Source organism: Hirundo rustica, chromosome 6 (assembly GCF_015227805.2).
Source record: "Hirundo rustica isolate bHirRus1 chromosome 6, bHirRus1.pri.v3, whole genome shotgun sequence".
In the NCBI taxonomy this organism is placed as follows: domain Eukaryota; kingdom Metazoa; phylum Chordata; class Aves; order Passeriformes; family Hirundinidae; genus Hirundo; species Hirundo rustica.
This window is the reverse complement of record NC_053455.1, coordinates 8,812,486-8,883,988: the sequence shown is the minus strand read 5'-3', so window position 1 is coordinate 8,883,988 and position 71,503 is coordinate 8,812,486. Positions and strand designations below refer to the sequence as shown.

At 43.7% G+C, this 71,503-nt stretch overlaps 2 protein-coding genes across 6 annotated transcripts; one reads left to right on the top strand and one right to left on the bottom strand.

Annotated features, from left to right (window-relative positions):
- The first annotated feature begins 30,444 nt into the window (after positions 1-30,444).
- On the top strand, positions 30,445-50,981 carry C6H14orf180 (chromosome 6 C14orf180 homolog). 5 transcript variants are annotated; one of them, XM_040067907.2, is made up of 6 exons: positions 30,445-30,620; positions 38,557-38,664; positions 41,230-41,296; positions 42,348-42,474; positions 44,213-44,239; positions 47,639-50,981. In XM_040067907.2, the coding sequence occupies exons 2-6, from the start codon at positions 38,621-38,623 to the stop codon at positions 47,839-47,841; spliced, it is 468 nt and encodes a 155-aa protein (XP_039923841.1). In that variant the 5' UTR covers positions 30,445-30,620; positions 38,557-38,620; the 3' UTR covers positions 47,842-50,981. The 5 variants fall into 5 exon arrangements, with proteins under 5 accessions (XP_039923841.1, XP_039923840.1, XP_039923838.1 ...); XM_040067906.2 differs by having other exon boundaries at positions 41,171-41,296; XM_040067904.2 differs by lacking the exons at positions 30,445-30,620; positions 38,557-38,664 and adding an exon at positions 39,738-40,056 and having other exon boundaries at positions 41,171-41,296; positions 47,642-50,981.
- A 1,226-nt stretch (positions 50,982-52,207) lies between these two features.
- On the bottom strand, positions 52,208-67,560 carry TMEM179 (transmembrane protein 179). The gene is made up of 4 exons (XM_040068357.1): positions 66,879-67,560; positions 62,944-63,081; positions 61,367-61,445; positions 52,208-60,444 (listed from the first exon to the last, which is right to left on the bottom strand). Exons 1-4 carry the CDS (start codon positions 67,178-67,180, stop codon positions 60,265-60,267), a joined length of 699 nt encoding a protein of 232 aa, XP_039924291.1. The 5' UTR covers positions 67,181-67,560; the 3' UTR covers positions 52,208-60,264.
- Between the last annotated feature and the right edge of the window lie 3,943 nt (positions 67,561-71,503).

The following is a 71,503-nucleotide window of genomic DNA, read 5'->3' as shown; positions in this document are numbered from 1 at the left end:
GCAGGGATACATGAGCTTTGGTGAAGGGTCAGAAGATATCTGTAGTACCTGAAGGATGCTGTGAATCGATCTCTTCCCCCTGCCACCCACCTTAAAAAAATCAAGGCAATGGCATTTTCTTACCTTGTAGAAATGCTGAGAAGTGGATGTTAATAAAGATTATGAGGTGCTCAGAGTCTGAAGCAGCAAGTACCATAAAAGCACCTTTAAAAGACTGATGTGTGACCTGCCTCTTGCATTGTGACAGCGTCATGCACAGGCAGATTTTTAATGAAGGGGTCTCTTCTGGGGACTGAATTTTCCTGCACTGGCTTCCAGTTGAACACTGATAAGGATGGGTGGCAGGCAAGTGGCTGACCAAGCTGGGCTCACCATTTGATAATTGTATCAATTACTGTACCAGGGGAATGTGGAAAATATCATGTTATAGGCTGGAAGGAGAGGCTGCTATTTTCATTTTCCCAATGCCTGTGACTGCCTGACACAGCTTCCCTGCCTTTACGTCTTCCATGGAAAGCTTTCCCTCTGCGGTGAGTCTTCAAACTCCCATTAATAAGTCAAATCCTGTCATGTTTGTCTGCTCACCTCACTTCTTCCCTTCACCTTCATGAGTATCCTGCAGCACTTTGGGTGCCTCCAGTGTGAGCCGCAGGTGCCCAGGCTGGGCTCCTTGGCTTGTGCCACACAGGGAGCCAAGGACAGCTTTCTGAGCCGCCACCTTTCTGAACTCCACACGGCCATTTTCAGAACTAGAAGAAATGGGAAGGTCTTTGGGGTCAGCTTTTCTGTCATGTGACATGAGACCTGTGGCTTTGCCTTTCAGTTCCTCAGTTTCCCTGACAGAAGGATGGAAAGAATAATCAGAATTCCTCTGCATGACCAGAGAGTGCCTTCTAAGAGCATCCCCAAAACCAGCACCATTCAACTCAGTACCTCTCCAGGAGTGAACAAAACCAGCATTTTCCCTCCTCAGCCCAATAACCTTCTCACTGAGACAGAAAGAGAATGCCAGTTTGAAAAAATTAATTTTATTTTAGAAATGCTTGGCAGCAAGCAGAAGTCAAAGAAAGAAAGACAAAACTCTTCTTGGAGTTATCTCTCTTTTTTCCCATTCCTATTATCTTCAAATCGAACCAGCATGAGATATCAAGCAATTACAATGCTATTTGCTCCCCGCTGGATACAACAATTAGCCTAAGATATCTAATGAAAGGAATTAAATTCTGCATGTTTTATAGCAAATAGCTTTAATTTTAATTACAAATCCCAAATACATCATCTTCAATAACGATCAGCCCATCACATCTGCTAAGGGCTGATGAGGATTTGCCTTTTGTATGGTTTGGACTGAAAACTAAACCAGACTCTCCCACACAAGAGCCCTAGTGGATGATGGAAATAAGGGTACAGCAAGGATCAGAGCTCACAAAATCCCTGCAGAATTTCCCAGAGTCTTAGGTTGTTACCAGAAGGTTTTCATCTGCAGCTGTGAGAAGCGTCCTCACACACTAGATTGGGGTTTGGGGATACATTTCACTGCTGAGTGGCTGTCACAACTCCCCATTTGGACTCAGTCCACGTAGTCCATTATATCTGCAACTAAAGCTCATTTTAGCAATTGTATTATGCCAGGTATCTGTCCCTGAGCACAAGGCACCCCTTGGCACGCAGACAGCAGTCCATTAAGAGCAGGTGAGGGCAGCTCATATCCCAAGCCTCCCACCTCTGCCTAGATGGGAATTGGAGGTCATGAAAGGTGAGGAACAGCCCAGAGCCAAATGCTGTCAGCCACACCTGTCTCTGAGCCCTCCAGCCTCTGCTCAAGAGCACATAGCAGGCTCCACAAACTGTCTCCAGATGCATACTCATAATTTTGGATTCCCTGTCCCACCAAGTAAAAAAAGTCTCTGATGGACCTTGCTCTGTCCTGATCCAGTTTTGCTTTTGCTCTAAAATCTTTGCAGGTGGTTTTATTACCCATTATGTGTCTGGCAGTAATTGCCAAACAACCTACGTCCCTTCTGAAGGGAAAATAGTACTTTCCTAAGTCATCCATACACTTCTGAATATTTTACCTGAAAACAGTTTGGAAAAATGGGTAAAGGCTCCTCCTTAAAGTCATCTTTTTCTTTTCTGAGCACAGAAACAACTAAAAAATTTGTAAACTATGGATATCTGTGGCTGAAAATCTGACTCTGTTTTTGCAATAAAATTTATGTAAGTGCTTCGTTGCTTTTTATGGTTTCATCTTTTTATTTCAATATATTTTAGTGAAATAACTTAGTGAAAAAATAGCTGTGTTTGGGTCAATGCAAAGAAGAAATTTTTATTTTTACCACAATTTGAGTAGAAGCATCACAGAAGGACTGAACTCTAATCGCTGGGAGAGATTCACCACTTCCCTCCAAATCTCCTGTTCCATGTTTGTTAAATCCCAGAGAGTTGTACTACAGTACAGGAAAAAGCCCAAAGCAAATACCTCCTGCCTGACAGCTTCAGAGACACCAATCCCTGGAGGGGGCTTGTGGCTCTGCCCCATCCTGCAGACATCCCTGGCTCTCATGGGCATCGCTGAGTAGCCCTCTGACCCCCGATGGCTGCAAAAGACTGAGTACTTCTGCTAGCTCTTAAAGACCTTGTAATATACTGGGCGATCACTCCATGCTCACGGCATTGTAGCTGACCTTCATTTTCATGTTATGATACCTCTCATTCCCACGGGCCCCCTAACTGCTTCCAGGAGCTACAATTTATACCTGTCACTTACTCACAGACACCCCTGCGAGAGCTGCTGGTGCACAGGCTTCAATTTCAATTCCATTTGTTGCTCAGAAGCAGCAGGAAATAAGAAATAAGGGTGAATCCTGGTTTCTGTGCATCCCGACACGACCACCCTCATAACGCCACCAGATCTCCCCCGCTCCACCTGTGGGTTTTGCCTCTCTGGCTGTGGGGCTGCCTGGCCACACACGGTTCTCAGACAGTGCTGCCATCCCAGAGACAGGCAAGAGTAATCCATCATCCCTAATCTTTGTGCTGCACATCCACACTCCATCCACGCCGATTTGTCTCCTGCGGCATGCCGGCATAACTAATAACACCGGCATTTATAACAGCGGTATCGCGCCGTGTGCCCCGGCTCGCTCCATAATTCATACACGGTGATTTATCTGCCATGGACACAACTAGAAAACACCTTTGCTCTTTCCCTCCCCTCCTACGTGCAGTGTAACATCACTGAAAGGTGTGGATACAGGGCAGGGGTGCCCAGGGCAGGAGAGCTTCCCCATGGCTCAGCCCCAGGCCAGCTCGGCTCAGGGTCAGGAGCCAGGGAGCTGTTTGGTGTCACACTGCACCAAAGAGCTCTTGTGGGATTTAGCATCTTCTCTCTGCATTCTGGGCAAAAGCTAGACTGCTCTGGAACTTTGTAGTGCAGTGATCTGCTGGCTGGGATGACAGATTGTCAAAAGAACCGAAATGTCAAGTTTTAGCAATGATGTGTCAGAGCTTCAGGAGTTCCTCTGGAGAGGACTGTTGTTGAAAAGAGATCCGCCAGTGCCTGAAAATCCTGCATAAAATGTTTGCTCTGCCCATATTTTAACCTCTTCTGCAAAAGAGACTCTACAGGTCCCAGCAGCCTGTTGAGATGCTTTGCCCTTCCTCCATTCAACATAATTCCTTTTTTCATTTATTCTGGTTGTGTGTAATGGCCGTGGGCAACAGCTGGCCGCTATTATGAATATACCATGTTTATATACATTATATACAATATGTGTATTTCATGCAGTGAAACAGTTAGGACCTAATCAATTCCTCCTCTTTTCTAAGCGTTCTCTTTTCCTGTCTTTGTCCCCATTCCCCTGGTGGGTGTACACCTACAGGTTTCAGTGTGCTGGGAAACATCCTGTACCTCACCACAGTGATGCAGGGTGACACAGAGATACCACAACAGCCATAACTCAGGAGGTGAAACACAGCAAAAGGCCTACAGGGCCAGCTCTTGTCTTCCTCTAGCCTTTCTTGGAAATTTCTGCTTGGGGAAACCACCACAAGATCCACAGCAGGGGTCTGGAGTGGGATCTCTGCAGGTTCTCTGCAAGGAACTGACCCTCTGGGAATATCAGCTTTCACAAGGAGGGGTTATCCCTCCGTCCTGCGCTTAGCAACACACACATATGCAATTTTACTATCTGGTTCTCAGTTTAATACAGAAAATATCATAAAACCTCAACATCTCTTGCTAAAGTGGAATTTTCCTTTCAGAAATTATCCAGTCCACAGGAATGTCCCAAAACAGCACTGATAAGACAAACACGGTGCCTTTGTGCTGTAATTTGTTCCCCAAATTGCTCTGCTTTGATCATTCATATGAGCATTGCTGGAGTATGGAACAGGGAGTGGTTTAAGGAGTAACATCTTTACCCATCATCACCAGAAACACCTGTCCTGGGGGTCTGGCATGTTTAGATTTCTAATGATATAACTGTCTCCAGAAAGCTCTAGAGGTTTGCTGGCTCTCAGGCCTTAAGGTTATGACAGTGATGTATGGAAAATCTATCTCTGAAGAAGTAAAGGTTTTTAACATTTATTCTGTCATCCGAAACGTATCGGTAGTGACTAGGTCAAAGTGGGGTTACAGATAGTGAAGTGAGTTTAAAAAAAAAAAAATAACAAAACAACAACAAGCAAAAATATTCCACAATTCTAAAGGAAAACTTTCCAAAACATTATATTTAAAAATACCCACTAGCATGTCTTCTTCATGTGTGATTTTGACCATCTTGGAAATGAGAAGTTTTATACTCTGATTTTCATGGTGATGTCTAAAAAAAATAGTAAAATTTTCCCAGGAGCAATTGAACTGGCTCCTGTACAACTTTTTTCAATAAAGCAGATAAAACTGATTAATTTTTAAAGCAAAGATTTGTTTAAACATCCATTTTTAAAGTACTGATTTTCATACTTTTTTTAATAAAAAAACAATTTAAACAGTTTGACAGACTTTCTCCATGAAGAAGCTCTACTGATATGTGTTCACAGCAAGCTGCTACCCCCATTTTCCCAACCTTCCTCTGTTTTTTTCTGATTAGACTATAAATTCTTTGAATAAAAGATGGTCTCTCAGTGTGGAAACTCCCAGAGGCAGGGACTCCCTGGGTGCCTGTGAACTGCCCAGAAGAATAATATGCTACTCTGACAGAGTCCAGCTATATACTAGACCTTATAACAATCTCAGCAAAAGAAACGTAACTCCACTTTATGGACTTAATGTGGACCAGTTGACATTTGCTTGCATTTGAATTGGAAGGTAACCCCTGAATGGTAAAAGGGAACAGATATCTTCAAATAATTGTCCTGGACGGACTGACTTTGGCAAAGCTGTCAGCGGAAAAAAAGTGCCCATGTCTTTATTCAAGGACATGAAAAGACTCCTGAGGCATCTGGCCATCAAGCAGCCAGGATTGGGAAAGTGCTTGGCAGCTGGCTGCACTGAAATGCAGCCTGTGTCCTGCTGGAAGTTTATCCAAATCAAAGCATTCATGATGACAGCTTTAGCAAATAAGTGAATGGCAGAATACAAAGACATATATATACAAGCATCTATACGGTACAGCTCCCTGTTCCCAGTAAGATATTGGAAGGATAGAGAGGATATTGCTGTTACCTGGTGCAGTTGCACAAACTCTTTGCCAAAACATTCACACAAACATAAAGAAGTCTTGGAGATTAATGTGTTTCAGCCAGTGAGGTTAAGTTTTGAAGTTTCTCTGAGTTTCACCTCTGAGGTTTTTGTATCCCTGCCTGTACACCCACACTCTGATAGGAACCTTTTCCCTCTCCTTCTATACGACGTGGCACTGTCAAACAGCCTGCAAAACAGGCAGCTGCTGCAGGCACAATACCTGCATGTAACTATTGTCCAGGAATGGTCTTTATACAGCTCTTTTTATGCAACCTTGATAAATGTGGCCTGCTTAATATGGCTAAGATGAATGAGGCAATAATTTCTGGACAAGACACCGGACAGGCAGGCTGGTTTGATTTACAAGGCTATGTTAATAAATACCAGTGGCATGTTTTGTTCTTCAGGTTGCTGGATGTGAGTCTCTGCTTTTGGGCTGAGTTCACCTGCTGCGGCTGAGTTATGAGGGGGGAAGCACTGCAGGGCTGGAAGGAGAACAAGGTGAGAGTAGTTACCTGAGCCATGCTGCAGGTGCAGTTTTTGCCATGTGAGGTCAGTGCTGCAATTTGAGGCACCAGAAATTTACAGGAACTTCACTGTGTCTCCAAGCTGGTAAATGTTCAAATACCCAGTGTCTTGGCAGTGCAACATTTCTTCTCCGTGTCGTGTTTTCTCTTTCCTAAGGTGGAAATTGCTGGATTTTGGTTATGTCCAGCAGGGATTAAATTCTCCAGGCCCTCCCCTCAGTGTGAAGTACCAGGAGCAGTGACTCCAAGGGCTTGTGATGCTCAAAGACAGCTGTGTCCAGCACAATCACCAGGAGCAAGTGAGGACTGGTCTCAGGTCAATGAGGGAGACCGCTGAGCAGGAGAGAAACTCAGCACCTTACACACTACATCAGGTGCCAAAGTCATAAATGAGAATTTGATTCCTGATTCACCTCTCAAGGAGGTGTTTTTGTAATCCAAATCCTAGTAGTTGCCCTACTTTTCTTCCTTCAGCCAGCTTTTAGTGCTTGGAGACTTTTAGAAGAGCTATCAGTCAATGCTACTCTATGTCCATAAAATTTTAGTAAATTAATATTGGGTCAGATAAGATACAGTGGGAATGTTGCACATAACAAGAAATACAAGTCCTTGTAAATTTTAGAGAAAGATCCCAGCTAGAAGAATTTTGAAAGAAAAAAAACCCAAACAAACAAACCGCCCCCCCATACACACCTTCCAAAAAAGCCACAAAAAAGTCCCCACCAATCATTTTGATCGACTTGTCATTATTTTTAGTCAGTGACTTTTTATATCATACATCAGTCATAGACTTTCAACTTTGAATTTGTGTCATAAAATTGCATTTTGAGATGGGTGGGAGACAGTAACGTGAGAGAACAGGCAGCGAGTGTGACTCTCCTCCTACACTTTTCTCCTTGCACACAGTGTCAGCAAAACATTTCCACACAACTGCTGTTATGAGTGTTCAGAGCCAAAACTACAGGAATAGAACTAAAATGCCTGAAGGCCAAAGGCACATCAAAATTCCTGTGGCATCACTGCACCAGTTCATAATTTGCAGAGAAAAATACAGACTCATTTTTAATTCTGTGTGCTTTCTGTTGCTGCGCTTTGCCCCTTTTTTAAGCAAGAGTCTTATTTCCTTCAAGCCCTTCAAAATGTTTTCATGGCCTCCATTTCTGCATCATTGATGTGCAATGGGTGTTAGTGCCATTTATTGGAAACATCAACCTTTCACTTCTACTTCAGTAAAGCTAACTGGGAATAGGAAACCATGAATCTTGCTTTGGTCATAAAAACCCAGAAGTTAAAGAAGGTGCTAAGCCAGCTGGCATTTGTGGGTTTCTGCTCACAGGTGCATCTCTCTTGTGGCTGGAAAAAGAAGATATATTTTATGTTGCTGTCCTTGACATAGTAAGTGTGGGTTTACCTTGGGGAAAAAAAATTCATCCAAGTGATTTTCCCTAGCAGAAAATTACACAGCTCTCCCACTCTGTCTGTGAATGGCAATGTGCCCAAGACATTTACCTTGCCTCTGGTTTTAGCAGAGGCTCAGAGCATGCTGACAACCCTATCACTCTGCTGCTGGACCTGATGTGGAGCATTTCTGCCTTTGCACTTCTAAGGGAATTGCATCTAGGCTGAGTTTGTAGAGCTTAAACCTGGAAAGGGCTGTCAAAACCTGTCACTCTTATCCCCTGCCTCAGCCCAGTTTATTTTCCACCAGATGTTACACAGACTCAGGGATTAATCTCCAGTTCTTCAGCAGTGGTAGACATCCCAGCCTGGAGTTTTCTGCCTCTCTGCTTTGCATGGCTCAGGAAAGCAAAGCAGTCTCCCAGGTAAGAATGTAAGGATATTCTTTCAGGAATTATTATCCATTTACAGAAGGAACTGGAACAAGGGCCAAGATACTTACGTGTCTCCTGAAGTGACAGAGGGGATGTCCTGGACATGAATATTTCCTTCTTTTTTTTTTTTTCCCAAATCCCCAGACTGCAGGAAAATCATTATAATTTTGGAATAAATATGCTTAGTCTCAACTTTTGCAACTGATTCAAATATATGACACGCAAGAGGATATTTTTGGGGTTTTTTTAACCTGAAAAATAATCTCCATTTTCAGTCCAGATGAAATCTCTGCTATCACAGTCAGAGATCTGCTCACAGGCAGAACCTTGGCTGAACCCTACTAAAATGGGGCATATTGTGAATCCTGTTCTGCTCCCAGACAGAACAGCAGCGGGGACTAAATTCTGGCGAAAGCTTCCTGTATCCAAGGTAATTGATGACCTCCAAACTCACACCAAATAATATTTAATTAAGGGTTAAAATTTTCTGTGGTCTTTGGGAGTCTGAAGTGTCATGAGTATGTACAGGATCAATGCTGGCATATTTTCCCTTTCCCAGACAGGAGTGACAGTAACTCAGCGACAGTGAAGGACAGTCAGTGAGGCTGGGGTGGTGGAGTGCAGAACAATGCCATGGTAGGAACAGTCTGGCAAAGGTGCCTGTTTACTTCAGCTTGCCAAGCACAATTTGTCAAGGTAGTTGTTCATCCCAGCCCCAAAAGTGAATAAATCCATCAAGACTGTGATAACCATGTGTTCCCATGAAAACATGCCAGTGGCCAAAATCCCCTTTCCTTCCCTCTTTGCCCCTCTTCTCTCTTCTCTCTCTCTCCCTCTCTGCATACTCGGGTACATAATGACCTTAACAATCTCCTGTGCACCAGCACATGCCCAGAAATTATCTCTATGAAAACTCCTAGAGAGGGCAAGCACAAAGAAATTCAGCTTATTTCAGCACCCACAATGTATTGCAAGGAGGAGTTTCTCAACTTAAATGCACATTGGCAATTAATTTTTTCTCTTCTTTTTAAAACCTGTTAATCTCACTGCTGTTCCCCAGCTTCCCAACTGAGAGAAGCAGAGCAATTCCTCTCCAATTGCCCTGCGCACACCATTCCTTGTTTTGCAATCTCTAACTATGTCCTCCCTAGACCAAAACTTCTTGGAACTTTAGCATCCTAATCTGTGCAGCTATTCCTTCCCCACACATCTGAGTATCTGTGCTGCCTTTTTCCAGCCATTCTCTCTCCTTTTAGGGATGAGCAGAGCCAAAATGCACACAGTACTCAGCATGTGGCTGCATATCTTTTAGTTCTCTTTTCTTCCTGATAATTTCTAGCCAGTAGTTTGTTTATTTGATGATTATAATCTGATGATTGTACCCTAGGCTTTGTGGAGAGCTGAGGTGTTGGGGTAAGGGGTGCAACATAGCCCCTCGGCATCACTACCAGGTATGTGAGCCCTGGCACTGGTGGGGGCAGGAATGGAATTATTCTGTCAAACTCGGGAAGCTAAACTGATTTTCAGCCAAAATGTAGTCAGCAAAGTCACCAAGAAGGAAAAACAGACTGGCCAGGGCTGGATGGGAATATGGGATCAAGGGGCAACGAGAAATTGGTAGGGAGTTGCAAACCTATCAGAAGGAAGGAAAGAATCCTTCCAAGCCAAGAACAAAGCAGGGTCTGTCGGGAGCACGGCGATGAGTTAATTGAAGTGTCTCCCTGCTCTCCTCCTCTCTGGCTATGGGAGCACCTGCTGTCACTTAAAGGCAGCTCTCACTGTCACTTTCTCCTCTGGGTCACGTGCACTTGTTCATCCTTTGATCTTTAATCTTTTGCTATTGATTTCCACCCTGTTAGCTGAAATATTGTCCTGCTCTTTGAGAAAGGCAATCGCCCAGACCACGCTATTGCAAATAATATGTACTTTGGAAAACAATGATTGAATTCCCGTATTATCCGCTGGAGCAAAAAAACTCTACCCTGCCTAAAAGAAAACGCTCTGTGGAGATAAGATCATAGAAATTCATCAAACTGGCTTCAGGGGTTTTGTGTGTGAGCATGTGTTGTCTTTTTTCTTCCTTTTCTTTCTTTTTTTTTTTTTTTTTTTTAATTTGAACCACCCTGGAGAGATGCTGAGATTAAAATGCATTATCTCTAGATAACCAATGCAGTGAGTTCTGTCACTCAGAATTCAGACTATAATTCACTCTCTGGAAATTGCAGATCCACCCTGAGATAAATTTCAGCTAGAGTGCAAAAGAGTCTGCTACAGTTTTACATGCATATTTAGTTTGTATCTATGTATATACAAATCTTCTGATAAACTGCCATAAATCTGCTACCATATGTTTCAATGATTCAAAAGAGAGCTGTGTGAACATAAGGGGTTTTATTCCTCCCTCAAAATGTCACATGAGAAATAAAATGCTTCCATGTCTTATCTGTTGATCTGTGGAGCTTTAAAGCCAATCGATTTATTTTATTATTATTATTTCACTAAAGCATGGCACAATTGATAGCAGAAGCTACTGTTAAATATGATTGCCTCAGATCTGATATCTAAGTCTATAGCTGAAAGTACTTCAGTGAAGTTAGACCCAGATTTTTGGGTAAGTGTTCCTTTTTTGGGACATCTGTACTATCAGTTTGGCAGTTTGGTGTTCTGCAGATTTTCACATTGGGACAGGTAGGATTTCCCTCTTCCTCATTCCATTTCCTGGCCTTTTTTTTTTTTTTTTTTTTTTTTTTTTTTTTTTTTTTTTTTTTTTTTGTAATTATGTAGTAGAAGTGGCTCTTAAAACTTTCTACAAGGGTATTACATCCATAGCAAGAGCAATTCCATTTTAGCAGCAATTCAAATCTAATGGAAAGACATATTAAATTGGAGGAGATGTTACAATAAAAATCATGCCATTAGAAAAACAATAGAGCATTAAAACCAGTATTATAACAGAAATATTTTAATAAAAGCACTAAATAAAACAAACAAAAGAAAACCAGGGATGAAACAGGGACAATAAGAGTTTTTTATTGCCATGCTGATTTTGCTTTGTTTTAATGCATCGATGGAATATTTCATTGCAACAGCTCCATAATTTTATCATAAATGTAAGCCATAAAGCATGCTTCTTGCAGGCAGTGTAATTATTTAATTTCCTTCCCGACGGTAGGAAAGGGCATGTGCAGTACATGGAAAAAGCAGAATGAATTATGGACTGGATGGAAATCCCTTCCTGCTATGCAGGAGGCTGTATTTCCTGCATTTCCTCTGCCAGAGGCGATGTAGGGGGAGTGGGGAGAGCTGGTCCACGAGGACCTGCTGAGAGTGTGTGGCATGAAGAAAACTGATGGCAGCATGGCCTGGAGTCTCCACAGTGAACCAAAAAAAAAAGAAAAGTGTGGGTAAAAAAATCCCTTCTGGAGAGAAGTGAATGATTGGTAAAAAGTCTGCTCAGTTCCACAAAGATGAAGCGATGAAATGTGATTTAAAGTTGTGTTAACTTGAAAAAATATGTTAAACAGTTCAGCTTTACCTTTTTCTCCCTCCCCTTGTACAGAAGAGTGTAGAGAAAACTCCTGGTGTGGGATTTGCACACATAGCTTCTATCCAGAATGTGCTCAGTGTAAGAGAGATGGGGGTAGAGGGAGAAGACTTTTTTTTTTTTTTTTTCCCCTAATTGCTTTCAGAACCTCACTAACAGTTTATTTTGAAATTTTGTAAATTAAATTGAACTACAGAGCACAAGTGGTGAGTTTTCTACCTGAGTTTTCGGGCTCTGATCCTGGGATTCTCAGCAAAGATGAGGCTCTGGGAATTTGAGCTTGAAGGAAATTTTTCTGGCTCCTTGCTAGCCTCTGAAACTCCCCTGTCCCCAGCTGGACTCTTATTGCCCTTATCCCCTTCTTTACCCCTTTCCAGAAACCCCCACAGATTCTGTTACATCACTGCTGAGTTGAGTTGAATGAAGTCTTTAGGGTGTGGAAAATCATGCAAGTTGTGTGTTCATATGTGATGTTTTTCAGTTCTGAGTAATGAGTTCTTTATTTATTTAATAAACAATGGAAATATAAGCAATTATCAACAAGTCTAACTGTGGGCAGCTCTTGTGATAAGCTTTATTTTTAATGAACTTCATTCTACTTCAGACCCTAATTCTTTTTTTCTTCAGAATATGTTGTAGGAAATACTAGTCCTTTAAAAGCCTGGAAAGCCTAAGAAGCCCCAGAAATCTGTAATTGAAATGCAAATGGAAAGCCCCTGGCACACCAAATCAATTTTTCTCTTAATAAGAGACGGAAATAGAATGTGACACGGAAAAGTCCTGATGCTCCTCATGAAGACAAAGCTTTCTAAGTGGCCTGGTGCAGAACAGAAATTCCTGTTTGCTCTAGTCACGCTTTTAAACCGCTCCATTATTGAATGATGATGGAACACGATTAAGAGCCCCACGTTTGGTTACAGAAGCCATTTTCTTCAAGGTGCAAAACTCCCTTAAGGCCATAAAACAGGTATTTCCCAGCACACATCTGCAGTGTCTGGCCTCACTGTATTTGCAGCTCCTCCAGACCAATTCCCCGTGGGGTGAGTGTCAGCTCTGCGTCTCATTGCCCTGGTTTTGCCCCGGTACTGGGATACCCTGGAGCAGAGATAACCTCGCTGTGCCCAGCTCATTATCCATGCCCAACCCGCAGGATCGTGTTCCAGTGCTTGACACAAAGATCACAGAAGTTAATGGAAAGATTCACCTGGACTTCTGTCCATAATTGGGGTGGAGGAGAGCAGAGACCATTGACTCCTTAGGAACTGAATGATTCATGTAATCAATAACTAGATGGAGTTAAACCATATTCAAACCAGGTATTCTCCTGAAGAGTTTTAAAGGAAACAGCTTTCTATACAAACCCTATATGGATGGCAAATTTTGGACCAGAAACAGGGGTTTTTAATGCTTTATTTGCTTTTCAAGAACCATTCTCTCCAGTTTTATTTGAACTAACCTGACTGAAACTGTTCTACCATAATTTCATTCAGAGCACAAACACAAAGTTAGGCAGTGATATAGATTTTCTGATGCCTCCAATCAGAACATAGATGATTCAATTCCTAAAAATTAAGAAAACAATCATTAAAAAAAATTTTTTTTTTTTGATTGCAAAAGTGCTTTCTGCTGGATCAATGTAAGAGCGAGGAGGTTGTGAGGGTGAGAGTTCTGGCAATAAGGATTATCTGTGGTCAGAGCAGGATCAGGCAAACCATTGTGATGCCTAAAACCTATCATGGGGTCAGCCCAGCAAAGCCTTCCCAATTTCTATCCCCTGCCCCTAATTCTGCTCAGGTCAGATGTGGTGCTCATCCCACATGTGCCTTGATGGCCCCTCTGCCTGAGGTAAAAAGCCTCTTCTCTCAGCTCTCCATCAAAACCCACCTTGAGTGGCAGGAAGGAGGCTGTGCTGTGATGCACTTCACACACTTTATGTCTGGAAAAGAATAAAAGCTCCATACAGGGCCATTTAAGTTGCTGAGAGCTGCATGGTGTGCGTGACCTTGATGTACAAAATGCCATCTTCACTCTTCCATTTTCCTCCCTTAGAAGAGAATAATTACATTAGTGAGAGGTTTCAATCCAGGAGCAACCTGCTCCACTGACACGGACAGGAGTATTCTGGTGATGGATTTCAGTGGCTTTCAGATCTCACTTGGGAATGCTAACCCTGCATGACCCTGGAATGCTGTCCACTGGGGTTAACTCGGGGTACACTTCCCTCGAGGACTCTGGGAAGCTCCACAGCTCCAGGGACATCAGCCTCAGAAAGGGTTGCAGAGGAAACTGTGACAGCGACACTGGGAGACACACGCCCAACCCAGGAAAACACGGAGCCAGGTTTTCAGATTTCTGTACATACTGCTGGTGTGTGCTCTTTTGATCCTCACCAGGATGAAGGGTAATGGCTTTTGAACTGACAGAGGGCGGGTTTATGTTTGATATTAGGAAGAAATTCTTTACTCAGGCAGTGGTGAGGCACTGGAACAGGTTGCCCAGAGAGACTGTGGAAGGGTCTGGGAATGTTCCAAGGTCAGACTGGATGGGGCTTTGAGCAGCCTGGAATAGTGGAAGGTATTCCTGTCCATGGTGAGAGAGGCTGGAACTGAGTGGTCTCTAAGGTCCCTTCCACCCCAAGCATTCTGTGACTCCATAATCAGCATAAAATGAAATCCTGGCTGTAATCCTGAATCCAGCAAGGTGAGTCTGCTTTTATCCATGTGTGATTGTGCCTTTCGTTACTGCACAGACATGTTTTAACTCTGTCACTTGCTTCATTCCCCGTACTGCATAGAAAAAAACATCTTTATTTGTCTTGCCTCATACTAATTTGTTAATTATAAGGTTTAACTGCCATATGATGTAAATTTGTATAAATTGTGTAAAAATGTTATAAAGAGAAAAGAAGAAAGAAGGGAATGAAAATGCCATTGTTTCAATCCTGCTGCATTTTCAATATGAGCAGTATTTTACCTGGTAAATGACTATTATGAACTGTACTTCACAAGTTTTTCCCCTCCTAGTACCCATTCAACAAATTAAATACCTTGCTGTGGGTTAAATGCAATGTCAGATCGTGCTGTCTCTCAAGAGAAATATATAAATGGGTGGTTATTTCACAGGAAAAAAAAAAAAAAAGATTCACATTCCCAGGCCATTAGGGAAATACCAGGAGAAGTTATATGGTATTAAAAATATAGGAGCTGGGTTTGCAAGCCAGTGTTCAATCACTATATCCTTGAACAGCAGGTTAAAGTCAGGGAGGGCAGTAAATCCAGCCATGGCTCCTTAACCAGTAGAGCCAGAAGCATGGACCTTATGCCAAAAAAATAATAATTTAAAGGGGAGGAAAGTAATTTCCAAAGCTTATTCAGATATAAATAGGAAAAAACTGACTAGATGTAGAGGTTCCAGCCCTCATAGGTTGACAGGTGTGGATGTGGCTCTGAACAGGCTCTGGGCTCTGGGTGTGAGGCAGGACCCAGGCCCAGGGCTGAGCATGCTGCCATCAGCCAGCACAGCACCCTGACACTGCTCTGGCCCCGCACATCCGCATGATCCCGGTCCAGGGCAGAGAGGATTCTTGAGAGAGTAAGTGGCTTCCATCCCCCAATCAACACTTAGCTGAAGTATGTGAATTGGCAACATTAGGGCTTCTTCCTCTGAATAAAACCTCTAAGCTGAGAAAAAGATCACAGGGAAAAAGAAGAGTAAAGCAAACTTTAGCCCATTGGAATAGCTGACCCACACATATTCCCAAGTCCTTTGCTGTAGGCAAAGCTTTAAGTTAGCTCTTTCTCTGGTCTTTTGTGTGAGGGTTTGCACCTTCCTGTCATATACAGCGCAATACTGCTGAGTTTTGTAAAAAAAAAAGACCATTAATCTTGGCTGATCTTAAATTTCAGAACAAAAGTCCACCCTTGCTCCCACTCATGTCTCTCCTGCAAGATGATGTACAGCTCGGGGATAAATACAAGAGAGGGATAAAAGAGTATTTACCCATAAAGAACAAATACGAAAATAAACTCACAAGAAAAGGAGGTGGATAGCTGCTTTCCTGTCACTGGATTATATATTTAACCACCTCTGGAGACCTGATCACAGCTCAGTCAGTGAAAGCAGAGTGCTCAGGGCCATCTACAGTCAGGTTTCCAAAACCTGCAAGGTTGGAGACTCTGCAGCCTCTCTGTTCCAAAGTTTGACCGCCCTCTTAGGAACCCTGTCCTGGAAACTACCCCCAGAATCACCACATCTGGTTCCTACATGATGTCAGATCCTTCTCAACTGGTACAAGTCCAGTTTAGCTCTGTACAACTCTATTTTCATTACCAAGCTGTTCCATATTTCTGATGGCAAGAAATCCTCCTGCTATTTCCAAGTCGAGTGTATTCTCAGTCCATTTGCTCCTGTGCCAGAACTTCTGCTAGTTCCTCCCAGGTGATCATAATTTGTCCTCATAATCCTTGGTCATAAAGGCCTAAAGTTTTTGTTTGCAATTAATTCAACATTTTTGCAGGTCTACTTTGGTTCAAGTGTTGATTGGTGGTTTTCTTCAGTTTTCTTTGTTTAATGAAATATTTCCCTTTTGCCCCTGGAAGCTACAGGTCTACTGGAACTACTCTGCAATAAGTCAGAATACAGGTGTTAAGTTTGAATGAATCCCCTTAAGGGAAAAGAAAAAAAAAAAAAAAGAAAAAAAAATCAATTTATTTAGCTGGACCTTATCAAAAGAAGCAAGCTCAGTTCTAGCTTCATAGGCTACAAACACAAAAATTATAATTCTTTCTCTGGCAATATGTGGAAAATCCTGCAAACCTGCAGCTGGAAGCAGAGCACACGCTGAACACAGACACAAAGCCAGGCTGCAGTAGCTGTGGAACACCAGCAAGGGGAGATGAGGCTGCTCCAAAGCACTTTCCTACCACGTTCCAGACGCTGACAAGGTCAGGGTTTGTTTGCTTGTTTTCCTCTCCAAAAAGAAAGCCTCTGGTTTGCACACAGACTCATTCTTGCACAGGCATTTGACAGCAGTTTAATTGTAGCTAATAGACAATGAGCGTTAAGTTTTGTTTCCTGTATTTCTGGGCTCCCAAATCTCTCTCTAAATGGAAAGCTTGCCTGATCTCACGCTGGCAGGGTGACACACAGATATTGTCTCCCCAAACATCCCCAGCACCCCATGCACGTACAGAGGAGAGCTGCTATTGCTCCTGCACACTGGAAATGCTCCTAGTGAACACAGTGGGTCACAGATCTCAAATTCTTCCCTCCAGACGATGCAGGGCCTTGGGGCAGGTGTACAGCCACACACAGCAGTGCAGGGCTGTGCCACAAGATGCTGTCCCTTCACAGAAGCAGCTCCACTGCACACCCATGGGGACAGTGCAGGCACAGACCCAGCCCCAGACCTCCACAGCCTGGCCAGGAGTGCAGAAACGTGGCAGGTCCATGATCCCTTCCCTCACCAGTGCAAAGCCCAGTCCCTCATGCACCTGAGTATGTGAATGAGACAAGCAGAGTCAAAGGAATACCCTGTGAACCCTTCGTAACAAGTAATGGGTCAAGCACCACCAAAGATGTGACCGAGCTGTGTCACCCTCCGTGCTGTGGCTGCACACTGCTGAGCAAACCATGTGAGAAAAGACATCACCTGCTACTGAGGCATCTTCTTGTCCTTTCTGACTGACATGAAGGCACAGGGGCCAGAATCTCTCACTGGTTCAGCCTAGTCACAATCCACAGTGCTCTGCATCATTCAGCTCTGATACCACAAAACAAGCATGACAGGACTGTGGCCCCTCTGTAGAGTTTATTCTGCAATAGTTGACTAAGTCCTTCAGTATTTTCACCCTCACTGGTCACATATAATATCATGCAGGCCACAGAGAGGCCTGAACGCCTCGAGGACAGCCACACAGGATGCTGGAAGCAGCACGAGTTCTTAAACACAGACCCTCAACTTTTATGTGCTAATCAAAAGATCCATTTTTGGATCAATTCTGTATATCAGAGTTGCACCACAAAAATATTGAATTTCTGATCAGCTCCACAGTCTTCGTTGTTTGATCTGCACTGATTGTGTGCATTATTGCACGACAAAAAAATTAAAAAAAAAAAAAAAATCAGTCAGTCAATGCTGTATCTTTCTTCCCTTTTCCACAATGGTATCACTTCATCTCCCCCGCAGTGCCTTCAGGTGTCTCATAACAACAGCTTGTGAGCATCTCATAATCTTTAACATATCTTAACACATCTCACAATAGTGAGGCGTGACAATATTATTATTCCCATTAGAAGACGAAGCACGAGAGACAAAGTTTTTATTCACCAAAGCCATTTGAAGCCATTAAACCCTAACAGATAATTCAGAGAGATGGCAAATAAAACACCATCAGCAAAGGGGCATCAGTGGGACTTACTTTCTCATGGGGAAATCAGGGATCTGTGCACACTTGTAGTTGTGGATGGATGTAACTTCTCCAGGCCTCAGCATGAAGTCTCTGTGGGAGCCAACACTCAGCCCAAAGCCAGGCTCCAGGTCAGTGACTTGTCCACCTGACCATCTTCAGAAAGCAGTGTTAGCAAAATGCTCCAGTGTGGAGGAGGGGGGATATGGAACTTACTTTACTTATGGAGACACCTAGAGTGCACCTTCAGGAGCAGTTTGAATAATGCCAGTGATTTTAATCAAAGACTGATGGTCTCTATTTGCCCAGTTAGCATCTTTGCTTGTGTGAAATTTTTGGGAAACGGAGGAAATTTCAGGATTGTCAGCATTTGTCACCGTTATTTTAAAGAGTCTCTTCCCATTTTTCCCAGAGCCGTACATTGCCATGCAGCACTTGCCATGTTCCCACTCTTCTGAGACCATTTGCTTTTAAAAGTGAAGCGATGCCCTGGCTGAGCACCAGGGGAGGGGGGCACAGGGGACAGGGAGCAAGTTCAGTGGGTCAAACCTGAAACAGGAGTCAAGATGCTCATTCCTATAAATGAAAGGCAGCAGAGCGCCCATCTAATGGGACACCAGAGCCACGTTAACCCCCAGGCAGGAACTGCTGTCGTGGTTTGCATACAGTGGCATGGCAGAGTAGCCGGGTGTCCGTCTCAATTATTTGTCTGGCATCCATTGTAACAGTAACTGAGAAGCCTCATGATCTTTCATGTGTTTGTCCACATATCAGCCAGGTTAAGAGGTTTAATTATGCCCTGTTTCATGGGGAGGAGCACCAAGTATAAAAGACATTGAAAGTGTGTCCCCGGGAATTGATTCAATGCACAAGCAAGTTTAAATTTTCTAAATCAGACACTTATAATTTCAGGGGTGGAGGATTTTATTTACTGAAAGCCTACCCAGTACTCCAGGTGGAAAATACATTAAGATTTATGCTTGGATGTAATGCCAGTAATGCGAGAAGCATGGAAATATCTTAGTTGGGTAGATGTTGGAAGAGTCTCCTTTCCAGCAAGCATGTGATTAGTACAGCCCGTTCTGCTACGGCCACCAAACCAGATTAAATCTATTTACACAACCCTAATCCAGCTGGGGCTGAATGGAGACAGTGGCTTGCCCAGGACAGAAGTGAAATTTTCAATAAGTTGGAGAACAGTTCTCAAAGCTTCCAAAATACCTGGACACCTCCTGCACCTCAGAAGAACTAGACAACCTCCTGTCCATTTCCAGTTGGAGATAAGCAGATGTTTTGAATTCTCCTTACTGAATGATGTTTAGTGATTAAATATTTACTGGATATCCCATCCAGATCACACATCTGGCCTGAATGTTTTCCTTGAAACTAACCTTGAATGTCACAAAAGTACTTAGGTCTCTTTGACCGAGTGCTATTTTTTAAGGTGATAAAATGTGAGCCAAAAGTTAATGGGCTGGTTGGTTACATGAATATTCCTCCCTGAAGTATTATGGTGACATTTCTTCTCTTGAAGCCTCAGTGATTTTGTTGAAGTTGTTGAGTATTGTCTTATGCATTAATTTGAGATTTGAGGGGGGAAAAGAAATGTTAAAAAAAAAAAATAAAAATCAATTTCCCATCCAAGCCTTTCTGCAGCAACCTTACCTACTCTCTGAGGACTCTGCAATATGCTGGGAAAAAAGCATTTTGTGGGAGTCTCTGGTTAAAATACAGGCAGCACTCCAATGGGTTTCTAAAAGTTCTGTGAGGAGCAAAGCAAATGATAAATAGGTATAACAAAGTTCTGGATGTATTTTCCAAAATCAGAACTAATCAATTCTGCACACATAAGGTACAAGCAACCCACTGAGTTGGTGCATGTACAGAATCCAACCCTAATTCACTCTGTGTGTGTGTGAACTTTGAATTGCTGTTGTTAATTTAATAAATCTTCATTAATGTGGCAGGTAGCAGTGACCACCACAAGAACCATTACAAATTAACCCTTTTCAAATCCTCATAATCCTGCACTGGAGGGATGCACCTAATTGGGCTCATTAAAAGTAAACATTGATTGGCAGGACCATGGGGATCATTCAAAGGGTTGTGAAGTCATAAAGGAACCCTGCATTCCTGATCTCCAGAGCAGCAGACACTGTTGCTTCTGGTCCACAAAAACAGCAGGAAAACTGCTTGCAGCAAGTAATGCACAAGGCAGCAAGGAAGGGTGTGGGGTTACATTTGCAGGGGAAAGGCCATAAATCCAGAATATTACCATGCTTGGGTCACTTTAACCTCAAGGTGACTGCTGGGGGATGTAGACCACAAAAAATGTAGAAAGAAGGGAATTAAGAACCTCTGAACTGTGATTTACTATTGTTAAGACTTTGGGGCTGTTTCTCTGACATTTTATGTTTTGTAAGTCATTAGCAACTGCAAAATGAGTGTAGGAAAACATGGGCAAATCAATAGTGTATTACATAGGCATCAGTAATTACATAGCAGTGGGGAATTGGGCCTTGGGACTTTTCAATTATTTTCTGTTGCAAATGATGTACAGGCACCTTTTGGGAAATCATGTTTTGGTCAAACACTACATATTTGCTCAGTGTGAGCCGGTGTTATGGAGGTAATCAAATAATATTAATCTTTCTGGGCTTAAAAAATCTATCAATCTCTAAGCCTCCATTTCTGAGTCAAAGCCAAAAAAAAAAAAAGTCACTAGCTTATTACACAGCCTAAACATCAGCTGGTTGGAAAACTCAGGTCGTTGTTAATGTTCAGACACAGCCCTGAACATTCAGTTCAATGCACACTTTTCAGTGTGTATTTTGCCTGCTTTTAAAGTCAGTCTGCCACTCTTTCTTCCATAGCATGTGTAAACTTAATTAATTTTTCTGTATTCCAGAGCTACACAGATATCTGTGAACTTCTAAAAAACATCTAAAAAAACCTACTGCACATGAGGGGCACTCTGGTAGCAGTTTAAAAAAAGTGTTCCTAACTTGCCAAAAAAGGACAATAGTGTGACCTAGTGTGGATCTCTCAGGGCAGCATCCCATAGGAGAATGACATTTTATGCTGGTAAATAGTGATTGGACAAGGGGAAATAATTTTAAACTGCAAGAGGAGAGATTTAGGTTAGATGTTAGAAAGAAGTATTTACTATGAGGGTGGTGAGACCACAGCACAGGCTGCCCAGAGAGGTTTTGTTTGCTCCATCCTTGGAAGTGCTCAAGGCCAGGCTAGGTGGGGCTTTGAGCAAGCTGGTCGGGGTAGAGATGTCCCTGATCACAGCAGAATGGTTGGAATGAGATGGTCTTTAAAGCCCCTTAAACCCCACACCATTCTTTGACTCTGTACTCAGTTGAATCCCACCCATTTGCCAGGATCAGTGTGAGCACACACAAGCTCCAGTTTATCTGGACCTGCTGCTGTGCAGTCACTTGCTCAACTGCCAGACTTGCATGGCCTGTCTGAGCCCTTTGCATCATTTACTGCCCCTAGTTTCCTGCACAAAGAATCTCTTGGGTAGGTAGGAGTCACGGGAGGTTGTCCTGGTTTGTCCCACTGCTGCTTATGCTGGTGTCACACTGACGCAGGAAGCCCAGATGCAAAGAATTCTCCAGCAGGGGTATAACAGCTCTGACTCCTCCAGGACATCAGGCAAATTCTTCTGAATAGGCTGGGGTGGAAACATGGGAGGCACTTCATGTTTCATTGGAGCTTGACTGCAGAAAGAAGTGGAAGTGTCAAAAAGGATTAGTGTGTCAGTGGTTAAAATGATTGTGGCGTGAAGGGACAGAGGGCTGCCAAAACCAAAATAACAAGAAAGTGTCTCTGAAGGCACTCTTGATGCATCACTTTGACAGATGTGCAGCTCCTCACTAACTGCAACAACCAGAGGAGAGCAGGCTCCTCAGCAGCAAGAGATTTGGGATGCAGCCTGCAGACAGATATTTTATGCAAAGCGATTTATTCAATGGTGCAATTCGCATGCACCATTGCGAACAAAATGAATGGGGCTGAGCATACGAACACAGAATACATTTTTTGCGGTTTCAGACCTTAGCAGGACACAGGGTACCAGCGATTCAGTGGGCTTCAGCATGAGAATCCAGACTATCCCACCGTTGGAGTGTCTGCACTCTCTCTGGAATATATCTGAACATACACAGATTGCAAGTTTGGACACTTTTGCTGGGAGCCCACAGAGACCTACCACAGGCTCTTGCTAGGGGTCAGTATTCTTTGACTCCTTTAGCTGATGAAGGAGAAGGAAAGTTTTATGCAGAAGACACCCTCAATTCAATTCACCCTCTGAATCCAACCCTTTCCTTCCATGTTTACATGGGAAAAGAAATTTCCAGTCTGAGCATGCAAAAATGCTTATCCATTCCTGTTCCCTCCAGTTCACCACTCACAGGAATTCTGCTTCCATCCAGAATCAGCTTTGACCCAGACTTCTCTCTTTTTCCTCCTTTGTCTAAGAGCTGTGGAACTGTGAGCTGTGTTTGTAGCGAAATCTCTATCTCTGCTCTGCCTGCGTGCTGTGGATCCTGCTCTTGTTTTCCATGTTTTTACCTGCCTGGCAGGCAGGCTCTGGACCATTCACCAAGAATGTGATAGCCTTGAATGCCAGCTGGGATAACTTAGACAGAACTGAGACAAGCATTTTGCAGGAATTGGAAGATGAAATAGTACAAAAAAAGAAAAACAAACAAACAAACACTCAGGACAAGAAAATAAATGCAGTTTTTTATTATGTAACTTCTGTTTCTGCCTGATTTTTTTTTTTTAAGCTGTTTTTCCCAGCAAAAATAGAATGAAACCACAATGTTAGATGTGCAGCATAGCCTGTGTAGTGCTCAGACTGCCTGCTGCTTCATATTTATTATTGAGAAATCCTTGGGCAAATTGCCACTCAAGCCTCAGTGTTGATAAATTCAGGAGATGCTGGCACTCCAGCAGCATGCAAAGAAGCTGAACGGGACTGATTACAGTGTGCAGCTCTATCTGCAGCAGGTTGATTATATGGTTTGCTTCCTAATTAAATATCTAAGCATCCGTTTACTGAGGAAAGTGGAATTGAGAAATCATCATTTACAGCAGCCTTGTGTGGAATAAGAGATCCAGTGTGGAAATTCCTGGACCACAAAGACACTGTATTGGCCAAGCCCTCTCCAAAAAGCAGGCTGGAGCACAAATGCAGTTGTGCATAATGAACATATCCTAAACTTTATCACTCACAAGAATGAGATTAAATTGGAAGTGGACGAAGCAGTAAAATCACCTTCTGTCTCAGCTTCTGGTATGGGCTGAGATGGAGCTCTGCACGTGAACAAGAGCTGCCACAGCATCATTTTCTGCTGGCACATCACAGGGGCTGCCCAGAATGCAGCAGAGGGACTTTCTGAAATTATGCCTCAGGGGATCAAAAATCTCAGTTCCAGATATTACTCCTGAAGGATCATGTGCAAGAGGCTCACTGCTTAGAGGAGGAGAGGCAAGGGGGAGGGAGGGAAAATGTCTTCAGCAACGTCTTTTCTCTTGTTCCCTCAGTACTTAGCTTCTCCCCCTTGATGCTGAATCAGACATTTACAAGCATACCCAAACACAGAAATTACCATATGGGCTCAGCAGGATATCTGGGAATTATTTCCCCCTTCAGAACTACACATTAGGTCTCATCCTGACCTTTAGCATTTAACAGCATTATTTCTAATGTAAAAATTAAAGTAAAATGGCACTGCAGTTTCTTTTGTGGAGGAGATGTGGAAGATAAAGGATGTTGCCATGAGAATAAATTACTATAAATTAGCCATCAATAACTTTAAACATGATGATTGGAACAGAGTAATGTCTGAAAAGGGCTCCTGGAAGGACTCTGGGCACTGAGAGTTGCTACACTGTGTGAAGTCTACCACATTCAGAAATGGACTTGTATGATATGATTGCCTGTAATAGGGGACTGGATTTAATGCCTGCTGCATCTCTTTCCTCCTCAGTCAGCATTTAGCAAGTCTCCAAATTAATTTCTTCATTGTTGATTTTAAGGGCTGTCATTTTCAGACAATACAATCTCCATTAATGATGTCAATATCTTGTCTGGTCAAAGAAAGTCAGAGAAAAAAAGGTCACTAAAAATGTTTGAGGACCAGAACTAAAATAAGATTTTATTTCTTTTTATTTCACTTGGGTGAACTCCCGCCTTATTATTGTTGTTGCTATTTCTCCACTCAGCTCAGCCTGATGTAGTTGATGGGAAAAGTGTGAGTGAACAATTAATGGAAAGAAAGGCTGAGCAGGACCAGCATCACCAATGGTGATCCCAGCAATGCTTATTCTGCTTTATGATCCTACTCAAGGTCATGCTTGGACAACTTGGGCCAAATCAGCACCTTCCATTGCATTTAACAGAGCTACTTCCATTTGGTGTCGAGGCCAGGTGAGGATCTACAGAACTGCTTCTCAAAAAATCCTCCTGGTACATGCAACATATGACCTAACCTCCATCTCCCTTAAAGCCCTTTGGTAGGAAAAAAGCCACCAGATAAACACAGCCCATCATTACAGTGTCTGTGGTACAGCAGATGGTATTTGCAAAAATTAAGGGAATGTCATAAGCACGAAATGATTAGGAAAAGGCACAATCAATACATGGGAAATGCATAGAGTTTAGCTCCAAATTTAGAGGTGAGAAGAATCTGGTGCACATCAGAGATGAAAATAAATGACAAAAATAAACAAATTGCATAGTACTGGACTGTTAAATATTATTACCCTACCAGGAGCACAAAGTAAATAATACTGAGGGTTGACTATATGTGACTTTCTGTAAAAAAAAAGTAGCATATGGTTTAAGGGAAACCATAGTCACATAAAGTTAGCAAGTTTATGTAAATAAAGAAAACAGATGCAATAGAGACTTAAGAGCAAGTTTCTCTAAGAATAAGCAGAGGCACAGAAACACAAACGGTTCAGTAATTCCCAAGGAGCTGGTTGGTGGTGATCGTGCTATTTAAGCTGTGTGTCTTGTAGGTTACTAATGTGAGCAACAGTCTGCCTGCTGCATTCTAAATTACCAGCCACTGCCAGCCCATTGTTTTATGTGATTCCCCTTCTGAACAGATATATTTATTCATAAATAGCTGGCTGTTCAGTGAGTCTCCCTCTGCTTTGTGGAACTCACTAAACCGTATATTTCTTCAGTCAATTTGCACCAAACCTTCCCTGTATGAGCTGCTGTGAGCTTCATTCAGTGAGCCAACAGTGGGTCACTATTTAGATTAGATTTTAGGAAGGAATTGAACAGGTTTCCCAGAGAAGCTGTGAATGCCCAAGCCCTGGAAGTGTGTAAGGCCAGGTTGGATGGGGCTTTGAACTATCTGGAAGGTTGGTGGAAGGGATCAATGCCCATGGTGGGGAGGTAGAAATTATATGAGGTTTAAGGTCTCTTCCAACCCAAGCTTTTCTATGGCTCAATGACCTGTGAAGCCTGAAATAGGGACAAAATTCTGTCACGAAATATTCATGTTGGTCACCAGACCTCCATCAAGAGCAGAAGGGCTCCACAGAGGCATTAGAAGAAACAGGAAGCCGAAGGGTTAAAACTCCAGTGTGTTTACTGCATGCTGCAAAATGCTGTTATCTGTGGTATTCTCCTGCACCACAGGTCCCACTGGCTACTTTAAAAAAAAAAAAATTTAAAAAAAATAGCATAGGTGACCTGGTGTCTCTCCACAGATGCCACAGGCGCTGGGTATATTTAAGCACATTGAACACTAAGAGCAAAGGACTCACACTCGTGGGTGTTAATGTTGTAGTCTGCAGTGGTGTCAGTGAAGCAGGGACTGGACAGGGGATCTGACCCTGGCCTCCCTCTGTGCAAGGGCACGGTGCTGAGCACACGGACCAGGAGCAATGCCAGAGAGCAAGAGGCCACCTCTCCTTTGCATAACCACCAGGCAAGGGGATAAAAGCAAGAAGGAGAGCCCACACATCTTTTAATGCCAAGCATTGTAGCTACTCTGAGGCCTGGAAGGTGACAAAGTCATTGTGGTAGTGATAGGACACTGCCACCTGATGTTTGCCATGCTGTGACTGTGCATCCAAACCTAAAAATTTCATCACACAACACCACCCTCAGCCATGGCTCATACCAGGAGAAGCTCTGATGAAGAACTTCACAGCCTACACTGAAAAAAGCAGAGCTATCACAGGGCTGGTAAGGCTAAGGATTAATTCCTATTTTTATTGTCTTTCACTTGTGTCCTGAATTTGAACAAGAGTTGAACGCTTGGTAAGATGAAGGGTTCAGAATACAGCATGCATTTCTGAGCTGAGTTATTACCTCTGGTGCCTGGAGCAAAAGTGTCCCTTGGGATGTTTGACAGGATATAATGTCTGACTTGATGATGGAAACAAAAGAAGACCTCTCCATGGCAGATTTATTCTCTTGAATTTACTGATAATGCACTCTCCTCCAATAAATCAAAATTCCACTTCACCCACTCAGATGTCGGTTCCGTGCACTGCTGACATACAAGGAACTGCAAACCTCCCATAAAAGCAGAAGAAAATGTAAGTTATGTTCTGATAAACAGAGAGACTTCAGAATGGGGGGAAAAGCCTTGGTTTGCATTTAAAATTAACTCTCTGAAACAGAGTAACAGAGAAATTGAAACAGAAAGAGGCGCTGGTGCAGGGCACATGCAGGTCACCTGGGTAGTTCTGTGCTGAAGCTTCAATATGGGGTCAGTTTTCCCCTTGGTAACCCCTCCTTGCCTTTCCCCTTGCAGCCCAGAAAACTCACCACAGAGAACTCGCATTCAGTGCAAGGTCACCCTGGAGAGATCTCCCCCCCCCTGCCTCCCAGCAATATGTATTAAAATGTCATTCTGGCCTTCAGGAAAAGCAATTTTCTCTGCCTTAGCGTAGGGTAGGTGTGATCCACCTGTCTGGATGGAGGCATCTGCATCAGAGCCAGTTCTCCCCGCTGTGGAGAGAGGAAAAGGCACCTACAGGATAGGATTCACCCACAGCTAATTTAATTTTAGGGTTTTAAATTAGTGCGGATGAATTGCCCCTAAAAGCGCTTGTTTGTCTCCCTTGACTGTGGTGGGGGCCTGGGGTGATGTTCTGAGCTGTGGGACACCTGCATGGCAGCAGATATCTGAGCAGCTGAACCCTGCAGTTAGTGAGAGGAAGAATTTCCTGGGGAAATCATACACAGGGTACAAGTTCTCATGCTTTTGGTCCATCCAGGTGAGCAAGGATTTGCCAATCAGCTGATATGAAGAGGAGCTGAGCTCTCTTTTTGCATCTTTTCCACTTTATGCTGGTAAGGACGGGATGAGGCAGGAGGGAAAGGAAGGGGATGCTGTGCTTAAGGAATGAGAGCTCATTTGTGATAAGAATTTTGGGAAATAGACAGAAGTCCTGGCCGTTCCGGACAGAGCACTCAAACCCTCACAGCCTGCAGTTCCCAAGGCAGCTGAACACGATGTGTGCCCAGCAGTGAAACCACTGACCCTGGCTCCTGCACTAACCCATTCCCACTCTGAGTGGAACCCAGTCCATGTGGGTTCTCAGCTGCATAAAACTCAGAAATCTGACTTAAGGCAGCCATCACGGCTCCCTGCAGAAAGCTATCAGCTCCCTCCTAGCCCAGGGAGGGGGTTATCAGCTCATCTGCTTTAGAGCTCTTGGGATGGGATGAGCGTGGTGCTCGCTGTGACTGCCTGCACCTCTGCTGGCTGATTATTCCGTTTGCTAAGGAGGATAAATGCCTCTAAATGAAACTCAGCAAAATACTCAGAGCACTTTGAATGCCCCCTCTAGAAAGCAGATTGAGGGCAAATTCAGCTCATCCACGCACAAGATGGCAATCCCTCCTCGATGGGGAAACCCTCTGTTCTTTCCTCTTCTCCCAGACCTTGCAGGGAGTCTGGCAGGTGGTGGGGGCTTCCCAGATCTCTGTGAGGGGAGTCTGGAGCTGGAAGCCCGACAAACAGAACAGACTGAAGAAAACCAGGCTGCGTTAATTTATCCTGGGGTCTCAGCTCTCCCTAAGTCAGCAGTCTGTACAGCCAGCCACAGTCTGCTTGCATGTTCCTATATATCAAACGAGAATGAAACGTTGACAGAAGAGCTGAATTTCATGCACTAATTCAAGAAGCAGCGTGGTTGAAGAGATGTCAAATGTCGAATCTAAGTGTCTCCCTTCCTCCAGCTCCCCCATTCCAGTGGCAAACTGGGGCACAGACAGCTTCCCCTAACACAGGGCAGGGCGTGCAGGAGCTGGGGTGGTGTGCAGACCCAGGCTGCTGGCCAGGTACAGCCGAAATGCAAAATCCCTGTCCCCTCCACGCGCTTGCTTTGTATGGGCAAGGAGCTGTTGTGCGTGACAGATGAGAGCTGCAAAGCAGGCAGGTCAGCACTGTGGCCAGGGTCAGCGCTATTTCAAAGGCTGGAGATGCTCTAATTATAGTGTTGGGAAGGCTGGAAGCTGCCAGCTTCGATATGGAAATAATGCGACAAGGGAACCGCAGAGTAAAGACACTTGTTGTTCTGTTCTTGGTTTCTTAACTCAGGGACAAAGCCTTCGAGGAAGGAAAAGCAAATTTGAGGTTATAATTCAGTCCCAGCAACACTGAACATATATATATAATTAGACAGAGAAAAAAAAAAATCAAGTCAGCCTTGTGTTTATTGCACTGGCTCCATCTCCTGTGCTTTTGGCTCTGTGTGTTTCCAGCTGAGCTCCAGCCAGCTGACTGGGTGGTTAAATATCCTTCAGCAGGATAAACAGCTGAGGAAGCCCTGCTGCTCACTCACACACAGAGCCTTTGGTGGGTGCTCAGGCAAGTACTTGGCTTTATATATATTGCACTACTCCTCTTTGCTACCCGCTTCACGCTCTGCTCTGCCTCACAGCAAAACTTTCACAGGGCTGCTCTTCGGTCTTACAGGATTTATAGCAGCATTTCCCACAGGTTTTATGATCTGATTATTCTTAGGGTGCTTTCCCTGGATAGTTGGGAGTTGCACAGCCTGCAGAAGTCTTTGCTTGAAGTGTTTCAGAACAGTCAGCTGCCCCTGGTAGCCGTGGAATTTTAGGAGGTGGGATGAACAGTAAGTTGAACCCAGCACACCACACAGCTCTGCTCTTGCAATTATGAGAGGGCAAGTCACTTTGCAACCTGGTGCCTCTATTTCCCACTCAGACAGATGGAAAAATCAGTACAGAGGCAGTTGTGTAAAATATTCTAGGACACTGACCACTACAGCAATCAGGGATGGGGAATAGATTCCTGGATATCACTCACAATCCACCCCCTGGGACTGCTGCCCGCTGCTTGTCTGCACCTGCTTTCTCTGTGCCTTGCTCTTCTGGGGTCTCCTCATTTCAGAGATGCTCATGCCTCCATGACACACCTCCACCTCTCCTGTGCCCACCACAGCAGCCAGGGCACTGCCTGCCCCCCCATGGGTAGCTCAGTCAGTGATTTCCCACAGCTGTTCCTGCTTAGGAGAGAGGTTGTTTATTTCCCATTTTTTCTGTAGCTATGAGAACATTCACATCATGTACGGTGGTGATTTGATTTTTTATTTTTTTTTTTTTAATTAAAAATAGGAAAGAACTGGAAGCCAGCATCTGGTGTGATGCCAGAGCACTGGAGAAACATTAAGGACAAGTTTTGATCTGTTTACTCTGATACTATTCCTCAGGCAGGGATCAATCACTTAAAATCAGAGACACTGTAAAAAATTTATGGTAAATACAGCTAAAATCAAATATCCTGGTACACTTTTATTTTATCCAAGATAGGGTTTAGTGAAATGCAAGACAAATTTATCCCAGATGTAACTCCAGTAACAGCAGTAAACATTGGACAGAGAGGAACTCAGTTCATTTGCTTCACCTTACCTTATTTATGGAAACTGAAATACTGCTAATGCAAGCAGAAGTGCAAGGGGGGGACAAGTTCATAGCAATTCCCTCTCCATGGTCACCATGGCTATTTGTGCTTTGTTTCACTCTATTAACAAATTATTAAGCATATTGACTACAGCTCCGTGGTTTGAGATCAAGAATGTGAAGAATCCATTTTTATTACTTTATTAAGTTTTTTATTTAACCCGGTAGTAAAACTACTCAGCTGTGCGGTGAAATCTCAATTAAACAAATGCTCCAGCGGTTATCGAAGTTGGTTTCCCTGTAAAGGCTGTGCTCTGTTATCAGATGCTGTTATCCAGTACATAGATCCCTGCTTTCCAGCAAGCATCGTTCCAGGAGTGCTTTGAAAGCTTTCGGGCTCTCCCAGTGATTGCTTCGCTTTTCTTTCACAGCAATTACAGTCTCTTCATTTAATTTCAATGGAAACTTTAGTGTTTTAGACCTTGCCCATGTAGCTGAATGCTCATCTCTGGATCTTATTTCCAGTCCTCAGGAGGACCGGTTTTGATGACCTAGTCTGATTACAGCATCTTTGACAGCTTTAAAGGAATTTGCCCTGGGGAAGAAGACAGCTGCTGCCCTGATGAGGGATTTTTCTGAGCAGGTCACCCAAGCCCGACATGTCAGTGTGAGATGCTGCCTACATTTTTCATCGTGACCAACAGGTACGTCTAAAAAAGGTCGTGTGTTCTTGGCTGCACAGGCCAGTGTGGAGAGAGCCGCTGTCATTAAACTGCTTAACCTCTTCCTGTCAAAACACTGCAACTTCTTGGCTTCTTTTCCATGATGTTCTATATTCAGCCTCTCTGAAAACTCTGGGCAAGATCTTTGTGCTGGTGTGAAGTGGCATTGCTCCTTCAGTTTATACAGACTGCAGGGTGGGAACAGTCTCTTTGCCAGTGTCTGCAGTTCTTGTACAGCTCTGGTCTCAAACATGGCTGATGAAATTGAGAACATTATTTATGAACAATAGTAACCCTTGTTAGGGGCTGCAACAAAGTAACTCATCAGAGTTTTTAGAATTGAATCAGTGTAAAAACAAGATGGTAATTTGTTCCCCTAGAGCCCATTTTTTTCATGAATGTTGAAAACAAGATTAACAACATTTCAAATCCCAAACAACCCATTTTACCAACAGAAATGAGGTCTGATCTGCTTAACATGGTGTGGATCAGGAGATCTCCATGTTTCCTTCCTAATGACATACCCAAACTCAATAATTAAACGCTATTTTACTCAGATAAATACCTAGAATGAATGGATCATGATTCAGATGGGTATGTTTTGCAATAAATGATTTTGACAAATATCTGAATTTAAAAAGTTCTATATCTTCATCTTGGAGCAGCTACTTTACTTTTTGGGTAGAAAATAAAGATTTCAGGTAGAAAGGCCAGAATTACCACTGAATGAGCTGGGGTAGTGCCAAGATTTAGAAGAATTCATCCCCAAGATATCTTGAGCCCTGGTTTTGGTTTTGCAAAAGACATAACTAGACTGCTTGTAGTTCTGAGAGGTGTTTGGTACTTGGAGCACTAACTTCTCCTCTTCAGTGCCAGCCCATTTCCACCACATGCTGCCCCAAAATCAGACTCTCAGATTCTGAACTGACAAGTAAAGGTGACAGCTACCAGTGCCACCTGCTCCACATTCTCCAAATACTCTTTTTCCTCCTCTGTATTTTTTATTTATGTTTCATATTCCCAGGGAAAGAGAAAAAAAAAAAAAAAAAAAAAAAAAGGACTGTCATTTTGCTGTCTTGCTGTTATTTGATTTGTATTTGGTAAAGGAAACGGGGCTGAAGGTGTCTTTTCTGAAATGACAATGGAGAGCACAGAAGAGACCAAACCCACCAGCTCTGATTAACCTGGCACCTCTTAGTCTAAATCTCTGACACTGATGCTGGCTCACAACGGATCCTCCTGAAAGACATGACAGAATGGTGATTCCTGGAGCATCCCTTGTTAGTAACCTTTTTATCTGGGCTGTCAAATAGTCCATTGAAGAAGTCGACACTATTCCCCAGTTCTGGAATTATCCACACAGCAAGTAACAAACCTTGCCAAAAGCAGGAAAAGGTGTTTCAAATCTACGAAGGTGTCACAAAGACAGGAGAGAACTTCTGGGAAGGAGGACTGGTGGTGCCACTTTTTCATCATCTTCACTTTAGAGCTGCAAAGACCCTTTTGGCTCAGTATGCTCCAGAAAGAATCAAATATTTTCCCAGATTTCCAATACATAGGAAGAAATGCTAACTATAGGTAGGAAATAGAGGAACATTCCAGTCTCAAAACTTCTCCCAGAAACTATTGCTGGAGTGGGTATAATGAATGAAAGAGAGAATGCAAGACACTGCACTAGCCCTGTATACCCAAAAGTTTTGTTCTTGTCAGGCACCAGCCTTGTAGTCAGAATCACATTATAGACCACGAGCTCAGCTTCCACTCTTCTCCCTTCAGACACTATTATTTCTGCATCTCCACAGCTGTCCCATGAAGCTTCATTCCCTGCCTTTGCATTTCTCTGCCTTTGAAAGAAAAGGCAAAGTAATTTCTATTGTTTCATTGAGGAGACTGAAAGGCTCATACACTTGAGATGATGAAAAATACACTGATGAAAATGCTCCACGGCAGAGAAAAAGCATTTGTTGAGGCAGAGATGATTCTGACCTGCATATTAATTTAAGCTGAGAGGTTTCCTGTTCCTGGACCAAATTTCTGATAAGAATGAAGGAGAGAATGGGGGAGAAAGAGAGACAGCTGAGCTGTTAGAAGGCAGCTAATGAGAAGCTGAATCTTAGGGGCATTGCACTTGAAGGTTCTGATTCAAACCTGCCAGGGGTCAAAGCTGGGCCCTGTTTTCCCACTCTATTCTCAAAGCACATCCTGCTCTCAGCTATCCCATTGTAAGACACAGATTGTCTTGGTGTGAGCAGGATCCTACAACTCTTGAAGGAATGCCAAAGGATGCTCTGCTTTGGGATGAAAGCACAACTTAAATATTCAGCTTGCCTCTGCAAAACTGTAACTGGCTTTCAACCTGACTTATCTGTAGAGCCTGATGCCAACAAGTGTACTTTGATGTTCTGCCTGAATTTTCCCTTGCTTATTTTCTTTGCCTCAACATAAACTGAGATGAAATTGAATATAAGCTCTAGAAGCACTCGGCCGGTTTTGGAAATTGTACCAATTACTTTTTGTTAAACCTATTTGTTTTTCTCTGAAATCACCAGTCTCCAGGGCTTGGAGAGGTGGAGGAGGGAGACTTACATACTAATTAGAAAAACAAATATCATCATTAATAGACTTAACATTAATGTAAAGCAGCTGCCAATGACACAGGGATTTTCCACTTTCTTTTTATAATCTTTATCATCCAATATCATCATCCAAATCCTTTCCAATTCATGGGGTTTTTTTAACTTATTTGTGCTTTTTTTACACTTAAATCTGCTCTTTTCTCCATTTTTCTGTTCTTCTTTCATGCCATTAATCTAATCTAATCCTCTTCCAAGGTGACACAGCAAATAGAGCCCAAGGGCATTTACATCAGTGCCCTCAAATCATGTTATGTAGTTGCCTGTGTCTTGGTGCTCTGTGATTCCCTTGGCTCCTTCCCTTCCCTTGCCACTGCTGTCAGCCCTGCTTGCTGCCCCTCTCAGGGCCACTTTGGCATTAATGGCTGCCAGGTTTCTAAAATCCTTTTTAGGGGAGATTGAGTGGCTCACAGAAGTCAGCTGGAGTCTTTTGATACCTGGGATTAAAACAAGACCACTAATCCCCTTTTGAGGTTGTATCCTGCAGTCATCCTAGCTGGATTTCTCCTCAGGTCAAAGCTCACCTAGGAAAGTGGGCAGGAAGCCCCAATGAACACAACATCAAGCACAGAGTGATTACTGCCAAAATAGAACTCCTGAAGATAATTCCACTTTCCCTGCTTCTAAGGGGTTTTCTTTGCATGCCTTTTCTCTTTTATGCCAGCTCAGATGTCCTCCTGCTGGCAGTGGGTTTCTCCTAATTCATCTCATGGCTGATGGCAGCCCTGCCATCACCAGCAGCCCAAATGCTTTGGGCAGAAATTACAGTTGCACAGTTTTTGTTCCTAAAATACAATGAGTGTGTAACAAAAGCTGACTCAGAATGACCTCACTTGCTCCAGCCCTGTCCATTTCCTACAGCCCACATCAACAGGACTGACTGATTTGGAATCAGCGAGCCAACAGCAGATATTAGCATTTGGTTCCTTGGTAACTCTTACTCAATCCATACATGTTTTACAGTTTAGGTCCCAGTGACAGGATGATCAGAAAAAATTAGAAAATCTCATGTGGAATAAACCTAATGTCTACAGGACATTTCTAAAATAAAAATGCATGTTGAATCAGAAATAATAACTTGGTTGCAATCTCAGAATTCTAATTATGAAATGGATATGAAATCATTCTGTAATTATTTAGAAAGTTCATTTCAGCAGCCAGAAATTCTCTCTGTGTTTAATATCTATCATCACAAGTTCTCTGTGGTTATTTGTAAGCTCTACTCGGAAAGACACATGAATAAGTGGGGCAATTTTAAGAAATGGAGACAGATTTGTGCCTTTTATAAGTCAATGGACTCATGCCAGGGATAAATTGAGACCAAATTTCTCAACATAGTGAAATCACTTCCAGTCAGTCCAAACAGAGCAGAGATTGCTCTGCCCTGCAGCAGGGATGTTCTCACCATAATGCAAAACTCCACAACACTTCTGCTCAGTGCTTCTATCTTCGCCTTAGAAAAGAGCCCAGTTCAAACCCAGGGAAAACCTGTGCACAAGGTGGATTTTAAACTGGTGCCACAGCTCCAGGAACATGACCATCACTTTGAAGGACCTGCCACGTGTTCCCCCTGTACTCAGCACTGGTGAGGCTGCACCTTGAATCCTGTTTGCAGTTTCAGGCCCCTCTTAAGAGAGACATTGAGGTGCTGGAGAAAGTCCAGAGAAGGGCAAAGGAGCTGAGGAAGGGTTTGGAGGACAAGACTCATGAGAAGCAGCTGAGGAAGCAGCTCCGGTTTTGACTGGAAAAAATTAGGCTCAGGGGAAACCCTATCACTCCCTACAACTGCCTGAAAAAAGGTTGTAGATGGGGGGTGTTTGCCTCTTCTCTCAGTTAACAAGAAATAGAGCAAGAGGAAATTACCTCAGATTACACCAGGGGAGGTTTAGATTGGATATAAGGAAAGATTTCTTCACCAAAAGGGCTGTCAAGCACTGGAACAGACCACCCAGGGAAGCTGTTGGGTCACTGTCCCTGGAGGTATTTAAAAGACATTTAGATGTGGCAGCTGGGGACGTGGTTTAGAGGTGGCCTTGGCAGTGCTGGGGTAACACTGGGCTCACTGACCTTAAAGGTCTTTTCCAACCAAAACAATTCTGAGACTCTACATCTGCAAATAGGGCCACAGCTCTGCCTTCAGCAGTGGGCTCTGTGATGGGTCGGATGGCCACATGCGGTAACACCACCCCTAATCCAATTTTTACACAGGTTAACAATGCAGGCCTACAGGTCCTGGATGAATGGCCCAGGTCTGCCCACCTGCATCAAAGGGGTGCTTACAGATCAGTGAAAACTTCCAGCACAGGGCAGTAATAATGAAAATGCAAGGAGGTCCCACTGGGAGGGTAATCCTGCGGGTCCTTCATGGAGCACAGGGACTGTTGATGCTGCACTTTGCACTGATCACAGCTGCACTTCCTTGGGGAAAAATGCACCTGGACTCACTCTGGGCATCACAGGAACTAACAGATATACAGGAAGGAAAACGGATTGCTTTCATCCTGGCTGGCTAAACACACCAAGTGTTACTGGATCATCTTCCCATTCAGTGCTCTGTTTCCATCATGCGTTGTAGCTGATCTTTTTTTTCACCAACTGCACAAAACCACCCCATTTTGGATTGACTGCCAGACAACAGATTAATCGTGGTCCTTCTGGATGTGGAATGGAAACATGCAGTCCAAAGAGCTGATTTTCATCTTGAGGCTGGGAATTACACAGTGCTTTCTTTGCTGGAAGGCTGAGAAGAAGAAATGGTGCTGTGTGACATCTCATGGGTGTCCCATAACTTCCAGCAGTAAATCTGTTTCTCCAGAGGCAGAAAAAAGAAGGAGGCAACAGCTAATTGTGGGGCAATTTGCTGTTTTATTTCCTGATGTACTCCCTGACTAGTGGAAAATCACTCTTGGCAAACACAAAACTTACCCTGCTTCCAAAAGGTGCATCTCTAAATTATTGATCAAGAGTACGCAGAACCGCGAAAGGTGGAATACTGAACAAAGGCTCAATTGACACTCTGGAAGTTGAGGAAGATATGGAAGACACCCCTCTAATTTATTTATTCCTTTTCTGTTCTGTTATCCTGATATGCTGCTTCCAGTTACCACTGCACCCCGCACTGTATGGTATTACGTGATTTTGTTTTCAGATTGTTGGAGATAAAGTTACTTCATTATTAATATATATGCACTGTGCATATCCATAAATATTGAATATGTACGTGTGTGTGTGTGTGAACCTACTGGAAGTGTTAATAGTTAAGATAAACGAAGTCCATTATTGCAATGAGTGACTATTTCTATGACCCTATTTGCAATAAAAGCAGATTCAATGATATGAGAAAATTGCTAGGTTTCAGAATAATTGAACCAGGCCAGATGAATCCCCACAAAGGCATCATTTACCAAGTACTTTGCTTGTCTAAAATATTTATTCCCACAGAAGGAAATGGAAAAAGAGTTCATATTGTTACACGGCTATCCTCTGAGTGTAAAATTGTTTTATCATGTTATGTTTATTTCCTAGACATCTTCCACTGGGCCATTGCAGAAAAAATACTGGCTGTGCAGTTAATTCCTTTGTGTGGACTGTTCATATTTATTCTCTGGGAAGTCAATCATGTTTTGTTTAGGCATGTTTTGTTTTTCTGCTGAGCAAACACTTAACCAACCCTTTTCTTGTAAAAAGTTATTTGCATTTACATTGTGCACCATTCAATGTCGGTGCTACAAAGAGAGTTGAAATGTTTTTGCTTTCCCTCCTATCTACTATGGGACAGAAGTGGGTCTCTTGATGAAAATGTTGGTGTTGCTCTTTAAAACTGCAGTATATTGTTTGTGTTTAAGGGCTACATCAGTAGTTATAGATAATTTTAGTTTGTCTTGTAGTGAAAGCCTGGATAGATTTTTACTATTAAATGTTCACAGCGAAATGATTCCAAGCAATCTACAGACAAAGAATTACTCCCAGCAATTATCCACTGAATAAATCTGAATAATGAATACATTCACAAAAGTCACTATCTATTTGTGAACAATTAGCTGAAAGAAATAGAGGTGACACTCTCAAGCTAAATAATTCATTTATGAATTATTTGACCAGCTTTGTTTCTGACCTACATTGCATAAAATGAGATCAAAGCTTAGATGAAAAATTACTTTAAAAAGAAGGGCAATATTAAAGGAAGTTCTTACAGCTTCTAATGCAGAAATCATTCCACTATAGTTACTATTATTTATTACCAGTGGTTTCAGAGGCTAGATAAGTTATTTTCCTGGATTCTTTTATTTTAAGCATTGGGCTGTATTTTATTCCTAACATATATCCAATTTGAGGTTGCTAAACTACAATCAAAAGCACTTAGCATGAATGGAACTGTCCCTGTCATGAGATTTGAACCCCTGACATCTTTATCCACTGAAACTTGAGTGCCCAGGTAACTACTAATTATTCAAGCATTTACAACCATTACTATCAATATAATTAGCACATCTTAAGATAAGAGTGAGAATGCCACTATGAAATTATCACTCCTGGCATTTAGATAGCAATCTTTCATGAAAACTATTATAAGCTGTCCAATTATTTTTCAATCAAATGAACAAAAAAATTGTTTACTTTTATGGGCAATCTAGAACTGAAAAGAAATGGTTTCTGGCATTAAAAATTACAAATGTTGTCTCCATATGTCCATTTCTTGGATACATCAGATCCTATGAACTTCTGCATTGGTGGCTTTTTGGTTCGTTTGTTTGTGGGTTTGGGGGGTTTTTGGTTTTTTTTTAAGAAATCACCAAAATCTCTTCGACCAAATACTTGGGAAACTGTGAAACCTTCCTTTGAACAAAACCAGGTTCAGTGAAAAAGACATGAACAAGGTTTCTCATTCAGGTTTAAAAACTGACAAGTGCATTGCCCTGCTCTGCAGGAATAACAGACTTCACAAGACCTTATGTGCCTTGCTGGGTTACACTAATAAAAATAAATGAGACAAGTCCCATGGACAAAGTCAAAGCTAGATGAGGACTAGAGTCTGACTTCCCTAATCCCACCTTCATCAGTTTTGCTGGCCAAAACAGGCAGGTAAATTCCTTCTTACATGTATTAGTAGTAAGCAATTATCACAGCAGCAGGAAAGAGGAGCCAGAGAATCCAGGGACCATAGTTTGACAGGTTTTGTCACCTTTATGTCTAGGATCTATTATGAACAAAATTTTAAAGACTGTCTTTTCTCCACCAAAAGCCATCCTAGATATCCTGAAATAACTTTTGTGGAACACTTGCAGGACACGGCAGAGAGGGGATTTGGGGAGCATTTCACAAGGCCTGCAGCTGTGAGCTGGTTTCAGCATGAGGAAAAGCCCTCCATCACCCCAATGCACAGGAAAGAGAAGGTAAGGTAACCCTCTCCAGGGGGATTTTAGATATGGTGCATTCAGTGGAGAGCCCTAGACCAGCAAAATCTGTTCCTCTCCACATGGATACTGATGTCACTAAGGGCAGCCTTGAGGACAGTAGACCCAGGCAGAGGCTGAGCTGCAGGAGGGCAGCACATCCTGGAGGGTCAGCCACATATCAGCCACAGAAGCCTCCTTTGCTGCTCTGGCACAGCTTTCTCTGGGGGAGGATCCCAACCTTCTCCATCTACTCACCCATTCCCATATCCCTGAAAGGAAGTGAATAAGCAGTGAAGCCCACAGAGCAGCTGTGCCCTCTGGTTCCCAGTGCCTGTATGAGCACCTTGCAAGCCTCTCTGCACTGCAGAACAAGGGCCAGCCTGAACATGACACGGAAATATCCATCCAACCACCTGTTAAAAAACCCAAACCATGTACATTACACATGGCACTGCAAATAAATAGCTCCAGGATAAGAACAAAACAACAAACAAACAAAGAAACAAACAAAAAACCAGCACACCCTTCTGCTGGCAGGGACAGTAAACCCAGTAAACCAGTATATTTCAGCAATCATGGCAGGTACTTCTAAGTAAAAATTGTATATTTGATGATGCCCAGCCTTCAGCATTTGACAAGGGGCTGTTAAACCCACTTGAACAGTAAATCTCCTCTCTTTCTATCAATAATATTATAATATAAGTAGAAATGTCAAATGTTTAAATCCCACTTTATTACTATAATAATGGATTTAATTTGTAAAACATATAAAGTGAGGCCATAACTGTTCTGGAGGGAGATATCTGTCATTCCACTGTATTTATATAATTTCCTGATGGCTTTACCCATTATACTTTGAATGGAAGGAGGATTAAAAGCAATCCCACTTGCAAGATTTTTGTGATTGGGAATGGATTCCAGAAAGGAAACAAATGTGATCACAGAAATGCAGCAACTGTTATTGAAAAAAGCCACCCTCAACTCCACATTCACGCCAAACAAATATGTAGGTGTTTATCTGTGACTTGCTCCATTCAGACCCTCTCCCGCTGCCAGAAAAGCCCTGTTTCCAGCTGCACAATCAGTGCTATCATGATGTGCTATTTTTGGCTCCTGAGTACATCTCAGGCAGTGCCATCCTTCCCACGCCAGCCCTGGTACAAAGAGCAGAGACTCCTCTTTCCTCTCCCCTGTCCTCTGTGGCCGCTCCTCCGGCTCTGTTCCCACTGCAGAGGGGTCTCTGGGCGCTTCTCCCTGCTCCTCCTCATTTTCCTGGGAAAGGGGCTTTCCATCCAAAGCTTCGTGTGGGAGGTTTCCTGTTGGCATCCAGAGTACATGTCCCAAATATGTCCAGCCTCACCCTCTGATCCTAGTGCCAAAGAGCTGCAGGTAAGTAACCTTCTGATGGGTGATGGAGTCCCTCTGTCCTGTGCCCGGGCTTTGTTACAAATGGGTTGTTTTTAGGGTCGTACAATTTCCCAGCTATCAGTTTGGTAGGTTTCCAGCTCTCGTCACAGTATGCTAACACCAGATTTCTGTCTGTGGGTACAGTGCTTTTTTTGTTGTGACACTGTGTATTTTTGATTTCCACAAGTTACTAAAGTCCAGCAAATATCATAAAAGCCACTTAATTTTAAGGTCTTCCTTGGTTAGGTGCTATCCAACCAGCTAGTTGTTTAATGTTTTTCTCTTCTGATGTGATGTCACTGCTAGGTGTTTGGAAAAGCTCATACGGACAACAGCTGCACTTGCAGTTATAAATCTCTTCAAATACAAGGTTCAGTTTCCTTGGCTGTGCCACAGGAGAAGCCGTCAGAGCTAATGTTATAACCACCCCTAGCCTGAGCCGGGCTGTGTCTCCCTAAACCTGTTTCATTTCACACAGAATAATCAAATATTCATTATGTGAGTAAGCGTGTGTGTGGCTGTCGCAGAGTGATTGGGGTACTCACCTGGTAGATGAGAGACCCTGTTCCCAGTGACCGCTCCAATGAATATTTAAGTATTACCTATTAAGTATTCATTGGAGCAAGGGTAGGAGCAGGATTCTGCCACCCCCAAGGGAGCACCCAAACACCAGGCTGTAAAGCCATTCTTTCTTTCTTTCTTCAGCTCAATGAATATTTAATTATTCAAGGCCAAACAAGACAGCTTCAGTGGCAGAGACTGAGATTCCCTGCTCCCACGTGTGCACCATAAATCTGATTATGAGGATGTGTATGAAAGATGTGGCTTTGCATTTCTTGGAACTTGGAAGAAGTGAAATCCAGGTTTCCCATAACTTGAATGGGGCTTCCAGCTTCTTAGCTGCTGAATGAAAAACACAGAGCTCCAGCACGCACTGTCCACAGTCATGAGGCAGAGGTGATATGACCCTGAGATTAGAAAACATGCTTATCAGTGATGAGATTGGTTTTATGAATCTCTCAGGAGAAGGAATCAAAGCTGAAGACATTCCTCACCCCATGGCAGTTCCTGCTGACTATGTAATGTGTCTTTTGAGGTTTTCCAAAATGTGATGTGTAAGAAAACCTATTTATCTCCTGTACTCTGGCATCTGAGACTCCCAGATTGCGGTCAATGGAACATAATCCTGCTTCTGCAGCCCAAGGAGGGGGTGTGTGAAATGGTGAGTGTGGGGAAAACATCCAATGAGAAAAGGCAATGGCATCTGGGTCTAAGAAGTGACAAAAGTAGATAATTGAGGAATAGAAAGATCAAAGCAAGGAGAAAAATTGAAGTAAGGAGCAGGCAATCACTGAGTGGGAGAACAACAAACAAGAGGGGAAAAGGGAGCAGGGACAGTGACCAGAAGAAAAAAATACCTTTATCTTGAAGAGGAACAGAGGGGAGAGATGGAAAGGGCTAGAGAAGATTACTTCAGTTGTAAAAATAAAATATTGAGACTCTCTACCCCTGTCTTTGATCATTGAAAAGCAGAAAAGTTGCCATCTGCTCTCTACCACCAGAGGACAGTGGGTGTCTGAAACAAGGTTCTTTGGTTTCCCTTTGAGCAGCTGACGGTGGGAATATTCCCATGCAGAACAGGGACTTATTACTGTTATTTTAGGTCTGTTTCTTGTAATTTCAAAGAATCCACAGCATTATGATTCTGTTGTCAAAGACTAAATGTGGTTTCCAAGCAAAAAACAGAGCAACATCATAATTGTTACATCGAAGTGCAAATAATTCTCTACCCATCAGGAGTGTCCAAACCCAAGCCAGCTGCATAGTCCCACCTGTTGAAATGGCAACACTGCATTCTGAGCAGAACTGCTTAGCTCAGACCATTTAAAGGTGCTCCAAATGATACGGTTCATATATTTCATATCACATTTATGTTCTTCTAAGAGCAGCCCAAGGCTGTTGAGCAGCCACCTTCAGCAAATATTCGTTACAATTTAGAGAAATCCTTTCTGAACATTTTGCTGTCCATGGCTTTAACTATCCCTTTCCCTGAGAATAGAACTTTAGAGTACTGCAGGTCTATGGCAATGCAGGAATATCCCTTTGTCTTGCTGTAAATATTACAGTGGTCTGACTATATCCAAGCAGATGTTGTTGTATATCACGTCCTTCGAGCAACACGGTAACATATCCACCAAAGATCAAAAACTTCACCCAGTTACATTAACCCTGTTTGAATGGCCACGTGTTTTGTGTTTTGATGAACTCTCTAGACAGATGACAGTAGCTATCCTCCTTCCATACTGAGGAAAAGGCCACCTGTGGACCAAGGTGTGGGGGAAAAGCGGAGAGCAGAGAGAAGGGTTCGATTTCGTGAGCCAGAAGAAGTCATTGAACATGGTATGCTCAATTTATCAGGAATTTTGGCATGACCTTTCCAGCTTTTAATATCCACTCTGTCTGTCCACATCAGCTTCCCCCTCTGATAATTTGAGATTTTTAGCTCAGCACAGAGCAGAGGATGGATGATTTTTGCTCTGTGCTCTGCAGAACTGCATCTGGTCCCTCTGCCTGCCTGCCCTGGGGGGAGACAGGCTCCTGCCTCACCCCCAGCTGTGGTGACAGTGACCTCCTGAGTCAGCTCCCACACGGATCATTCTGGATTATGGGCCTGGCTGGGCCCCAGGGCTTCCCCAGAGCAATGTTTCCACTCAGACCAAATTTAAACGTAATTATGTGGTAACTAGGGTGCCGCAGAATACAATAGCAGAGGTCTGAGCCTAGAAGCCAGGATGTAACAACTTCTGCCAACAAAGGCATCCAAGGACTGACCCAGCTATCAAAACCTCTGGTCTTTTCATTCATGAGCCAAAATATTGCAAGTGGGTGAACCAGGAGTGACCTTCAGCAGAGGTCTGGCACAAGGATCCAGTTTGCACTTCTGCATGCGCTCTATGCCATACCAAATAATAACTGGTGTTACTTTCTGACTTTCCCAAACTCACCCAACCAAGAAAATTGTATTTATTGATAGAGAACTAAAATTATATGGGTTTGATATGTCAGTTGGTCAAAACACAGGTGGCAGAATGGTAAAATTTCCATGTCAGCCACCTGTTTGGACTGCTACAGCTTCTGAAAATGAAGGCTTGGCATCTGTTGATGTGTCTATTAACAGAACTCTGATTTGTTTGGCAATACATTGTTTGGGATGCCTCTTGATGCATGAAAGGAAAGCTGTTTCTTGATAAGCTTGTTGACATGGCCTGGGCTTTCCCACCAAAACTGAACTCCTGGAAAGACTCAGTGAGTCAGCCTTAAATTCCTCAAAGCTCATCTGACTGCCCAAGAGCAGGATTCTGATGGGAATTAATAACTCCCTCAGCTCTCTGCATGAGTCCATGCCACATCAGCACTGGGAATCCTGCAGCTAGTCCAGCCCAGGGGACCAGGATGGTCTCCCACTGGCTCTGACTTCAGCAAAGCCCTGCTGGAAATCCTGTGGGGAGCTGCTAGCATGGAGAAGACTCTGACTCTTTTTCATGGAGCCATGTGAAACCTTCCAAGCTATAATTAACATTCTGTGTTGCAAACAGTCTGTGATTTAGATTATTTGCTGTTTGTCCACACAATATTATTCACATTGAGGCTGGTAAAACAAAGGTTTCTGGCAGTACTTAAATATTTCCACTCTATGGACTTTTCATCCCGGATTGTGTCTGTGCCCTGGCTGCCAAGCAGATGCCTTTCCAGGATATTGTTGATGAAAGTTATTCTGACAGTGCTCTCTTGACTTTCAGTCTTTCAGCCTGCTGGTCTAAATCCTTTCCTTTCTAGGAATTATGAGAAACAAGGGAGGGTTTTAGCAGAGCTGTTTCCCAGCCTCCCTTCAACAGCAGCAATCCTGCCTCTGAATTCTCACACACAATAATTTTTCCTCACTTTCCTGAAGTGCATCTGCATGTTTGCATGGAGTGGGTAGGTCCTCATCCAGAGCCAAAAGTGGTGTAAGTGGTTGCCCAGCATCTCCAAGGTGATAGGCAATTTCAGAGACACTGCTTGGTTCTGGCTTTTCTTGCTCACCTGCTGCCAAGAGACCTTTCCAGGCGAGTAAGAACATTTTCATTCTGTTTTCTAGTCATTTCCTGCTGTGACTACGTAGTGGGTAAGTTGAATTTTTCACATTATAACTGTGAGCCATCCACAGCATTAACCTGAGTTTGCTTTTGCAGCTGGTGGGATGCACTTTGCAGATATACCCTCCATAGACACAGTAGTTTGTGCTGTCAGTGGTCGCTTTTTCTTCTCAGCATAAGCAGCACAAAGTGCTGATGAGGTCTGGTGCAATTTTAAACAAGACGTCTAGTAAGACAGATAGTGGAAACAAAAATTAAATCCCTGAAGCTATTTTTAATTTAAATATAACTAATATATTTTGTGGCATTAGAATAGGTACAGGTTTCTCACTAAGATATGCAAGGAAAGCACCCCGAGCTACACAATAGTTCTCCCTGCTGAGTTTCGTATGAGGGGAAGAGACAATTCATTTATATGCTGACAGCAGGGTGGAAATAATAAAAATAATCAGGTTTTTTTCTGGTTTTGTTTGAGGCCTGGCAGCCTCACGGACCCCCAAGAAAATGAGCATATCTGGATATTCTGGGGATGGTGAATATTTCTAGAGGCCCTGGGCAACATCCAGCCCCTGCTGTAGGCAGTGCTGTGAAGGGGAGAGGGGTACCTACATATGTGTATATATACACACACAGCCCTGTCGTTTTGGGGAGCCAAAAAGCCTCTCAGGCAGATGTCCCCATATCCCTCAGCAATTGCTACTGTCCAGGAAGAGGGGCTGTATGCTCATGACAATGGAAGCATCATCTAGGGCTGTTACTGGGCGACAAACAGGGTGCTACAGCCAGAAAAGTGTCTGTGGCTTTCCCTGACATTCAGGTGGTTTCAGAGTCTTTTGCCCTCTGCACAGCTCTGTGCCAAATGGATGAAAAAGATGGAGTCTTCAAGTTCTGATTTTTCAAGGTTGCATGCTTCATTTATTGTTTCTTATCTCACAGTTTTCTCAGTGCCCAACAAAGATGTTTGCAGCTGCCTGGACATTTGACGACTCCTCCTGAGCTGGGCTGTCATTATCTTTTATACTAATTGCTACGTATTCTTTATTTATCATTTCTTGCTAATGCCTATTACTAATACTAAACAGGTCATCTCTAGCTTGACCCAATCCCCATTAAACTACTTTGTGCCAACGTCACTGCTGAAATGGAGTGAGGGAAGAAGAAAAAAAAGCAGGAGACAACGCCCCAAATTCTCCATCTTGCCCCCATTCACTTCAGTGCTAGAAACCTAGATTTACTGTTTTTTCACCCTGTGATAAGCTAAACTATTTTTCACACTCTTGTGGCCTGCAAACACTCTCTCAGTGTAGGAAGTCTTTCCCATGGACTGAGATCAAAACCAGTGTCTCTCTGAGCTCTGGGCTGGTGTCCCAGACCCCCCTGTCCAGGTCCTTGACCCTCCAGGGCAGCCAAAGGAATGCCCTGGGCTCCAACAGAAAAGGACATGGTAGAAAAGCGAAGACCAGATATTCTTCAGGGCCCAGTTGAAATGTGTATCCAAGGCAGGAACTGAAACAAAATCTCCTGTATCCAGGTCCATCTCTTTTCTCAGATGAGTTGCCGTAAGACTGGGCACAGGTCTGTGCTCTTCCAACAAGCAATTTAACTAGCAAATTTAAGCATTAAATTTCTAAATGTAATCTAGAAAAGCAAATTTGATTTTCAGCACCTAACTCTAGTGACAGGCTAAAGCTGTTGTGAGTATAGCTCATCACAGTTTTGCAGGTGGAATTATTCTTCTGCAGTGTTTTTTTCTGTTTAGGGATAGAACATATTTCATTACTGAGAGGATATAAGGAAAGCCCAATATTACATTTGAGATCATCCAGAAATTCTACATGGAAAGTAACTTTTTAAAAGTTGAAACGGGTTACAAGCACTTCATATGAACGAGTTGATGTGAAAAGCTGTTCAACTTCCACAGAAAGGTTTCCATGCTCCCTTGAGTGCTCATCAGCTGAGCCCCATGTTGGAAAAGGCAGGTGGGCACCCAGTCAAGAGCTGTAGCCTGGAGTGTGGGAAATCTCGCAAGGGAAACGTCAACTCCCAACTCACAAATCTCTACAAAACCAGAAAGTGGTGAGCAATTCCCTGGCTAAACACCTTCACATCACCCCTTCACAGAATAATGCCAAATAAACAAATTTATAAAATCTGAAAGTCTGCACATGGATAATTTGCAAACAGAAAGAAGGGCTAAATTCAAATGAATAAATTACTTGCTGCAAATAATTCACTCAGATCTATTATGGGACATTGATTTGGTTTCTGGTTAGCTATAAAACGACTGCCTATTAACATTTTACCTTTTCCCCATACACTTTTTGATACATTATTATGTGTTTCTGGCTTGGTTTTATGACTTTTACCTTCCTCTCTGTACATCTGTGTGACAGTTTAATTGACTGGTGTGTATTCCAGGGCTCGGAGTGGGAGCTGATTTAAATATGTTACAGCTAATGTTGGCCCTTTACCCGTAATAATACGCTCCACATTTTTATCTCCTTATTGATTATGTGCATATGGCAGGAAAATAGCTGCACACTATGGGTTTTATTCAGGCATGAATTTGGCTTTCTACTGCATGTTTAATACTCTAAGTGTTTTATGAAATAGTGCCGACTGCGCAATGGCCACGCAGTCAGACAGAGCAGCCAGACCTGACTCAAACTGGATCCCCAAGGCCCAGGGCTGGATACAGGCAGGCAAGGACTGGGACACAGCTGCCAGCAAGCTGAATGCAGCCTCTGATTTCCACGTGTGTGCAGTGCCCGACCCGCGGCACTTGAAAAGTATTTGAAAAATATTTTGAAGGCAAGAAAATTCTTCACAGTACCCTCCTGCTGAAGAGCAAGTGCAGAGGGTGTTCTGGTGTAATTAGCACACACAGCACTCTGAGAGTGGCTCAAACCACCAGAGCTTTCTGAACATGCCTCTTGGTTAATGGAGCCGTGTTTGGGTTCTTTCCATAATTAGCAAGAGTCCCAAACAAGCTGACTTACCAGAGAAAAAGGCAGAAATCTATAGCTTCTCTCTTTTATGGAGCATTTGTGAACATTAAATAATTAGACCAAGTAGCTTCGTATTCTCCTAGTATTCAACTAAACATTTAGGGTAAAGGTATAAAAAATGATTGCTGGAGGGGAAGTTGAGATCATGCATTAGCTATGCTAATCCTGTTCTTATTGTATATAATTAAACTCTTTAAATGCTCCATTAGATGATATCTTTTATACTCACCACCCTCCATCAGGAGGCGTGACTCACTATCACTTAACTGATGCCTACAGAAGTGCTCACCACCAGAGCCCTCTGTACCCTGCTGCTGCCAGAAAACTGGGACAAAGACATCAGCAGGAGATCAATTTGGGAAGTGTTTAAGATGGCAGTAAAATAATGCTGCTTTCTTTTTTCTCCTCATCGCCGTTCAGCAGATGACAGGACATCATCTGGATTGCCTGTGCTCCTGGGGCTCTCGTTTTGTGCGGTGCTGATCCTTGCTGTGAGTCTCTACTACACCAGCATGAAGGAAGATGCCAAAGTCCTGGAGGAATTCCAATCCCGACTTGTCATCTTCTTCCTTCATTTAAGACACGTTGCTCAGAGGTGCTGGACCTGGTTTATGAGGCAGTAGCAGCGTCCTGCAGCCTGACACTGCTAAGAAACATCACAGAAAAGCTCCCAGCGCGCTGCGGCCACATGCAAGGAACGTGTGAGCATCCACCTCAAAGAGCAAGAAAATCATCCCTGCTGTGCACCATCCAGCAAACACTTGTTCTCCTTTCTCCTTCTTTGTGGTTGTTTTTTGTTTGTTTGGTTTTAGGGGTTTTTGTTTGTTTGTTTTTGTTTTTCACATCAATGAACATTCATACTAATGCCTTGAAGTCCCACCAAACCTGTGCTTTATCACCCTTAACAGCAAACAAGTATCTGGATTTTGTTCCCCAGAGTTTAAAAGCTGCTGATATGAGGAGCAAAAGCAGAGAGAGAAATACACTGATCTGTGAAGGCGGCAGCAAGCTCTGAAGAAAAGTCATGTGTGGCTCAGGTCAAGGCTTTAGGTACCAAACCATCTTCCTCCTCAAGTCTCCTAAGAATTATTCTGCAAAAGTTAAAATAAAGCTGAGCTATTGCACAGACACTGCTCTGGTGGCCAAAGGCTTGGCAAGCTGCTATATTTATTTATACACCTGAAATGATTATTAGTAAAATCCCATCAAATGGCTTTCTTGTTTCCCTTCATGCTTTTCTTTTCCTCCATGGGCAAAAACTGTTTCTTAATGCTTCACCTGACTCCCAGGCGTGAAAAAGAACATGGAAACTCATTTAAACAGAAAATAGTTTATTTGCCTAACATAATAAATAGCAGCATTGAAACCCAGGTTAATCATCAAATCAGTAGTTTAATCCTCTGGGTTTGATTCAGTCCATAAACCCCATGGGCTGACAGGCAAGATCTATAAGCGCGCTTGCATTCAGACAGAGGTTATGCCTGGGTGTTCAAGGGCTTCTATCATGGTAATATGGACTGCTTATGAAGGTGTTGGATGCATAGTTCCTTTATCACTCCATTGTCTCACCATACTGTGCATTTGTCTAAAAGGAATCCTTTTAATGGAGCTCATGTGGAACAGTGCTCTGAGTATCCAAGAGGAGAACAAATGACTCTTCATGAGCTTCAAAGAACAGCACAACCAGATTTTTAGACCTCAGATTCTGCTCAGGTAGCACCTGATGTGTGCTTGGGGTTATTTTTTATGGTGAGATTGACATCAGAACCTGTAAGAGCTGAAGGAAAACAAAAAGGGGGGGAAATACTCCAGAGAAGATGAAGAGATGTCTGCAAGACCTTGGCTCATATTCCCCCTGCCATTGCAACCATCAGAAAGAGAAAATGGTGCTTTACTTTTAGTATTTTTTTTTTTAAAAGAGGGCCATACGTCTGCCCCAGCAACCTTCTCCCTAGCAGCCCAAGAACTTTAACCAGGAGAGGATAAACAGAAATACAACACACAACCTCCTCTCAGGAGAAGAGGGGGCAGCAGCGTAACTGAGAACAAGTCCAAAAAACTGCAGACCAAGACAGAAAGAAGTGAAAGAAGTGTCTTCAGTGGCTACTGTCATGCCCCTCTTAAGCTGTCAAAGGCACGAGTGTGGCATTGCACATGAGCTGGTCTGGGAAGCAGAGGGTGTTGTGGCCAGGGAAGCAGAGGGTGCTCTGGTCTGGGAAGCAGAGGCTGCTCTGGTCTGGGAAGCAGAGGGTGCTCTGGTCTGGGAAGCAGAGGCTGCTCTGGTCTGGGAAGCAGAAGCTGCTCTGGTCTGGGAAGCAGAGGCTGCTCTGGTGAGGAAAGCAGAGGCTGCTGTGGCCAGGGGAGCAGAGGCTGCACTGGTCAGGGAATCAGAGGGTGCTGTGGCCAGGGAAGCAGAGGCTGCTCTGGTCAGGAGAGCAGAGGGTGCTATGGCTAGGGGAGCAGAGGGTGCTGTGGCCAGGGAAGCAGAGGCTGCTCTGCTCTGGGAATCAGAGGGTGCTGCAGGAGCAGTGCTTGGCTCAGGGGGCTGTGTGCAGATCACTCTGTACCCCAGCTCAGAGGGTAAGTCCCACCACTTCTTCCCTTCCCTCTCCACTTCTCAGCCCTCCTGCTTAGGCAATAAAGAAGAAAGGTTTTAAACCTGTGTGCGGGTGAATCTCTGGGGAAAAGGTTTAGATTGGTACCTGCGTGGAGCAAGGGGGTCATTTCCACTTCTGTTTGCATTTTTTAATGTTTGTGATCTTTTTAATGTCCAGGTTGAACTTTTTTAGCAAACCAGTGGTGTTTCCTTTTGGCTCTGGGCTGACTCCTCTTAGGACTGTGAGGGAAAATGTGGAGGTGGTATGAAGACCATATATGTGCTCACCTTCTTGCCCAGCTCCCCAGGAGATGGACAGAGGATCACCTTTCCACTGAGCCTGCTTTAAATGGAAAACATCCACGCTCCTCTTGTTGGGGCCCAATTTATTGGTGTGAGTGAGAACTGCTATCACATCTGGGCTGTCAGGGATATTTTGCAGGGGAACAGCTATTTTTGGCTTTGGTGCTGGCTCTGTTTGGGACTGTTTTGGGCATGGGAAAATGCAGCACTTGAGTTATCTTGAGACCACTGTTGAGGTCTCACCATGGCTTTACAAGGTCTCCTGGGTCAGGATTGTTTACTGTGGTCAGTCAGATACTTGGCAGGCAGCAGAAAGCCAAATTAAACTTGCCTCAAGTCCAGAAGGTTTGAAATAAATAAAAGCTAAAGCCTGTTTCTGGCAGAGCAGTGGCATCTTGTAGGTAAAGAAACTGAAGCTAGGAAAGCCACTGCATGTGGGAGTGAATGAAGCAGGTCAATAACATGACTGGGAATAGGAGAAAAATTTCCATCCCCTGGGCCTACATTTCTTTACTGCTGCACAACTTCACTGTGGACTTACCTCTTTTATTTAGTTCTCACAGTGAAGCTCTTTTTCCATTCATCCATCCTGCTTAAATACACACAAACCTTTTTCCCTCTCTGCTCCTTTATTCTTTAGCCATTATAGCTTTATCTTCACCACTGTGAGCTGGATGTCGTTTCTCCTTATTCCTGTTGTATGGTGTTTTCTCTGGGTGTGACACCTTTATGTGCTTGGATGTCTAAAGTTACATAAAATCATCTGTGTCGTGTAATAATCCCCTTGCTGGCCAAGCTGGGCAATATTTGCCTTCAGTACAACTCCTGAGAATTTCTCAATAAAAGTAAAAAGGAGAGAGAGCACATAATTTATTGCAAACAGTGGAGATGCTCACCTGAATTCACACTGGAGCCAGCTTGGTGAATTGCTTCAGAAGTCAAACGTCCTGCAGCCAACCAGCTCTGGACAATTGTATAATGAAGCTTGGAAATGGCTGTGTTTTAGATACAAAGGACTGAAAGAGGGAATGATGTAGGACAGTTTTTGAAGCAGACAGTGGGTAGGAGGCATTCCCAAGGGGCAGTGTCTGTGGTGGCAGGACACAAAGGGCCAGGGGAGAGTAGCAGGTCTGCTCATGACAACATTAATGGCAGTCTCTAAGGGCAGAAGTGCTGCTTAAATTCCCTTATGCAGCTAGTGTATAACTAACACACAACAGAAATAAGCAGACCACAACAGAAGGGTTAGTGTTGTTTTGACAGCGTTCAGCACATTCTTGCAGTGTGAACGGGTGGAGGGCAGCTGCCAACACCCTCTCCAGGCACATCGACAGCACCTGATTGCAGCAGCAGGCATATCCATACCCATATGATTAGAAGAGATAGAAAAAGACATAGAGAGATGACACTGGATGGATTTGCATTAACCTTTTGATGCACTCCCCATCAGCACCAGTAAAAGGCAGTCCCAAAGACTGCCTCGAGTTCCCCTCCTTCCCTTCATCTCTCCAACCCTAATAGTCTGGAAATGAGCCCTTAGCAGTAATTGTAATTGTCATTTCTGCCTTTTGTAGCTTAGAAGCAAGCAGAAGAGCTGGCAGTTTGTGGCTATAAAAAGAGTGTTACCAGCTGCCCTCAAGGAATAACTCAGCAGCCTACAAGATAACAGTGTGGACTTGTTTCTTATTAATTCCTTGCTCCAGGATAGCTGTTGGGAACGTTTTGGCCCACCTCTGAAGAGAAAGAATGATGCCACATGACAAAAATTAACCAGCTGGCATTTAGAAAATTAGCCTGTCCGTGCAGCCTGTGGTCTCCCCTTACATTTGGTAACAAGCTGCCTTTCAGCTTCGTGTTAACACTGGACCATTTTCTCCCTGTCTCCAATGGCACTAGGGTGAACTGCTGGAAAAGGATACCAAAAGGGCACAGACAGCTGAGGATGGCTGGGCATACCCTTAACTATCCAACTTGTGGCATGGAGAGGCTGCGGAATGAGTTCAAAAACTCTACCACTGACTTTGAGAACATTATTTTATCTTACATTGTAACAATTTAAACTCGCCTTCAAAGAACAGGCACAGAAATAGTGATTTTTCAAATAATTTATTTTTGTATTTCACCAAATCATAAAAAGCCGATGCACTGTTCAGCAAAAAGCATCAATATATAAAACACATTAACTCATTATCAGTAATGCTGGAGTGTACCAGGTACGCTGAACCCAGTCCAGCTCCTACTAAAGCCAGAGGAAACTCAGTGACTCCACAAGCAGAAGGACTGGACTCAGCATTTTTTTCTTTGCTGGTTGTTTACAAAGGGCTGTATTAAAATGCTAGTAAAAACTTCCCTTTTGAGACTGTATAAAACAATAATAAACCTCACTTCCTTTCTGGCTTTGTTAAACACATGCAATTAAAGCTCAAAATCAGCAGTCATTACTCTGCAGAAGACCATACAAATCAACAGAGCTAAAATTCAAAGCAGGCCAGGCTCTACCCTCAGCATGTGTGGACTGGCATGGCTGCTCACAGGATAATCTATGTACACTGGTGAGGGATCTGCTCCTCCACTGCTTTCAGTGGTTAAACAAATTATGAAAAAATGGTCCATTTTCTCCCCAAATAACCATTGCAGGAACCTCTTCAGCAGCATTAAAAAAAAAAAAAAAAAAAAAAAAAAAAAAAAAAAAAAAAAAAAAAAAAAAAAAAGCTAATTTAGACTCTTATAAAGCTTTTCCCAGGTGGCTATAAGAGACAGTAATTCATGAATTCATACATCAGAGGACACATATTTCAGAGAGGCTGAAATGCTTTCAGGCTCTACACTGACTTACAAGCAAGAAGGATCTGCCATGGAAAATCACTAAACCATGCAAAACTATGGGCGCTAATGAGCTGCATCCACAAATGCCAAGTCTACAGAGATTTGGGAAGAGTCTTTCCTTCCCCATGCAAGTCACAAGCTGCACAGGACAAAGGGCCAGTGTAGGATACCTGGATCTGCTTTCCTCCAAATCTGGTGGCAATGTCAGCACCTTTACACCAGATTCCTGCACAGCTGGCACAGGTGGCTCTCTCCAGAAGCTGGCTTTAGGTCAGCACATGCCTCAAGAGGATGCTCTGCAGCTTGTGAGGCCACACGAGAGGACAGGGGCTGAGCAGGCCAAGCAAAGGCTGAAATCGGTGTCAACACCACTCCCTCAGATCACAGCCCAAGAACTGAAATCCCTCACAGGAAATGCACTGACTCCTCGTTATCTATTTCTGTTCAGATTGATGCTACTGTCCTGCACACCTCAGCTGTCCTTGTCTCTGGTAGGAAGAGCTGTGAGAAATAAGGCCCAATCAGCTTGATAGCAATAAAACCTTCCCTGAAGTTTGCAGGAACGTTTTTGCAGATGAAAAGATCCAGGGGGAAGGGACTTCAGTGGAACCGTTGGGACTTTTCGTTATTGTTATTTTGTTTTGTTTATAAATGCTCAAAAACCTCTTGGGGGTGTACTCCAGATCACAGCATATTGTGATATGTTATGTATGTCTACCCAAGTTGTGTAGCTCAGGCTGTTTTAATCAGAGAGCGTTTGACCAGAATTGCTCTGACACCATCAGTCTGCACTGGCTGTGGACCCCAATGCCGTGGTCCCCCACAGAGGGATGCTGTTCAGCACAGAGCAAAGGGACTGCCTGCTGCTCTCAAACACTGCAGTTTAATAAGGAGGTTGCCAGCACCTTATGGAGTCAAATGCTGGACCCTGTTTCAATAACCACAGTTTAAAATGTTGCAGGAGCCTAGAAAGTGGAATGGATTAACTGATGCAACCCAGATCCTGTGTGTTCCAGAAAGATGGGCTGTGTTCTGGACACAAATTTTTGTGTTCAGTGTTAATAGGGAAAAATAATTCTCTCTACTGCAGGAGGGATGAGTGAGGAGCTCTGGACAGTGTAATGTGGGATACCATGAGAGTTTTTAAACATTTCCCTGCTTTAAAATCTATGGTTTAACATAACTCATCTAACTCCACCAGGTTCCTGGGGAGACTACTGGCACCAGCCTTGGAAACCTCCCAGAGCAACACATCACCACATCACCCAAATCAGGCCTGGCTTATGTAAAGGGAAGGGTTCAATGTCACAGTCCAGAGAGGCTCAATGGGAACAGGGAAAATCCTTGACTGCCTTTTTTTTTTTTTTGACAACATGTGCCATAGAGACTGCAATTTTTCCTACATTCATAAATACTCTCCAGAGTCTGTATACACACTGGAGTCAAATTTGCCCAGATCTGGGGGGCAAACAAAGGGAACATAAGGAGGATATGAAGAGTAGTTTAGTCTCTCACTTGTGTGAGAGATCATCCAAGATACCAACAGTACTTGCAAATCATCATTCTCACCTCCTGGCAGGTTGTCTCAACCCTCACTGTATAACACAGGCAAGTGGAAAGGGGGAACAAAATTTTCTCACATTGGATTTCCACCATATACAAATAGTTCCAACTATTTCAGTGAGCAGCTCTTGCTTCAAAATAGTTTATCTCCTTGATAAACACCAGAACCACCACAATAAATCATTGTTATTTAGGAATTTCAAGCCAAGTAGAAGAGCTCCAGCAGGAGGATTTGAAGGGGATCAAGGATAACCTTTCATGCCTAGCAAATTGCAGTTGTCGGGTTTTTATTTTGGTGAGAAAAAATAAGTTAAAATATCCGAAACCAAAATGAAATCATTATTTGGCCAATTCAAAGGGCTATTCACAGAGCACTTCTCAGGTACTTATGCCAAATTTTTAGCAATGAGGATTTTACAGGAAGCTAATAAGCATTAAATCCTAAATCCTTTAGCCGTCTATGGAAACAGGATTTAGGCTCTTACATGGATCAGATTTTTTTCTCTACTGTGTGCAATAACAGTTCAAGCAGCTATAGGAGCTATGAGAGGTAGAGAATTTCAAGCACTCAGGTGAATACATTCCTGTTAATCTATGTTTGCAATAGCAGTTTAATTACACTCTTTGGCAGGAACAAAAAAAACTAAAGTGGAAGCATGGCTATGTTAATACTCTTCCCAATAACAGGATGAAAAGACAGTATTCTTTAAGAACCTGCACTGAAATAAGCAGTGTTTGCTATATCATGAGTAAATTCTATTCTAACCTCTCAGAAACAAATGTTATTTTTTCTGAGAGAGCGAAATTCCCTTCTACTTCAGGAGAGCAACGAAGTGCTGTCTTCTATGAAGTTCTTAACCTCATAAATCACTGAGTTAAATTTTGTCATTTAAAAAAAAAATCTGTAAAAAAGAACATTTAGGTGCCTATCTGTGAGTACTAAAATACAACTCAGGACAGTTTTCCTCCTTCTTGTGGAGGTCAAAAATAGAAACACGTACTTCAAGGCACTAGTGCCATGAACAGAAATGGTTCTAAAACAAATTCTGTGCTTATGAAGTTACATTTTGTCACTGCAGGTAAAACCTTCCTCTTTTCCCAGACTGCCTAACCAGAAGGAAAGCATATTTGTGACCTCCAAAGCAAACATTCCAAGAGATATGAATGGGTTTCCAACAGCAAAGGAAATGGTCTGAGGCACAGATTTAGGATCTGGACACAACCAGGATGTTCACTTGTTCAAGGATACCCGGGCCATTGATATAGACGAAAAAACCAAAAATTTTCTCATGACCCAGATAGGTTTTTCACAAAATATTGTCAGTCTTTCCAGTATAATATACCTTCTGGATTTTCTTTAAAGTTATAGTTTAAATGGCAAAACTGATTTTACATGCAATATGTTTGGGAATGTTTGGAGAAGGGCAAGGACAAACCCACATATACCCAATACCAGGTTTGTGTGCAATGTGACTGTAAAGTGTGAGCTCCTCTTTCTTGCAAGTCTGTTTCCATCCTGAACACTACATAGGTTAAATCAGCAGTGTTCTGTACTGGGGAGTGAAGGCCTTGTGGGGAAATCTGACTGTTCCTAAATGGAGTACTTTAGGCTAGCAGAAGGACGTTACTCAGATAAAGGGGAGGAATTAAAACACCTGCAAACCTGTGTTAGAAACTCATCTCAGCCTTTGGAGGGCTGTGCATTGGCCAGTGCTTTCCTCCTCTGCCCACATCAAATCCACCTCTGGGCATCACAACCATTGTCACTGCACAAGTCCCAGTGATAAGTAAAAGGAAGTGTAGAAATTTAAGGTTTTCTAACAGCTACTCCAGCCAAAGCTGCCTGTTGAGAGAAGAGCCTATATCCACATCACAGAGGAGCAGTGGAACTATTTCTGACATTTATCTGTGTACGTTGTACATACACAGAGAATGCTTTCATGACAAGTTCTGTACACTCAATCATCCATCACTGGTTATTATAACACCTCCTTTTTTAAGGGGCCATAGAGTCGCTGCTATAGCACGAATGTGCCCCTCAGTTTTTACAGTAAATCATCATGCTCTTATTTTTGTGGTTCTCACTGAACCTTCCCAGCTGAAAGATGCCTCATGAGTTAGTGGTATAAGATCTTTTGAGCATGAATGCACTCATGAGGAAGTTCTGTTCCAAAAGATGGCTGCAATTGTTTCTCCACTATGAAAAGTGGTGATAAATGGCATTGATCTAAAAGCTCAGATTACACTTGTTAGCTTAGATTCTTCTAACCCAATGAGGACTGCTGGCAGGCAATTGGTGGGGAATTTAACCACAGATGGCAACCAAAAAATATATTTGATACAACAGGATAATAGTGTGGCGACAGCCCAGTGCCTTGGAAAGGCCTCTAAGCTTTCTCCCCTTCCACCATGTGACAATAAATAAATACAAGTACCACAGAGTGTTCTAGTTCTTTGAATACAACTCTTGCTAGAGTGTTCCCAGAAGCCTTTCGACATGGCAAATTAAAGGTATTAAAATGTCACAGAAATGCAACATTTGACTCAGCCCACAGTGTGCTGGTTGGCAAGGGATGACTAAAAGCAGACATCAGAAACGTACAAAAGAGGGAAGTGTATGAGAGACAGCATAGGTAGGTATGTGTGTGTATATAAATTACACCACTCTAGCTCGTTTACAAACTCTAACACAATTTCAGCATGGTGCCACCAGCTTAGCCTGAGAGGCCAAGCTTTAGGAGAAGAGGTTGCAGAAAACTTATTGCAAATAAAAAAACACCAAGTGTGTCCGGCAACTGGGAGTTGCAGGATACCCCTCCTCAACTTGGGTCAGCCAAAGAGCTTCTCACTACATGCTCTGCCCTCTTACTCACACAGGGGCTTCCATCAAAAACAGCTTTGCTTTTAAGCACCACTGATGCTCGCAAGGGGGTACCAGCCTCACCCCACCCGGTCAAGGCAGGGAAGCTGTGAAAAACAGACTGAGATTCACATGGGACTCATAGAAGAGCCTCAGCCTCTTTTCATTTTGCATGGCAGCTCCAGATCCAGGAGCAGTGTTTGCTGCTTCTCGTGGAAGTGGAAAGGAGGAAAAAGACCTTGAGACAGGAGAGGTAGAAGAGAAAAGGAGCTCCAGACAGCCTCTCCCAAAAGCAGCACCCCCTCCTTCAGGACCAGAGACAAGGCTTGGGCCCTGGTACCTCAGAGCAAGGATCACAAGAAGACAGCTTGTTACCTTCTGCCTCATGGTTCTTCAAACCCTCAGGCAACACCAGGAACAGTGCTCCCAAGCCACAAGTTGCTTCAGCCTAAGCCTGATTTGGCATATACATAAAATATATTATACAAAGCAGCAGCATGGTTCCACACAAAGAATAAGGCATGCACTGAAGTAATTTGTGGGAAGAGACATCACTGCTGAGTGAAAGTCAGACTGCCTTTTACAGCTGGAGAAACTGGGGGAATGTAGGAAACAGGCTAACTTATAAGACTCAAGCTCTTCTTCAGGATATGAAGAAGGTCATTCCCTGGCAATGGTCTCAGGTACTTGCAAGAGCGTATCTCCTACTAGAGACAGAGTAATTTAGGTTGAAAAGGACCTCTAGGATGATCCAGTCAAACCATTAACCTGGCACTGCAAAGGCCACCATTAAACCATGTCCCTTGCTGCCACATCTATGCTTCTTTTAAATACACCCAGGGATGGTGACTCCACCACTTCCCTGGGCAGCCTGTTCCAGTGCTGGACAGTTCTTTCAATGAAGAGACTTTTCTTAATATGCAAACTATTAGACCAAATTAATTTTTAAAAAGGCACTCTGACAGTCCCGATAGCTGAATTTTAAATTGGTATTAATTAACTTGGTCTCTGATTCCTTCTCCAGGGGTCCTCCTCTGATGTCAACTCCCAACTACAAAAAAGCCACCACTGCAAATCTTTCAAAGGAATTGCATTCTCTTGTGAGCAGAAATAATGCTGAAGAACAAGACCTCTCTACAGAGAGCTGTGGCCAGCTGGGGTTACAAGCAATGTTCACAGGGCTGGCTCACTGCTTAGGGCCCGTGGAGGGTTTTTTCTCTAAACCTATGAGAATAATTTGGCAGTTAAACACAGTGTCGGATTTTATGCCCTAAAATGCTTAATGACTGAGGGATTTGTCATGACATCAAATTCTGTTTCAATGAAATGCTTAAGCTGGTGCTTAACTAAGCATCAGAGAGTCCCCAGAAGACAACAGTAAATCTGCATGGTTTTGCTAACCCCAGGCTTGAGCTCTGACATGGTAGAATCTTGCTGCCTTCTCTCCTTTCATTCTGATTTACCAGGTCATATAATCCTGTGTGGTTTGCACTTCTGTTGCTATAAATTTGGTCTCAACTCAAACACAGGTACTGCAGGCAGTGTCACTGTACTCCCAAAAAAATCTTCAGCCCGAACTTACTTGTTTGCTTGTTTTCTGCTGATTTGGGGTCTTCGGTGTAATGTGTACCTGGGGATAAATGCTTAATTCCAGTACAATTTTACTTCTCTGCCATGCAAATCCCACACTCCTCTGAATGACTCTTCCTATTTATCAGAGCTACCTCCGCTCACAAACAATCCACATGATCTGTTGAAGCACTGGCCAAGAAAAACTGAAAGCAACAACAGTCACCAGTGAGCTTTGTGTAAATAGCAATTCTTCCTTTTCACAGCAAAATTCATCTGCCCTGGAACTCCTGCCCAAGAGTGGGGAGAATGGACCCATTCAGCACTGAGCTACCTACAAAATAACTCAGCTGTTTGAACTCCTTGCTGTTTATATATAGGAACATACAATGCAAATGCTCACAGTAATTTTGCATATCCTATATGAAATAAATATCACAAATAAATTCTAATATTCAAAACAGAATAGTATACCATGGTAGGGACCAAGTTACATTTATGAATGCACAAGCATTAATACTACCTATTCAGCTCAATTTCTTAGTATGCAAGCTTCAGCAATTGCTAGCTACACTTCACTTCAGGAGTCATAATAAATGCTGGTCATGCCAAAATCTAAGAAGAAACAAAACCACAAAAGTTGTCCACCATCCTTCCGTATTATACACAGTTTTTGACAGGTGCCATAATAATATACGGGTTTCATAGAATTCATTAACACTGTCCAATATTAAATATCAAGTCTGGAACACAGGCCTCTGTGTTCTAAATAAAATCAGAGCAGAAACAACATGTTTGTCAGCACTGCATCCAAACACAGCAAAAGCAGAGACAGCGAGAGCCTGCACCTGAACCAGAGCTGCAGCTTCCCAGGATAAAGAGAGAACAGGGACAGCTTCCTTGGAAAAAGGGAGGAGAGGGAGAGAGGCGGGACTGAATGCAGCTCCAGTTACAACTATGGTTGAAGAACAATTTGAAGAAATAGCCTGGACACTGTAGCCTGGTCTTGCCAGCCCCGTTCTCAAAAAAAGGCCCCAGTCCCAAAAGCCAGTGATGGCACATGGGAGCTCTGCTGACAAGGGCAGGTTACAAATTTGGCCTGCACAGGACAGAAAGTTGGCTGTGCCATAGGAACATAGGGCACTTCATTCTCTTCATCCTAATATCAGTACTTCTGCCAACAATTTCTCATGGGGGAAGTGAGTGATCCACAATTACATTTCATTTCAGGAAAAGAAAAGATCTCACACACTCAATACCCTGACTCAACTTCAGCTCACACTACTTAATAATAAAATCTAGTTCCTGCCCTGTAAATCTGCTTACACTTTAGATCATGCCACTTTTGTCATCTTGCAAAGAGGATCGTGAAGGGGATCTTCCTAGCAACAGCTCCTTCTCATGGATCAGGCTGTCGAGCAGGTCTTCCTGCCTGTAGTTGTGATAAACCTTCAGGAAAGCCAGGATGGTAATTGCCAGCCAAGTCAGCCAGGCAGCCCAGAGACCAAACTAGAGAAACAAAGAAACCATAAAGAAGTCAGTACAGCATTGTAAAAATAAAGATGTCCAGGTGATTATGAAAACCTCAGCTGGACCAAAGTCCATGAAGTCACGCCAGGGAGGTCCTGGGTTCTTCATATAAAGAAGTCACTTTTATGACATATTTCTTTCCTAAATGCAGTTGTGCCTGAGCAGGGCATCTAGATGCCAATGCTGGCAACAAAGACACGGAACTGGCTCATGCCCAAGAGACAAGGTTGCCTTCAAGGAATGCTCCAGACAGGATAATGCCTCTTTCCATGTGGGACATAATAAACCTTTGTAAGGATGCAGCTCTGCAGGGCTGTAGTCCCTGCAAAATTAGTATGTGCTCATGTCCCAGTGTTCACTGACTCTGATCATTGACTTAGAGCTTAGAGATTTTCAATAAAAAGGTCTGACAGCCTTAGAGGTCTAATTCTCATGGATTCATCAGAAAACAGCCCTATCTGAATGAATCAATCTTTGATTATTATCAGTGGTCTGATATTTATATAGCTTAGGTGATCTCAGTCAAACTCAAGGAATGTAAAACTAGGAACCCCACAATGTGGTGCAAGTCAGAAATTATTTTGAAAAGTAATGACGAGATCCAGGACACTAGAGCGCTGCAACTTTTGCAGACCTCATCCTTTGGATAAACAATGAGTTTTCTCTGATGATTAACAAGATCAGGGTAGGGTGAGGCTTTGACATATCTCTATTCAAAACTGTCTGTTTTGAATTTAAAATGCAAATATGCCCATCACTATCATTCTGATTCAGCACTTAACTGAAGTCAGTGGAAACATTCCCATTGATTTCTGAGAATGGTAGTTCAGCTCCAGCAACCCCCGATCAATAAGCAAATGGCAAATGAACTGGAATAGAACCATGACTTAGTTTGACCTACCTGTGCAACAGCAAATTGGTCATAGAAAGCAGAGTTTTCCAAGTTCAGCTCAAGATCTATATCCTGCAATTCTTCACAGCTACCCAGAAACGCAATTGGAAGGGAAAAACAAAAGAAGAAAATTATTTAAGAGATTCCAGGTAAACCAAATCTAAAACGAAACAACATATTAAATGTACTTTGAACAGTCACAATGGTACATTCTGTCAAAGGATATTTAAGTTATTGCAATCATCAAGTAGTTTGCTGATCTTCACTAAAACGAAGAGAAAAATTACAGTGCAGTTATGTAAGTGATAACACAAACCTTCCATAAGTGGAATTTTAAGTTATTATCCTTAAACCCCTCTTTCCCACTGGCCCCTCGCCTCCCACAGATTTGCCCCTGGCATTATTCCAGGTTTGTTGTTTCACCCCTCAATGAAACAAAGTGTATGATCCTCTTTTACCTTTTGACTTCATCGGGAAAAGCCTCAGAAGAAGGAATTGTGTTTTTGTTTCGGATGCTCCAGCAAGGAGACGATACTCTGATAGGGGCTGCCTACAGATTTTACAAATAACTTGGACCATTATTGGTGTGAAAAAATCCCAGGATTTTGAGGTTGTCATTCTATCTCTTGGTTGATTTCTGCAGCCTCTTCTCTCTCCTTTTCAGTGCTGTCGGTCATCTTGGGTTCTTACCCGAATATTCGATTAGATGGTTTTTGTAATCGAATTTTTAACCGAATATTCGAGTAATTCCATTAATCGTTGCAGCCCTAAACAGAACATTCACTATGGCATTTTACAACATATGACAATGTGCAACATAAATGTATGCTTTAAGTAGTACATTTATTCAATATCATATGACATAAAATGTCACATTTTCCTCTCTCTTCATCATTATTTTTTTGATAGGAGCAAATCTTCCTCAACTTATCATGTTCCCTATAAGGAACATAAGCATTGTGGGATACAGTGGACCATTTTAGGAGCTGTACAGTTTGTGACTGTAACAAAGCATCAGCCATCTGTACTTAGCACTAACAAAATGTTTTCCATTCTGTGGCTCTCAGGGCATCCACAGCATGACTACAGGGCAAGGAGCTCCACCCCAGATTTTTTGTCTGATGATGGGTCGTGGCACAGGCAGGATAAGTGACTTGCCTGGTGTCACACAGTGGGCTGGGGGCAGAACCAGGATTGCAAGTCAGGAGCCCTGACCCCCAGCCCCCTGCCCTGAGCACAAGACCACACTCCCCCCATCCTTAGAAAAACTCCAAATCTAGCAGTCCTTTGGAAATAAAAAAAAATATTCTATAATGGGCTTGGTTTTCATATGGTCATGATTCAAAGAGACCACAGAATATGATGGAAACACACTTTTCTTTGTGGGCTTCTAAATAAACAAACAAAGAGAAGTTTGATTTGCTTTTTTTTTTGTTCCACATGAAAAAACTCTGGATTTTTGTATTACAGATGCCTTCTCCCCCTAGCTCACCTTGTGTGTAATAACTACACTTCGTAACACCACAGTTCAATTGTGCCTATACGAAAAAAAATAAAAGGAATACAATGTATTCTTCAATACTAACCTATTTGGCATGCTTCCTTTTTCGGTAATTGCATCACACCACATGTTAAATCCTACACTCACTATAGTGCTGGCAATAAATGTGATGAACACCACAAAGGCGCTGATCAGCAGATTCAGGAAGGCGTAAAAGAAAGAGCTGTAATAAAAGGGAAGAAAAATGTAACTCATAAACAGCTGAAACACAACATCAGCAGTCTCTGTAAGCAGCACGGAGTGGGCACAAAGATATCAGTTTCCATTTGAAACACATCTTTAATTAAGAACACCTAATACATTGAAATACCATGGACTTGATTTTGAGTCACATTACCTTCGCTTGCAAATGCTCTTGATTTTGATTTCTTTTTTAACCATAAGAAGATGTGGCTTTATATAATAAGTGGTGATTGTTCATACACGATGTGGCTTTCATTAGCTGTAATGATGAAAATCACCATTGTTAAAATAAATGTCATTAGCTCAAATTATGGAGTAACTGGAGCTAAAATTATTTCATGACTAAAGTGATAATTGGGACAAAAATTGCTTGGGAGAGGGAAACTAAAAATAAAAACACAGCACTGATAGCTATAATCATTTTAAGCAATGTAGCACAAGGTACTACCATCACAGGACACGAATCTCAGTTTTATGGGCAATTTGCAGAGCAGGCCAGCTCCTCCTGGGATTTCTCTGGCTTTGGTGTCAGTATGCTTTGTCTGCCTGCTGAATATCAATTTACCTCAGCCACATTAAGTCTGCCCAACCAGAGCCTGCCCTCAGCACGCGCTGTGTTTGGGATGGGATGAGGTAGGATGCTTGCAGATATCCTGTAAGGCCACAGAATCATTCACTCATTTTCCAGCCTCACTCTTTAACGCCTCACCTGAATTCTAGCTATGAAAATTTCTAATCCCAATCATCTGGCAAAGCCCTTCTCTACTTGAAACTGCTCTAAGTGGCTGTTTAGAACAGGACACCTTGGAATGTCATACTGTGAAAAAATTGGACATCTGCTCCAGGCTGGAGGAAGACTGGCAGCTCCAGAAGGCAGGTCATCCTATTCAGAGTGTGTGGTAAAGATGAATATGACAAATTTCCCACCAGTGCCACTCAATGTGCTGGTGATAGAAGGAATCTACTTACCCCAGAGAAAAAAAAAAACCACCCTCAGTCACTTCTTTTACTTAGTTTCTTGTTAAACAAAAAGCCAAAAGGTTTTTAAATTAGTATTTGAGTCCTGGAAGGTTCTGGGCTGGACAATCCTAATTTCTACAGGTTATACATGATACATTTGTGACCTCAGGAGAATTTCTTTAATATTAGATGAAGCAATTATCAGCAGAGTTAGGATGTTTGCTCCTGGGTTGATGTGGCTTTAGAGGGGCTGTCTAGTCACTCTCCAAAGTGACAATTGTCCCACCCCAAGACTGAGAGAAAAGTGAAATAAACCAGCTTCAAGAAGTGCCCCTATAGACTGTAGTGGGTGCTGGATGCCAGGACACTGCAGTTCTGGATGAACAATAAGGTGAATCCTGCTCTGGCTTAGCTGGGCTTGGTGAAGTAGATCACCTCTGCTGTGCGCTGGGGTCACCCATACAGAGAGAGCTGCTATGAGCATACCAGATTTTTGCATGTTCTCTGCCCTGACTTTGCACCAAGCCTGGATTTCATCCCAAGCGTTGCTAAAGTCAGATCATATCCTCTGTGTGCCCCTTAGCATGGTATGCTGGCCTGAGAGGCAGAAAAGACTTGAGCTCTTCACAGAATAAAACAGACTTGGCCCCAGAATAAGTAACAGCTCTAGAAAAGGAGCAGTGACCAGGACAATTGCAGCCCAGGATCTCCAGTTCTCCCTCTATTTCCTACCCTGAACAAAGGACATTCCATGATCCAGGACCTGACCTTCCACTGACAAAGCAGGGTTCAGCCTTGCACTTCATTTGCATCTGGCAAGAGTCACCATCACAGATGCCAGGGTATCCTGATAGAAAACTGCTTATTTGGCACTCTAGCTCACCTGAATTTTCCTCCTTAGATTAGAACTTCAACCTATCCATTGCAGATTGAGTGAATGACCTTTAATAACAAATGTTTATGCCTAAAGTTGCTTTGCAACCCTAACAAGTTTCTAAGTTATACCTCTACCCTTTAGCTGAGGCAAGGGGTGCTGAGACCCTTTTAAGAAGGTTTTTTAGCAGTTATAGCTATCTGTCAGCAGTCATTCAAAGCCATTGCACATGGAAGATGCTAAGGGTGCTAACTAACCCTGACTGCCTCAGCTGGCTCACCCTGGAGCTGGCCCAGTAGCAGTGATCCTTCCTCCTCAACAGGATCATCTGTTACGACATTCTGGTTCTCCCTCAACTACCTCGAACCAGAACAGACAATTATCATGTATGGTGAGGAGCTCACATTTATCTCCCCATACAAACAGAAATGTTTGTGTGCCAAATTGAACTGTTAACAAGTGTCTGTCTAAAATCAGGACAGCGTGAGCCCTGCCTGTTTTTCTTACAGCAGCTGATGTTGTGCAGGACAGATCTTCCTTCTTACCAAGAAACTGCTGTTCCCAAGCACCTTGCCATGTTTTATCCTCCTGTGTTCTTCTGTGGTTATCTCATCATCCAAACTTGCTCCATCTTTGCTTCCCATCATCCCACAGCCTTCTGCCTTTCTTGCCTGGACCAACTATGATCAGTGTTTTTCAGCTCCCAAAGGAGCTTGAAAGCAACTCCTAAAGGGACACTTTTCAGGGGCCTGCCCAACAGTTTTGAAATTAAAGGCCACTTTTGCAAGCAGGCCAAACATCTAATCCAAATGTCACCATTACAGGGTTTTTACTGCTGGTTTCTTCTAAAAATTAGCTAGCTCTTAACTACAAAGTGTTGAGATTCAATTAACCCTCTACAGATATTGAATCACCTGAGGAAGCTGAATTCAAAGATATTTAGTAATATGTGGTTGTATTTAGTGTAAAGTAAGTCTTAATATGGAATAAGTTTCTGGTCCACACTTGCAACAGCGTGTTTGAGTATTAGGCAGGCTGAGAGTGGTTGGAAAGAACCAGAAAGACAACACTGCTACTCAGCCTCCAGGATTACCAAGCACAGATGCAACTTACTCAAGAAACCTCTAGTCCAAATAGACCTGGACAGGAGTGATTTACCCTTGGCATGGTTCCTAATCCACGGGAAAAATATTTTCCTAGTTTAGACAGGCACCGGTGCATTGTCCAGCCCTGTGGCTCCCAGAGGCTGGGTTACCTGCACAGGGTCTCTGCCCTCTCAGGCCACCTGAGAGGCAAGCACAGAACATCACAGTGCTCCTGAGCTGCTGCCCAGCCCCAAGCCTCTCCCTGCACCTGCTGGGGTGGGATGGCCCTTGGCTTGTGTGAGCACAGGAACCAGCTGCCAGTGCCGCCCCGAGATGCTGCAGGGAGCGCTCAGCATCGCTCCCATGTCGTAACCAAGCAATAGTCGTTGTCTGCAATAGCTGCCATGCACACAACAAAAGCAGCACAAAAACCAGAGGGGAGTCACCGCCTTCTCCCTTCTGCCCCCCCACGCACACAACCATGTTGTTTCAAGGTTTTCCACACACCCAGGGCACACCTGAGGAAGGCCTTCCTTGGCAGGGATGTGTAGTGGGACCGTGGTCAGGAGGCACCTGCGAGCCCCAGCCTCTAGCATCACCCCACGGCCCCCAGATCCTTTTGTGCCCACTGCAGCTGAGTGGCCACACGCCCCCACCCCAAAGCTCTGCACGGGAGCATCCTCTGGACACAGCTGAGGGAGAGCATGGCGTGTGTGCACGGGCAAGACACCACCTCTCCCCAAAGGATGCAAACGAGCAGGGTGACCTGGACGGTGCAAAGCCCGGCGCTGCACCCCCAGACTGCTCCCAGGCGCCCCAGCCTGGGGGAGGGATGGGTTCATCCCCAGGGATACTTACTCCTCGTGCCCCTTGCAGAGGAAGAAGAGGGTCCTCCAGGCCTGCACTGTGGCCAGCAGCAGGGAGAGGAGCCCGGTGAAGATGCTAAAGCGGCAAGCGGCCTCAGGGCCCCACTCCTGCACCGTGAAGCGCTGCCGCTCCACTGTCAGGTTGGCGTTGAGCCACATGCCCTCGGTGAAGAGCAGGCACCGGCCGTGGAAGTCGTTGCCATTCTCCGAGAGTGGCACCACCACGATGAAGCTGAAGAGAAAGGCCAGGAAATAGCAGATGCACTGAGCGAAGAGGAAATTGCTGAGCGCCATGTCGGCGGCTCTGCGCAGACAGAGGGAGGGGTGGAGAGAGGGATGCAGGAGGAGGGATGCAGGAGGAGGGATGCAGGAGGAGGGATGCAGGAGGAGGGATGCAGGAGGAGGGATGCAGAGGGAGGGATGCAGGAGGGAGGGATGCAGGAGGAGGGATGCAGGAGGGAGGGATGCAGGAGGAGGGATGCAGGAGGGAGGGATGCAGGAGGGAGGGATGCAGGAGTGAGAGACGCAGAAGGAGCGATATGAGGTGGGACGCGGGAAGGATGGAGCGATGGAGGGAGGCAGGCAGGCTGCAGCAGTAGGCGGTGGGGAGAGATGGGAGGGAGGGAGGATGCGCAATGCAATGCAATGCAGGGCAGTCCCATGCCTCCTCCGGACACCGCTGCTCCTTCTCCCGTAGCCCGAGCTGCCCCTGTGAAGAGGGAAGCAGAGAGAGCAAGAGCTGTTGTGGGGTATCCCTCTCCGGGAAAATCTGGCTGCTACCACGCCCTGGCGCCCAGGGGGTTAAATCAGTCCGTGCGCCTCTAGCAAGGCTGGGAACTGCCTTGACAGTGGGGGATCCCCCTAATGACACAGGACACTGGTGTCACCCCTGTTGATTGCCATTACAGACACATACACACAAATACCCAAAACCAGCAAACTGGCTTCATCCTAGCTGCTGGATCCCAGGAAATTTTGACCCAAGTTTCTAAAAATCTGGCCACCAGCCTCAGACTTTGGCAATAGTAGAGAGGGTGCACAGCCCCCCTGGTGCCTACAGACCCGGTGGTTCTGCTCCTAGCCCAGGTGGTCACATCTCTACCAAGACATTGCAAGAGGAGGAAAGGCTCACAAGAAGTGGAATAACTTTTCTTGAGCTTTGGTATGGTTTAGGGGCTGCCTGGGGTTGGGATCAGCTCCATTATCTCCTGGCTGGCAGGTGGAGCAGGGCTGAAAGGAAATAACCTTAAGCAAGCTCCTGTTGGACAGCAGGCTGAGAATAGACCAGCACAGCAATGGGATGGGCATGGCAGGAACTGATGGCATTTTATTCCCAGGGTTGAGCATCCACCCTGCTCTGCACTGCCAGTGGGCAGCTCCCTGTGCTTGGGAAGACATCAGAGCACCCCTCTGCTGCAGGGCCCAAAGCTGCAGGGCCAGAATGCCAGAAAGCAAAAGGCATCAGAGAGAGGAATGTGAGTTGTGCTCAGATAACTCTGGCACGAAAATCCAAATTAAACTGACCTCAGGTTATAGTTTCCTCACAATCCCAATTTCATTTACCCATCTCAGCACGAATCCTCTCTCCAGAACAAGACATCACAATCTATGTCCAGTTCCAGGTAGAGTAATTTCCTAATCTAATTTCCTAACCACATCCAGTCTGAGATCAGCTGCAGGTTTCAAATCACTTCTTAATCCCTGGGCTGTTTACGGTCATTTTATCACTGTGCCACTTCCCAGGCAGTGTTTAGAGAAGCAGATGAGGGACAGGGACCCCAAATATTGTGCACATGGGAATTCAGGCTGGTATTTCCATTGGGCAACCAAACAATTATTTTTCTATGCTGTTAAGAGGTTACAGATACAGTCCTGAGGAAGGCACTTGGGGGGATTCTCAGAGAAGACATTAATTCAGATCATTGCAAATCATTTGTAATGCATATTATCTTGAAATCTCATTCTGTGCAGTAGAAGTATTTCTTGAATAAAAACTTTATGAAGTCAGTATAAATGAGATGTGTCAGGCCAGTTTTCTGATCCTTACCCAGCTCTGATCACCAAAAACTGTACTTCAGTTTTGTAGGGATGAGTTATAGAGCACTGACCTGACCCTGTGGGGATAAATGTGTGGTCCTGACAGAAAAGATTTTGCCGATATTTCAGTTTATTGGTAAGGAGGAAAGCTTATTGCTCTTAACATTGCTTCCAAGAAGTGCTTGGTTCCCAAAGGGTTTTGTCCTCTACCTGAAAAGAAATCAGACTTGGATTGAGGTGGAAAACTCTTTTCTTTGAAACGTGACACATCAGATCTGCCAGATAATCTTTTCTGAACATAACTTGGGAGGTCAGCACCAACATAAAAGCCCAGCTATTGCTTACACTGGGGCCCAGAGCAGGGGCCAGCAGATGCCAAGGGCGCTTCGCCTCGGGCAAGCCCAGGGCTCAGATCTTTGCAGCAGAACCACAGGGCTCTGCTGCGCGGGGGCTTCTGCAGAGGGGATGCCGCGGTCACCTGTGGAGCAGATAAAGTTGTCTTTGCTGATGAACTAACTTAAGAGAGTGTTTGTTGGAGAGTTTCAGAAAACAGAGCCAGGCATTTACAGATGTGAGCAGATGTAAAACAGATGCATACAGCAGGCTGACAGCTACTGGAGCACTGGACTTGGTCTTAAGCAGTGAGCACACACTGGAGTGAGCAAAGGGATAGAAATAAAACCTGTCAGCCACCACTTTGGCAGCTGCCTGGATTTCTTATGCTCTTCTCTCATGTAAATCCTAAAAAAATTATCCTGCTAGGCTGGAATTGGTCTCAGAAACATAAAGTTGCTTCAGTGGAGTAAATTTGATAGGCTTACTTTTCTCAACGTGGTGAAATTGAGGGAGAAAGACAAGGTGAATGATGATTCATTCATTCTCTTATCACAGGGAATGGAGGGCATTATATGTACAGACCACGCAGAAACTCCAAAACAGAGGAAACTATGCACATTTTTCTCACTGCACGTTGTTTTTCTGTGGCACACAACACGGGACACTGCAGACGCCAAAAATAAGTGCTGGTACCAAAAGATATTAGATAAATTAATGGTAAAAAGAAATCAGTAAGGACCTGAGAAATGCAGACCTGGGGAGGCAACCTTCAGCTCAGGAAGTCCCACACAGCAGATTGCTGGGAAGGTGGAGTCACAAAACAATCCCTCTACATCCCCAAAATCCTCTATTCCTCCCTGAACCAAGGACCCGCTCCTGGCAGGCCTTGGAGATGGGATCCCCAGGGAGATGACCCTTTGGTCTGACCTGCTTTGGCTATTTCAGGTTCTCATTACAACAGCTGGCAGCACCAGCCTGCTGTCTCAGCTCTCCCATCCAAGAGCTGTCCCTCCACAGCATCCCCCGTGCCCTGGCTTCTGAGAATGTCCTTAGGAGGGAATTACCCCAGAGCAGGCACATGGAGAAAGCCACTGGGGCAGTCCTGGCAGCTGCAGAGCACTGAGAGAAGAGATGTGTGATGAGGGGAGGCTGCACATTCCCCCAGCCCTGGTGGTGCCACCACAAGAACAGTTCAGACGTGTTCCTACTGCAGCCCCACCACGAGCAGCATCCCCCTGACCACAGCACCCCTTGTCACCACAGCACAGAGAGGTCCCAGCTGCTCCAGGGCACCCACCCAGGCCCTGCACAGGAACTGAAGCCCCAAGAGGACCATGTTCTGACAAGGGGCTGAAGATGGCTTGCTCAGCATCGGGGAGGGTGAAGTTCAGAGCCTGTAAATTTTATTTCTCTGGGAACAAAAAGAAAAGCCACAAAAATAAAACACGATGCACGACTGCCGTGGCACCTCAGTGATAAGCAACCAACCAGGATAAATCAAGATTAGATATACCATATTTGCCTGTATTCCCTTCAGCCCCATATCTCCTTCTAGCTGCCTGGCTAACCCTCTGCAGATCGAGTAACACGTGTGAGCTGGGCTGATGTGGAATGACTGATGGGGACTGTGTTTTTGGCTGTGCTGCTCCACACTCCCTCTCAAGTCATTAATTATGGCTTCTGACATGAGCAGTGCTCTCAAGTTGATATTTGTGAGGTATGTGATGAATTTCCTCTCCTCCTGATAGCTCATTAGGACATGTTTTATTATGAGAAAATTTGCTGAGGAATTAATTATTCAGACAAAAACATTTTTGAGAGCAGTTTTATTTGTTTTTATATTTATTCTGCTTTGGATATATCATTTCTGTGGTCCAAGAAAAATAGCAGCAGCATGTCTAGAAGGTGGCTACCACCTTGCTATCAGTAATACACTGCTTATTTCTGGAAGGAAGCACAGAGTCACAGCAGAAAGATTGCCCAGGGAGAAATATGTCTGTACTCTGGGCAGTCCAAATGGCTGCTTTTGAGCCAGTCCTTCAGCCACTCAAAGGAAACTTCTCCCTGATTTACTTTAGCTCAAACATTTGCCTCAGCCCATTTTACCAAATGGTTTAGCAAATACAGTTTGCCCCAGGCTTTGGAGTCTATTTTATTCAGACTTTGTTCTATTTTATTCCTGCTCTCTGGTCTGTCTTATTATTATATTAATACATTGTTGTTGCTGCTGCTGCTGCTGCTGTT

Coding starts and splice junctions, on each gene's coding strand:
- TMEM179 (XM_040068357.1), bottom strand. CDS start 67,180: ATGGCGCTCAGCAATTTCCTCTTCGCTCAGTGCATCTGCTATTTCCTG. Junction 63,082..66,878: donor CTCTGCAAGGGGCACGAGGA/GTAAGTATCCCT, acceptor CTTTTATTACAG/CTCTTTCTTTTACGCCTTCC. Junction 61,446..62,943: donor AAAGGAAGCATGCCAAATAG/GTTAGTATTGAA, acceptor GTTTCTGGGTAG/CTGTGAAGAATTGCAGGATA.
- C6H14orf180 (XM_040067903.2), top strand. CDS start 39,760: ATGATGTGCTATTTTTGGCTCCTGAGTACATCTCAGGCAGTGCCATCC. Junction 42,475..44,212: donor AGAAGAAGTCATTGAACATG/GTATGCTCAATT, acceptor TCTGTTTTCTAG/TCATTTCCTGCTGTGACTAC. Junction 44,240..47,638: donor CTGCTGTGACTACGTAGTGG/GTAAGTTGAATT, acceptor ATCGCCGTTCAG/CAGATGACAGGACATCATCT.